The sequence below is a fragment of the Halictus rubicundus genome, chromosome 7 (assembly GCF_050948215.1).
Source record: "Halictus rubicundus isolate RS-2024b chromosome 7, iyHalRubi1_principal, whole genome shotgun sequence".
Classification (NCBI taxonomy): domain Eukaryota; kingdom Metazoa; phylum Arthropoda; class Insecta; order Hymenoptera; family Halictidae; genus Halictus; species Halictus rubicundus.
Window position 1 is genome coordinate 6,448,722 of NC_135155.1, and position 72,089 is coordinate 6,520,810.

Below are 72,089 nucleotides of genomic sequence, written 5' to 3' on the forward strand. Positions count from 1 at the left end.
CGAGAATTTACTGTACCAGCGGAGAACACGATTTTAATCAGGGAAACGAAGACACTTCGAATTAGTTCTTCTAATTAGTAGTAATTAGACACTTCTGACTGTCCCGATCGGTGACAACTGAAAAAGCACATGCAATTTTTGGTGGAATTATAGAAGTTTCGCTAACTCCGGTCGCAGGAATAATTCTCCCGGTTGTGTTCTAGCTGGCTAGCAGCCAGTTTCAATTTGTACCGCGATTGACTCGATGACTGATTCGGAAGAGTCATTCAGTAGAACAGGGGTTTCATGAGAAAGTATGCGACGAGTAAAAGTCCAGTTATACGAGCATCGTCTCCTATTATACGAACGAATAGACACCAATAGACGGGAGAATTAGTGGACTCTAATTATTCGGCCTATCCCGTCGTTCGAACCGTCATGCTCTCCGACAGGCTGGGATAATTGGAATTTAATCATAATGATCTGATACTGCACATTGAGGATTTGATGAATTTAACGGTTATAATTACTATTTATTGTCTCCTCAAGTAAAGTGTACAGCTATGCAAAGTGTCTAAAGTTGATGAAGAATAAATGATCTCCCTATGAAATAAATGACAAAGGACACTTGTATGGACTACTAATAATGTTTTTAATGGAATCGGGTCTATTATCTAGTAGGACAGACATTTTTAACAGTGAAATCACACTGACTCTTTGATCAATTTGAGGAACCCTACACTATACAAGTCATGCCTAGTTAACTGTCCGGAAGAAATATTTTTCACAATTTGGTAGCAAGCAGTTACGACAAATTACAAAATATTTTAAACAAGGTTCTCAAAAACAGGCCATTCGGTTTTCTCAGACTGTTAACTAGGACGTGACCCCACAAAATATTAGGACCTTGAATAAGTTCTCGCTGTTTCTTCAAAAATGGCAGTAGCAGTACCCGGTTCGTGGAATTTCGAATGGTAACACACATGCAAGGCAGTAGTGTATCTAACCTTAAATTTCAGTGTATGGTAGTTCACTTTAGTGTAAACAAAGTAATTTTTTCTTAGTTCTGAAAATGTCTACTTTTGTGCCAAATAAAGTGTATTTGCGGGGAATTTTATTGCACTACTTTATTCAAAAGAAATCTGCAGCTGAAGCACATAGAATTCTTGTTGAGACTTATGGGGACAATGCTTTGTCGGATACGACATGCAGAGACTGGTTTCGACGCTTCAAAAATAATGATTTTGAACTTGAGGATAAAGAACGTTCTGGCGCACCGAAAAAATTTGAAGACGAAAAGTTGGAGGAATTACTCGATCAAGACCGATGTCAGACGCTAGCAGAACTTGGAAAAACATTACAAGTAGATGAGTCAACTGTTTCATAACGTTTAAAAGTTTTAGGAATGATCCAGAAGCAAGGACATTGGGTAAAAGCTTTTATTTTGTAAAAGAAACAGCGAGAACTTATTCAAGGTCCTAATACATATATGTCTCTGACATCTATAAAAGAGATTGTTCCGTGTAGAATTGAAAAAATATCTAATATATTCATTGTTTTGCACGATGGATGTTTCCGAGTAGTGTAAACTCACTCATCGTTGAAATCAACTTTTGATGAAGCTCAGCCCGTCTCTCGAAAGACACAGGCGTAGACCCACGAGCTTGTGAAAAGAACGCTCGAGATTCAGGGTTAGCCGACCAATTGAGAGCCGACAAGACAAGCTCGCGGTTCTTAGAAGATTGAAATTCCTCTCGGCGGACGTAAGTTCAAAGAGGGGGGTCATTTTAGATACGAGAAAGATTCGGAACGGCGAGGTCGTCCGAGGCGAAGCGAGAGTGGTGGATCGCCCGGGGCGCTGCCGGATACTCGAGCGTTGCTCCGACAGTAGGCTAACTACGATAGAAAGTAGGTCCGTTCTCGGCTGTCTTTTGCTCCTAACCGAACACAAACGAGCCGTTCCAGCACACCGTGGCAACGCTAAGCCCCCTGTACACCTTATGCGACGCGTGCACTGGCACACGGGTCTCAAGAAACCATCGTCGTCTTCAACTTGTCGCTACACTACCAATTCTTCTCAATTGATTATAATACGCCAACAGACAAATATGTTCTTCGCAGTCTTGGACTATTTTCCAGCTCCAGCGCCATTATCAATAGTAGAAGCCAAGTTAATCATAAAAATGGTTGTCACGGGTTGGAGGCTGATTTTATAATTTAATAAAATTAATAGAATCTACAGAATTGTATAATTTTGTCAAGGTTAAGAATCATTATGTGTTTAACAGATTAATTAAAATTATTTGATTCGGGTCTTATTTGAATTTATGAAACTGACAAAATTTATAATCGTACATTAAAAATAAATCAAATTACCCGAGGAACAAAACAGCACTGACAAAAATGAATAACTGAAACACAATAATAAAGAACACTGGAAGAACATAAGAGCACAGTTATACATTATTTCCAACGTACTCAAACCACGAAGAGCCAAACTCATTAACCGAACTCAGTTCCCCGCAATCGACGAGAATTTTGATTTCGCTTCACACTAGAACTACCGAGCCCTAAACGTGACTCAGACTTATCCCTTTATAATAACAGCAAGATTGAATTTGCTCAGGTTTCATACGATTTTTATGGTAATATGTACTCCAAAGAAGAGATACATTAAAAAATTTCTCGCGAAAACGTTGTCATAGTTTCAGTAATCGTGAAAGAAGAAATCATCCACCAGTCATTTTGACTGGTTCGGTAGTTCTAGTGTTAAAAACCTACAGTGAATTCTCGATATATGTCAACAACACGGGTCCTGCCAGCGTCATGTATCGGAGACATACCGGAGCCGTGTTTTGTTTCCACTCCTCGGCGTCCGAAGTGGGGATAATTCCGCGACGTTTATCATCCAGGCCTCGGCGACATATATTGTGAGAAATGCACGTGCATTTACAAGCGGCACAGATGGCCCCTCGACTATTTAGCATATTTTTCCGAACAGGCCTTCCCTTTTTTCCGCCGTTTTCTAAATGACTACGGAAAAGGAGGCCATAAAATGTTAAACGAAGGCCCCGAACGGACAGAGTGGGTCCTAATACATGTGCAGGCCATCCGTGCAATTGGCACTACCCTTGGCCTGCGCCAGTCGAGGGGGCCATAAATTAAGAGGCCCATTTTAGGGTACCGTAAACGCGCTGCTCCGGGAGGCATACTTTTTAGAAGTGCACTAAAACGACTTGAGGGAGTGACTTTCTCCTCCACGGATCAAGAAGACCCTCCTCCCCCAAGTCGTCTAACGAATAGGGATGATTTTTCCCCCGTTAGCGGATATCTCCGCCCAGTCAATTTTTGTATAAATAGAGCTGACCCCGCAGCAGAAAATTAGGATTCAAGCATTCGGACTGTAGAAGTATTTTCGGTGTGTCGAGATTTTTAGTGCTCAAGTATACGCGACACGCTGACATCGACGGTTGTAATTTCGGTCCGGATATAATTAATAAAGTCTTGTTTCTTGTCTATTCGGAATCCTCGACTGTTTTGTGAAGTGTCCTTTCTTTACTCTCACCGTTCCTTTAATAAAAACAACATATATCGAGACATCACTGTACTTATGATGTACACTAGACATCACTGGACCGATGAATGGGTCGACGTGTCTTGTCGTGTGCAGGGGGCTTTAGCGGCGCGGCAGCGTCCGCGGCCGAGTTTCGCGCGAGAGAATACCTTTACGAAGAGAGCCCGAAAGGACGTTGCACCCCGAGTGCCGGGGCAGCTCGATTGAAACTCGCGACCGAGAATAGGACGCCTAATGAGGCTTTGCGTAACGCGAAAATGGGCTCGCGTGCCCCCCGTTTACGGTAGCACCGACGCGCGCTTTCTTGCCGCGTTTTCAACTTCACCGATTCGGAAGACGCCGGCTTCCTTTCCCGCCGCGGACTTTCCGCGTAACGAGCGCGGGCGACCGTTTTCGACCGCTCGCACGTCGATCTCGAGCTCGTTACCGTTGACAATGTCCAACCTGCCGGGAACTTGTCCGCAGACAATGCTCGGTATGGGAGATATTTTAACGGGCCGCCTAGCCTCGTCACACCTCGGTAGACCACTCCGAAAATGTTGCAGAACCCTCAGGGATGTTCCAGAGTGGTTACAAGTTGCATACACAACGCTCGTGGAGAGTGGACATACGAAAGGAGGATATTTCTTAATTTTAATAACGAAGAATATTTGTTAAATGCGATTTATAATGCTCCCGCTATTTTATTTGACCCCCTTCTATTAAATTGAAATTGGTGTAAGAAAGGTGCCGCAAAGTTCACTTTGACCTCGAATTTCACGGTCAAAAGGTCAACAATTTGTTTCAATTTGCATCGTATTCTATTCGCCACAAGGACACAAAATTTTTTAAATTATGGTACACTCGTTTCATTGTCAAACTGATTTTATTTATATTATATTTTCATTCCTCGGTCGGATGGATTTTTGTACACAGTGTATTCTCGATATATGTCAACGAAACGGGTCTCGCCAGTAGCCTCTCGTAGTGGGGGTAATTCCGCGACATTTATCGTCGAGGTCTTGGCGACATATATAGAGAAATCACCGTAGCTATTGACGAAGCCGTTGGGAATTATTTTTGTTTGTGATGCAATAATCGGTGATCAGTCGGTACACCTAACAAAGTGAAAACCTCGACGCAAAATTTGTTATTTGACCCGTCTGTGGCAGGTGCAACGTTAACATTCACCGGTTTTGATAAGAGGAGAGGAGGGGCCGTTCGGAAATTTTGCGGCAGGGATTCGCATGATCGCGGAGCCTGGGAAAGTCGGCGGAATCGTCCGATTTCGAACGATAGCGATATATTTTTCTCTCTCGGTGGACGGAAAGAACGCGCGGAGCGGCGTGGCGCAGCCCAGGAAGATTTACACGCGTATTAAATTACACGCGACTTCGTGGCACGCAAAGCGAAGGGAGCCTTTTCTGGGTGGAGCGGCCGCGACGAGGCGTGTTTCGTTGTAAGAGACCCGCGACTCGTTGTCCGAGCATAGAAATCAAGATAGAAAGCTCGTATACCTGGAGACGCCGGAGACAAATGGTTGTGACGTACGGCAAGGATTCTCAACTCTCCCGCGCCGGTCTCCCGCTTAAATCACACCCGGAATATTTACGATACGGCGTATCACGTTTCAATATATCTTATTGTAGTCGCGGCCCGCATCCCTGTAATGAAAACGTGTTTATGTAACAGCACACCGCGGGCCAACGTCATATCCTGAACCCCCCCTCTCCTCCCACGCTCGCCCCTCCCTCCCGTATTCCCCTGAATTTGATTGTCGTTGGTTCAAAATTCGACTTGTTTAACGTGACACTTTTCTTGCCGCGTTTGGAACCTTTTCCGAAGATTTTAAGCCTCGTGTCGATGATTGATGACACAACATTTAATAAATATAATAATAATCCGTATACTTAAAGGTGGGGAATGGATACTTTGTGCATACTGTATTCTGAAGATACAAGGCATAGGATTTTAGAAAAATCAGTGGGTCAAATAAGATTTGTACAGAATTCTGAAGACTGAGGATCTTTATGCGAGATAAAAATTGTCTGACGATTTTCTGCAAAATAAAAATTGCGAGACATTGAAACTAAGCGGAATGTTATTAGCTCGCTTGTTCATTTGACTAGATGAGAAACAGTATACATTTGAAATTTTTAAAATCTTCCTACAATTTCAAATTTTGTCTACTCAATTTTTTTATAAATGCATGAAGTTTCGACTCGCTAAAATTGTAAAGAAAAAAATATGTCTACGTAGCTTCTGTGACTTGCAATAAATACACGCTATTTTTATTTTGCATAAAGCTCCGCAGTCTAGTAATGAGAAAGTTATAGAAAGATATGTAAAAGTGAACTGCTGTAAAAAAAATAGTATAGGACGTTTCGTTTATTTTCCGTTCTTGCAATTTCTGTCAGAAATTATTCAACTCGTGCAGGAGTGAAAAGTCATTGAAACAAGACAGCGGAAAACGTAATGACACAGTGCAAACAAAATCTGTAGGCAGAATACAACACCCATTATCGGATTTCTCCGCTGGTCCGGCGATCGGCATAATTAACGGTATATCAAGCGTTACGGTGAATTTATTAATTGATGCTGTGCCCCGTAATATAACGGATTAGTTATTTCCATCTAATAATATCGAATCCGATATCGCGGCTGAGTGTCTGAATATACGGGGTTAATTTCATTAGCCGTAATTCCTGTTCGCCGGTCCCTCCCCTCCCCCGATCCGCGTAATACTCGCGATATACTATTGGCACACTGTCGAGTATTTGTTATTAAGAACGAGAAAAATCGACCGTTACGAAACCGACCGGCGAGTGGACTCTCGGGAGCCGATGCAGTGTGGTTATAGTTTACTCTGTGGTACAAAGTCGAAACTAATTATATGGATATTTGTTTCAGTCTCTTGCCGACGTTGCCGCGGAGTACAGTAACAAACGAAAGTTTCGCTAATATTGTCTACACGTCTCGTGCATTTGCGTAGCAATGTGCTCCTGAGAATTTTTGTTAAAATTGTTTCATACTTTCCCGCACATTTTATGCCATATAAATAAAATACCACAGTAATGTTCCTTTATTTTCAATAAATATAAAATATCACAGTAATGTTCCTTTATTTTTAATAAACATAGAATATCACAGTAGTGTCCCTTTATTTTTAATAAATATAAAATATCACAGTAATGTTCCTTTATCTTTAATTTTAAAATACCACAGTAATGTCCCTTTATTTTTAATAAATATAAGATATCACAGTAATGTTCCTTTATTTTTAATAAATATAAAATACCACAGTAATATGCCTTTATCTTTAATAAATGTAAAATACCACTGTAATGTTCCTTTATTTTTAATAAATATAAAATATCACAGTAATGTTCCTTTATTTTCAATAAATATAAAATATCACAGTAATGTTCCTTTATTTTTAATAAATATAAAATATCACAGTAATGTTCCTTTATCTTTAATAAATGTAAAATACCACGGTAATGTTCCTTTATTTTTAATAAATGTAAAATACCACTGTAATGTTCCTTTATTTTCAATAAACATAGAATATCACAGTAGTGTTCCTTTATTTTTAATAAATATAAAATATCACAGTAATGTTCCTTTATCTTTAATTTTAAAATACCACAGTAATGTCCCTTTATTTTTAATAAATATAAGATATCACAGTAATGTTCCTTTATCTTTAATTTTAAAATACCACAGTAATGTCCCTTTATTTTTAATAAATATAAGATATCACAGTAATGTTCCTTTATCTTTAATTTTAAAATACCACAGTAATGTCCCTTTATTTTTAATAAATATAAGATATCACAGTAATGTTCCTTTATTTTTAATAAATATAAAATACCACAGTAATATGCCTTTATCTTTAATAAATGTAAAATACCACTGTAATGTTCCTTTATTTTCAATAAATATAAAATATCACAGTAATGTTCCTTTATTTTTAATGCTTTCAAATAGTCTCCAATCTTTTGGTTCTCTGGACACTTTCTTTTATTCTAGTCGTGGCCATTGTACACATTAATCGTTTCCCCAGAGTAGGTAGCTCTGTCGGGTATGATACGTCTCTGATCGAAATGTCATGCGAGTAACGATGGCGGCTGCAACTTGTAGTCAACCGACAGTAATCGCAATAACCGGTATATTATTAAACTAAACAAGGTGGCTCGAATTTTTCGCGAACGCCGCGAAAGGGGGCGTGTCCGCGAACATAATTTCCAATTAACAATACGTGGACAGAAAAACAATATTTCATTTTCTAATCATTCTCATTAGATCCTATACACTTGACCATTGCGGTTTTCACGCGTTGTAGAACAATAGGGGCCACTATTTCTAGTTTTCTTCAGTCTATCTCTGAATTTTCGAAATTTCAGGAGGACCTAACATTTCCTGGAGAAGTGTCGGGAATTAAAGTGATAAAAATCGTAAATCTATTCTCACGAATTTTTATTTCAAGTCCGAATTGTTAATTTCTTCCGTCGGAATAATTCCCACGTAGAATTGATCAGCTTTTTGAGTATTTTTGGGACACGTTCAACATACAAAAAGGTGTATCAAGATTGCCGGAAAATGGAGTCCGCAGCTGATCAATGGATACGTGAAGACGCGTTCGCGCAGCAACAATATTTGTCGAGGAAGCTAGGTTTCTGTTTTACAGAAGGCGATAGGAGGGACTCGAGTCCTCGGGCTTTCCACGACAGAGTTATTCCGCTGTCGAGGAGCCGTGAAGAGTTGAGGTAAGGATATCTGGCAGACAGATTTCTACGGCCGGCAGTAAACCCGGCTAACAGTGGCGCACCAAAGTAAATGTTATAACAAACACGGTGAGCAGAGGCCACGACGCCCCGCTATTTAACATTATTTAGTTTGCTTTGTGGACGTTTAAACAGTGCCTGCCTACTTTTTGTATGGATATTTGATGTGCCTCGGCCGGCCTCGAACCCTGCCGTATGTATAAACGGGGATCCCGCGTGTGTTTGTTTTCTAGGAGGCGCTGGCGTGCCGAGGATGGCCGAATCGTTTCGTATGCAAGCGTCCGAAAGAACACGCGACTCATCTGTCCATTTTGTCTTGTGAAAAATATCGCCTCGCCCTCGTAAACCTGTCGAAACGCTCTATTCACGAAGCAACCCGTAGCAAAGTGTCAGGAAGGCTCGGGACGAAGTGTTACAGAATAATACTCCTCAGAATAATGATCCTCGGAACAATACGCCTCATAATAATACTCAAGGGAGACGTTCAAAGTGAAAATTACCACGTTAATTTTTGTCACCACTAGACTGCAGATTTTATGTATATTAAAAAAAAAACAGCTAAAAATTAGGATACTCACATTCTCGTTATTTCTAATTTATTTTCAAACCTAGTGTTAATAAGTCGAATTATACTTCGAATGCTGTAAGAGTACATAATTTTCCTCTACAGCGACTGCTTTTTAATCCAAAAAAGCAGTTTCCTTGCACGTCGCAAAATAGAACCCAACAAACAGCCTAAAATTCATTTATTTTCTCCACGGAGCACTCCCAAGAGATATAATACTATCTTCGCACTATATCCGCGAATAATCTGTCTAGGTGCTCTTCCAGGCTATCATTTAGATGCAAAACTTATTGTAAACGATGCGTTCTTTTCCCCGGAGAGCGTCCCAACAGGAACACATATTAATCATTCGTATCGTGGCGCACTCTCCTTTTTCCGTTCCTAAAGATCTGGTTCTAAAGACTTAATAGCGGCGCGGTGCGAAAAATCTGCATCGGTCCTTTTTGTGTCGCCGGCTTTATCCGCGTCAATTACACGGAAAATGATATATCAGCTGGCGTACCGAGCAGCCGATAGCGAGGAGACCCGTGCGCAGAAGGTGTTCATTATATCACCGGGGATGGGAAAAATTCGTAATTGATTCGCGAGTTTCGCATGATTTATACGATTCCCGTGGTTCATTAAGGAAGCGTCGAACGTAAGCTGAACGCGTGCGGATCCGGTAATCTCTGTCGTTCTCGGCCGAGGGGACACCATTACGGAAACGAAAAAGAGTTTTTTTCCCTTTTTGTCGCACGGGAAAACGTGTTCGACCGGACACTGAGAAATTACTGAGAACGATAACTAGACAGGCCAACGTTGTTTTCGATTTTACGAATAAAATGTTGCGAATAATGTTACAGCATCTGATAACAGTAAATTAAAAAATTGTCAAATTTAATTTCTACTATTTTCTTTCCGATTCGAATCAGTTGGAATTCCCTGAAAATTTAACCTATACTATTTTCTTTGTACAGTGATTTCTCTATATATGTCGCCTAGGTCTGGATGATAAACGTCGCGGAGGTATCCCCACTACCACGGGGTATACCCCGTGAGTGGCCAAGGAGCTCGAGAGGCGTAAGAGAGAGAGAGAGTAAGGTCGCGTGGATCATAGTATATCTCCTGGCCGATATATGTCCGTAGCTGGACCCGTGTTTTAGACTTATATCGAGTAATCACTGTAATTCTCAGGCTCGAGAGGTTCGGACACCAAAGACTGTAAACACGTAACACGGCTCGGGTATGTCTCCTGTACGATACATGACGCTGGCAAGACCAGTGTTATTGACATACATCGAGAATTCACTGTACTTCTAACCAACTGCAGTTTCCTCACAATTGTTTCAACTCCTCATCTAGTAAACTAATCAATTTAGCTTCTAAAAGATTTTCCTATCTCTTAGATCAATTTAGAAAGAAAAATTTCTCTGTTTTAGGGGATACCTGATCAATTCTGGAAACATTGTATGCAACTACACCAACAAATGCCTCTTCTTTATAAGTTAAGAATGCAATGAATATACATGGTGCACATATAATTTCGAAAATTTAAAGTAATTTCCAAATAGTGGCATTTTCCACAATTCTTTATGCATCCATGAATCCCACAATACCACTGTACTTCATTTAATCTGAATCTAGAAATTCTATTGCAGAACCATTAAAAAACAATATATCACGGTGGCCAACTGCACTATTCGGTATATTTAAATTCAGCCTGGACAAAGATTACACTATAGAGGCTCACCGAAAAAAAAGTTGCTCTCGAGGTGAAATCTCATACTAAATCTCAGTCAAACCTTACGCAAACCCAGCATCTCCAAGCCGGGGCAAGAGCGGTTTCCTGGCTCAGTCTGTAGCCTGCACTCATTATCTTAACAATGTGCGAGGCTTTTCTCTCGCCTGGATTCCTGCGCGTCCGCGGTTTTCGTCCGGCATTACGGTTAAGGTTATCCCGGTACAGGTGCGTCCGCGTGCGTTTACTTTTACAAAAGCATCCGGCTGCGTCTCCGGGGCCGCGTCCCGTCCATCTCCGTGGACGGGTTTCCATAAGACACGGACGGGAGCCGGGCGCAAAGAAATCGGAAGTTACAATTGTAGCAATCCTGGAAAGCGACGCGCCGCCGCACGGATCCGTTGGCCTGGGCCTGGTTTCTCGAAGATCGGGCCTTATAAGCACGTTATCACGACGATGTAGGAAGCCACCGGCCAGCCAAAGAAACGTATAAGGCCGCGGCAAGTCCAGTGATGCAACGCCGCCTCGTTGCATGTGAATCCCGCGCCGTTGCACCGGCGTTGCACCGCGCCGCGCCGGTCGAACACGTTTTCCCGAGCGACAGAAAGAACAAAACTTTTTTTTCGCTCCGCAATGCTGTCCCTCGGCCGGCGGCGGAGATTACTGGAATTTATGCATTCAGCACAAAAATGAGTAGGCGCGATTCGAAACAGTATTAGGTTCCAGGGGCTCAAACTGACGCTTCAATGTCGCAATGAGCAATTCGGAAGTGGTCAATTTGGTTTCCTAAAAGTCCAATGTAGGACTGTACGGTCTCCAAAATGTCTATTTGTACGTTACAGTGGAATAATTTGTAATATGTGGTAGCATACTGCCTCTCACAAGGCATCCGAAGCAACCGTCACGTCACAAGATGGCCGCCGTTGACAGATTTTCTTAAATACCGGGAGATTTAGCGTTCGTATCGAAAAAATAAGACCATACAGTCCCAGGCAGGACATGTACAAAGACGGTTTTGTGTATTTTTTTGTTGATTACTTATTTAAAAACGAAAAACTAGCCCTTCTGAAACAGCACCTCGAAGTTCCGATATTTTCCACTACTAGCGCCACTGTCTCCTTCCAAGCAAAAACTGCACACGAGTATGATCGATAATGCAGATCGATAATACAAGAACAAAATGTTCTTCCATTTTGGTGATTGGTTGAATTGAAGATCTTGGTGCAACAATACTGTATAACAATATTGTCTAAAAATATATACCAATTCAGTAAGTACAATTTTACTGAAAAATGGACTTGCCTGGTTGTTGCACTAATGTCTTCAATTTATTAAGCAACTATGTGTCTCTAGGTGAATCTGGAGGTACAATGAATGAAAAATAGTTGAAAACAGTTTTCCTGTCAATAATTGAAGACTCGGACAATCGAAACAATTCTCCAAAAATTAGAAGAGCTCCATAAGCAAGAGTAATCACAACGCAGGGATGAGTGTTATAACGACGATCCGAGAGAGCTATAAAAATGTTGCAATAATGATCCGAGGACGGATTTATATAACACAACGCTTATTAAAATTCCACTCAAGCAGCTGAGAAGGTTGGCCCAGCAACAAAACCAAAAAATCGCCCATCACCGGTCTCTCGTGTACACGAATCAGTAATTGCGAAACATCGGAGCCGGCGTTGTTCTGGTAGCCGTCCGGCCGGGCTGACAGTAATACTCAAGTGGCCATAGAAAGCGGTGCTTTCCTATTTTCTCGGCGTGGCACTTCAAAAGACCAGGCGCGGAGTGGCTGTAGCATGCGCGGGGGCCATGTGGCGATCTTAGCGTAACAATTCTCTTAAACTGGCCGGTTTACGGTTCGCAAGCCAGCCAGAATCTCGGTAGTAAAGGGGCGACGACTGATTGATACTACTCCCTTCCGTGGGCCGCCTTTGCTTTGCCTCTTTCCCCGAGCATCCTTGTGCCAGAGGATTCGGCAGGCCGAAAATGCGGCGTCTATTCGCGCGACGAGTGATGCACTCCACGTTCCCTTCTCCCGGATTCATCCTGGTAAACACAACGCTAAACGCTTCCGTCTTTCTTCGTCTTTTTTTCTCTTCGTTTCTTCGGGTTCTGTTAGAAACAGGCATTATAGAAGTCTTCCGAAAAAAACGGCCTCATGTGAAGTCAATTTTGATGGATGAATATTCTGGGTAGTATGCTGCATGCGCGTCACTTTATCATTTTGTTAGGAAACATTTGGCAACGCATTCCTGACATTTTTCCGATTAAAACGAGTCCAAACACGACATCATTCGCTGCACATTTGCCTTTTTAATTCACAATTTTGTAAAACCTCGATTATCCGAATCTATGGTATGCTCTTATCACGAAACTATGAAACTATGAAAATTTTAACGACTTACTTCTGAAGTGTTTTACTAACAAAAAAGCGCGATCGAAGGACATGTCTAGGGGGTCGGATATATTCGGTTCGGATAACAGAGGCTCTACTCTTTCGTGGATTAAACGAGTAAATGTGGTCCAAACTGTGTCGTGTTTGGTATCGTTTTATTCATAAAAGTGTCGCCAATACGCTGGTAAAAGAGTCACGAAAAAATAATTAGACACTAAAGCACACCAAAAGGTTGAACACATGCATCAATTAATCAATTGCCTCTCTGCAAATTCAGTTTAGCCTTTATACGTTCATCAGGCTAAAAATGCACCATTTAACTGTTGCCAAGTGTTCTCTAAGACGTCTAGACACGGAGTTCAATTATCAAATTATTAAACTACATACGTTTATGCAAAATAAAATTTGCATCGATTGCAAGAAAAGGGAGAACCGTAGGACTTTCTTTCTTTCTTCAATAATTTCAATTCTTTTAATCGTTTCAGTACTTCCAACTGCAGCTACTCTTACACATGCCTAAAATCTGCAGTCTAGCCATAAAAAATGAACCACAGATTTTTGTTTCAGAGTACTAATTGTACGAGAAATTGGATGAAGCTGTTTGAAACTGCGAATGTGCAACTATAGTGCAACTCTTATGCAACTATTCCTGCATTCTGAGGAAGTTACGGAGGGAGGGGGGGGTGGAGTTAATTATCATCTCTCTATTGTGAAACGTAGCTCGGATGAATATAGACTCAGGAAGTTGATATTAACACGTACGAGAGACTTGGAGCCTACATGGAATCGTCCTGGAAGATTCTCACCGCGGGCCACGCGTATAACAGATACCTTCCAGATGACGGAGCCAATGGTTCTCCATAGAAGTTGTTGTTCCGACAGGGGGAGCCGTGCAGAGACCGTTTCGTAAGCCCGCCGCTAACTTTTGTTCCCGAAATAGTCGAGAGCGTTCACCATTCGGAGAACAGAAGAGTCTCCAGAAGAGCCCGGGAACATAAACAGCCTCTACACAGAGGGATCCTGAACGGACGCAATACTTGGCCGTGTTGCGTAGGATGCAATAACCTATGCGTCTCGCGGCGTGTTAATCTCGTGTGACTGATGAGTACGACGTGTGCGCTCGGCTCGGTGAGAGTCTTCAGGATGCTGCGCGGTTCAGGTAGCGAAATCGCTCTGCCTACTGCATCGGAGGAACCATTTGTCATACCAGCTCCATCTTCGCCGGTTAATGGAATTGTTTCGTTGGAATTCTTCGGGTAGATCGGTCAGGATAACAATGTTACCCTAACTTTTGCAATTCCTGAACTGATTACACTGATTTCTCTATATATGTCGCCGAGGCCTGGGTGATAAATGTCGCGGATTTATCCCCACTACCCCGTGCGGGACCACGATGATCGAGAAACCTCGGACCCCAAGGAGTGTAAATATGCATCCTGGACGCTGACAAGACCCGTGTTGATGACATATATGAGCCGCACCGTATAGTCATAATTTTTTATATTTATAATAACTTTCCTGAATAATAAAGATTAGCACCATTAAACGGCAAAATTTTTTTGGCCATTGAATAATAAGTAATTTATTTCAGAAGCCATTTTGATTAACTCCATACTCTAATGTGAATCGTTTCAGTAACGCTGTATCTGTTCCGGCCGTGCATCAACGCTTAATCCAAATGACCCACCAAGATTTTTTGTCAACAAAACCTTTAGAACAATCAATCATTAACAGAAAAGTAACCGTCACAGGGCTTCCAGTAAATTGGCTTAAAATACGCTAGATAAAGTTAAAAAGGTCCAAACCTCATCTCATACAATTCAAATGTGACTATAATGAAGATACAGAATTTAAAGCCATTAATATAAGAAAATCTGTAGTAGGTAGACCGCAAAGTTTGAGAAATATAGATCAGCCTTTATTATATCGTAAAGGTAGAACTGTAACAAGGGAAAAATGGAGAGACATGATGGACCTGCTAAAATTCATTCCTCCTGTTAAACATGATTACTATAAAAACTTGACAACAAATCGAAATGACGAATCCTCACATACAGCTGATGAAGAAGACATTATTTATAATATTGCTGAATTATCCCAAAGAATAATGCTGCTAAAATAAAGCTGCTATGAATTAATCACAAAAAATATATTATAACAGAACTGTCAACATTCATTTTTATGGAAAAGCTGTAATAAACATATATAATAACTAACTTTTTCTGTAATAAAAAACTTAAAAATTTAAAGACTGAATTTAACTTTATTACTTTTTTCAGTTGCCAAATCGATTAACTCCACCAGTCACATAAAAACTGTAACATTACTGACGATTATTTTTTGGCTATTCTTTCTTATTAATTTTATATACTGTTAGATGAAAGCTATATCTGTATTTATGCATTCTACATTATATATTTGAATTTATATTATAACAGGAATTTTAAAAAACAATATACATTACTTCATCGCATTTCTCAACTTTTTGTTTTATGGAGTTAATCGATGTGTGCACTGAACGGCTCATATCGAGAATTCATTGTACCACGTATCCACGGCAAATTGAATTTTTATGGTCGTTGTTAACACGTTGCTTGTTGCTACTTATTGCTCGTACTGTTTCTGGTTGCCGATGAGTACATTTTATGCCAAATAAAAATTTTCGGAGAGAATTTTGAGTAACAGAAGCTGAATAAAATAGTATTTCCTTTTATAATAATACAATTAAGTCTGAGACATTGTAACATCTTTGATAAATTCTTTTAATATCGCCACAACATTGTATTTTACATTTTTATCACGAATGCATAAAATCCGCAGTTTTGTAATAACTACTTACGAACTACATAGCAATACATTAAAATATGAATAATTTTATAGAAATGTAAAAATTTTATTCACAATACAACCTATATTTCTCTGCAAAATTTTCCAATTTCTTCTTGACTACTACAATTCGATTATGGATGGGTGAAATTATGTTACAACGTTTTACGCAAATGAAAATATAGGAAATAATATTTTTTCAAATGAGACTTCGTTGTCGAGGAAATAGTTCCTGAAGATTTCAAGAGTCGCAGTATTGAGACGAAGTAGAACGAGTAGGACATCGGCTAGATTTCTACTGAATACACTGATTTCTCTATATATGTCGCCAAGGTCTGGATGATAAATGTCGCGGAATTATCTCCACTACTGCGGGGTATACCCCGCGAGGAGCCACGAAGCTCGAAAGGCCTCGGAAGCCGAGAGAGAGCCTTGTCAACCCTTATTTTGTATCTTCCTGCTTCCAAAATTATTTACGCTAATAAAATTCTACAGGATACGGAATAGAACCAAAATTATTTCTGTCGCACCCCACTATTATCGACCCTTATTTCACACCTCTCCACTTCCGAGAACTATCGCGAAGGAAAAATAACTTTTCGTTGCATTTTTCCGCAAGGAGGTTTGAAGGTCAGATTTACGTTCCGAAGACAAAAAGACTGTTCAAGCTCGAGCGTGTTTCCCCCTTGCGTACGTTCTTGCGATTCTTTTTGCGAACTTTTCGCCGGGGCAAGATAACGCTGTCGTCGACGCCGGTATTAATCTTACGCAACCCATCCCGCAAGCCGGTGTCCGGCTTATTAATCCTAATGACGACAACGACGATTCACTTTTCCGCGAGATTCCGTGCTAGGAGCGTTCCGGTCCGACAGGAGTTCTTCGAAGAAATGTCAGCCTCGTCTCCCCGTTCTCCCGAGGCAGCGGATATTTTTCTGTTCGTTTTACCTCGCTCTCCTCCCTCACCCCCCGTGCTTCACCCCCGCCGTCTGCAAAACCCGCCTCGTAACGCATGGCGTTCGTATAAATTCCCGGTGCAATTTAGATAATTTCCCTGACTGGTAATAAACTAATGCGGGGAAAAAGAGCATCGCGGGGCAGACATTCCTTGAACGTGTATAATGAAAATGAGGGGAGGGGCTGAGAGCGTGAGGTGGGGAGGGGAGGAGGGAGAAGGGGGCAGCGAAAAGCGAAGATAAATAGATAAGTAGGATGAATGGAGACGGGGAGAGAGACCGTTTCAAGATAGACGAGGTGAAACCGGTGCAGAAACAGCTAGGAGTGGGAGAGAGAGAGGGAGAGAGAGAGAGAGAGAAGACGTTCTCTCTATGCGAGATCGTCGTAAAATAGGATTTCTTATTGGCGAGCGTCTGCGCGCGTGCTCTCTTGTATCGAGATCGTCAACAAATTCTCGTTAATTCTGGGAGAAACCGTGTCGAACGCAAGAACTAATAAACGATAACGAAATAACACCGGCATTACGACTTCCCGTTATTCAACAGCGAAACGAACCTAGCCAGAGATTGCGAGACTTCCACGAAACCGTTCTAAACGCGGAGAATCGGTCTCTAGTGTGCTTTTCCATCGCTGGTAATGTTCTCGACGTTTCACCGAACGAAACCAGCGAAAAACTTTTTACTTTAGATTTAGATGCAACAAATTCTGTTCGTTTGGCGCTTCTCGTGTCTGCGTTTCTCCACTGTTAGAATCACGATCTTGTACAGCACTCGTTGAAAATCAGCACTGTGTTCAAATAATTTATAGTTCTGTAACAATATAGTCTTTCATATTTTACAAGACGATAGATGCACTGATTTTAATACGCGTAATTAGATTGCGGATTTGATGCGTTCATGAGAAGAATGAATAGATAAAATACTGAAAGAAATGTGGACGTTAAAAAAACTATGAAGACATTAGAAAAATTTAAGAATATTGGTACCCTGTTCTCGACATATTAAACAAATAATCTCTGCTTTTCATAATCGATTAATGATATTTCTGTTTCGTGTAAAGATCCACGAGAGTTGACAGTGTAATTATAATTACGAAGTCTGTTGTTGAATTAAAAGCTGCCATTAAAACTATGCTTACGGAGCACTAAAAGTGACTATTTTGCATTACTTTGTAAAAATAACAAGAACTTGCTACCCATATTTTTAGCAATATTTTTAAAATAATATATACCCCAAGAAATAAATTTGCTAAATAATTTCTCACGTATGCATCCTTAGAATCTTAATAATTTTAAATTAAAAATATTAGAACCAGTCATTTTTACGGGTCCCGTAAACTTGGTGTTAAACGTGTCCAATATTTATTCATTTTCTTTCTGTATGGCAATAAAAATTGCATTTAAATATGAGCATTTTGCAATATGAAGACGTCTGTCGTTTATAGAACATCTTTGTTGTGTTCAATTCGTTTAAAGACTGTGCTGCATAATCCCAAAACCTTGCCAAATGATTAACACTTTGACTGCCAAACTGGAAACCTCAAAAATTCCATAAAATCAAAGTAAGTTATTTAGTGAAATAAAAATTGCAAACAATTAAATGTATGATATTGAGTAGTCCTCCAATTAAATTTGGTACAATTAATATATTAACCCTTTTCACTCGAGTGGTCGCTCTGAGGCACCACTAAAAATTGTTGTGGCATTATTTCGAAGAAATTACAAAAAGTATTACACAATATTTGTTACATTACAAAATTCGTATTTAATAGATTACTAAACATTTAAATATTGTATGTGGAAATCGGTTCAGTTTCCTATGAATAAAACGAGAATATTCTAAGACGGAAGAAAAAATTAGTTTTAGAATTAAAATGGCGCCGAGTGCAAAGGGTTAACGTAAAAATACATTTTAAAACCTGGACAAATAATTCCGTCACCCACATATGGGTGACACGGCAGTGGACGTGTTAATGGAATTACTTCCAGAAACAAAAAATAATCAATTAAATTTGATATCTACGTTTGAAACGACGACAGGACTGAATAAAATGGAGATCGAGGCACGCACCGCAAAAAAAGAATGTAAGAATACGAGAGGAGCTTCACGCAAACGTTCGAAACAGGAAAATCCGTCTCCTGGACCCGTGTTTTTCGCAATGGACGTTTCCAGAGGTTTCCGAGAACAAAACCGGTCGAGAAAAATCGCGAACGAGGGCGGCTGGAAATCCCCCGGCTGTTTAATCCGATGGAATTAGCCGGGCCCGTGGAACCCGCGCTTTCAGCGCTCCTCATTTTCTCGCTTATCGGAGGAATGCTCGCAATCAGGAATACGTAATGAGGCGAAGAAGAAACGGACGAGCGTTCTTCGGCCGGCTTCGCAGTGTTATGAGCGTGCCGGACTGAACCGATCCTCGGCGTTATAATAGCAAAACGAAGCTCGGGAAGAGAGAGTATGCAGCATGCATGCATGCGTCGCGTCGGATCGGTGGACGCGAAACTGGAAATTCATTATGCGTTTGTTCGGGACGGTTATCTGGTCTCGTTATTTTATGGATTACCGCGGTTTGATCGAGAACGATCGGCAACGATCGAGACACGTTTGTGGAGTTTATTCTTTTGTTTGTGTGGACATTTTTGCTTCATTGCTTCGTTGCGAGTGGAGTATTGCATACGATTATCGATGACAGTGCTAAAAAATGAACACGACAATAATGAATAATAATCTAGGAAGTTGTTGATTAACGATTAGATATGAGTGCAATTAAAATAGGTTTGATCGCATCGCTAGCTTGAATCGTACGTTATCGGAAATTATTATTATAATACCGGTGGGGAATGCGTTAAATTAATGTTACTACTATGGAGTACCAAGATTATGGTACTTTCTATTATTCTACTGAAGGAACAAGTTCATTCGAATTTTGTACAATTTTAATCGTAATATACATTCAAAGAAATAAATCGTTTGAATTTGTTGAACGATTACTCAAAAATACATGTTATACACACTGTGTAGCAACATGATTTCAATGTGAGGCTATTTTTAATTTTTTTATGCAATGACACTGTCAAACCAAGCGAACTAAATTGAACAATTGTGTATCAGACGTTTCAGCTACAGTGAATACTCGATACATGTCAACAACACAGTCCAGGAGACATAGTGGAGTAGCGTGGATAATTCCGCGACGTTTATCATCCAGGCCTTGGCGACATATACAGAGAAATCACAATACTCAGTAGAAATCGTCTGCGCGCGTCTGTCGATGACCCACCCATTCTACTTCGCCTCAACACTAATGCTTGCGACTTTTCAACTCTTCAAGAACTATTTTCTCGACAACGAAGTCTCATTTGAAAAAATATTATTTCCCGTATTTTCTATTGCATCCCAGGCTAAGGAACATTCTGTAAAATAATTCGACCCTTGACGAACGAGATCGCTATGAAACAAGATTATACGCTGAAGACCTGAACACAAGAATTGCACGACGGAAAGTACATTGTGTCGAATGAAAATTCGTTTAATATTATTTCAGAAAAATCTATACAGTATCCTTCATTCTTTACTCAGTGCTAAACACTTCTATTCAAAATTTGAAGCATGTTGGCAGACTAGTAAACTAGCAAAAACGTTGCCAGACTAGTAAACATATCGAAATATTTTTGTACTGAGGATAGTTAATACAAATGAGGATAAAGTATTTTGTCCCTCCGTTAATGGCGAAGCTGGAGTCTTTTTCGCCCATGGTCAACTTTATTAAAGGTCAAGACAACTTTTTCAGGTTTTCGTGTTCGGATATCTCTCTTCATCACTCATCCTCTGGCAGGGCGGACGTTCGAGCGTAACAAAGTAGCAGCCTCCTTCGGGGGGAGGTGGAAAGAAACGTGGCCGGTGGCACGCAGCGCGTTTTGTTTCAACAATTTAATCACAGGGGTTGACATTCCTACTGATTGGAGGCTGTGTCCGATGGGCAAAACTAATTGTGGCGGGACGAAAAAATTTCACACATTATAAAGCCGATGGACATCTATATTTTCTCTGTTCTCAAAAGTGTTTCTCTGTTCGCAATCTCCCGTTTCATTGTTTAAGTAATATTGTCTTGTTTCAATCCGGGACTGCAAAACTTCTGAAAATAACTGTTTCGAACTGTCATACAGGGTGATCCACGAATCGTGACCAGTAGAGATTACTCTGTTATCAGCAGTCCGATGGAAAATATTTGTTTCAGACATAGCATGGTTTCAAGAGATGATTCATGATTCTTCAAGGTCACCTTCAAAGCTTTGCAAATACACCTACAATTTTTTTACCTCCTATCTGTTAGGGAATTCCAAGAGGAATTCGCTAGGTATCATAACCTAACTTTTACCTTAATTTATGCGACTCTCAAAATGGTGTCCGTCACCTGCAACGCACTCTATGACCTCTGCTAGCCGACCATGTATGTACAATTCTCTGTCGCATAACTTCCAACGTTGCTAGAGGTTTTTTAAAACAATCTTTTTAGGGTAATCTCTACTGGTCACGATTTGTGGTACACCCTGTACATCTGTCCCGATTGGCACAATTATAAACGCGAAATAATGTTATACCCAGACTGCGGATCTTCATGCATTTATAGTAAAACTGAGTAGATGGAATTCATAATTGTAGGGTTTAAGAAATTTAAAGATGTCAATATATTATTTTTCATCCATCAAAATTATTAAGGGAAGAAATAACATTCTACCTGGTTTCTATTTCTCGTAATCGATGCAGACAATTTTTATTTTGCATAAAGACCCGCAGACTGGGGATCGAATTACTGTGGGGGTACTAATTACTGTGCCTATATTAATTATACTTATTATTAAAGCATTCTGAAAATTAAAAAAGAGATATATAACATACGTATTTACTGATTTTAATGAAGAAAATTTAATATCTCTTTTTCAATATGCATTATGCTTCAGAAATAAGTATACTTGATACGGCCACAGTAATTGGTGTCCCCACGGTAATTGGGTCCCTTCCCCTAGTTATAAATGTTCGCAACAGACAGAATCTCTATGTTGCCCGAAGATCCGCAGTCTACCGAAGAGGAATAAATATTAAACAATGTCTTTTTTCCGATTGTTGTCCACGGAAGGCCAACAGAGTTGTCTCCGGAGTCGGCCGTTCGGCCCACGGGAAAAACGGGTGTGCGTCGTGTATCGGTGAGCGCGGCCGGTGCCCTAACAATTATCTCTAATGGGCCGCGATACTATAAATCGACATGGGCTAGAGGCCGCCCCGATGAAATCGGCCTGGCGCGAATGCCGAGATGGCAGAAAATAGAAACCGCTTCGCTAGCACCGCGCCGGTGAAACACACGCTCCTCGTCCGAGAGCCGTGTACCCGCTCGCTCGCTCGCTCGCTTTGCTCTCGGGCCTCCTCCATCCGGCTCCCGAGATGGAATCCGCCGGGTTGTGCAAGTAGCGGCACCTGACTGCAATGCTGATGACTCGACCAGACGGACGCGCACGAACAGAGGAGCCGGAGCGAAGGAAAGAATCGGATAGACAGGCAGATACGGTGCGTGAGCAGCCGTGTGCGTGTACCTACAACCACGTAACCCGTGCCGGAGAGAGATCTGCTCTCCGACTTATCCGCGGGCTAGATCGTGCCCGGATGAGAGGCTGTGTCGCCGCCGTTCGGCTCCCTGATCCTCGAGAGCCGTGCTACCGTCCCGGGGAACGAACAGGATGAAAGCGAGTCTGCGCCAGGACCTCTACTAATCGACACGGATTCGCCATTTGCGTTTGGCTAATCTCCTTCCGACAGCGAGCTTTACCGACGCGTTTTAAACCTCAAATGCGGGAAAGAATTGCTTTGCCAAATACAGTGTTTTATATGTCCACAACACGGGTCTACCCGGGGACATATATCGCCTAGAAGATACTATTCTTTGATAGAAAAGGGCGACCGAGGCCACTCGAGCTTTGGGCCCCCTCGCGTGGTATACCCCACGGCAGTGGGGATAGTTCTAGGACTTTTATCGGCTAGATGTTTGCGACAGACAGTGAATTCTCGTTACGAGTCAGTTGCGCCGTTCTGGTGACTGACTCTTAGACGAAATCTGAGGTTGTTGCCGAGCGTCGCATTTGAAATGCACAGGGGACGCTGAAAACCTAAGAGTCATATCCGTCTACAAGTCATTAAAGCCTATGACTACTATGCGATAGTGACAGGAAGAGTGAGAAAATGTCTTTTTCCGATACAATGTTGCAAGTAGCTCGAGAGACGACTCTCAGCCCCTCAGCACGGTGGTGTGGCTAGTTGCACTGACTCCAAATTGTAAGGTTGGCACTGACTCGTAATGAGAATTCACTGTATATCGAGAAAAGACTGTGACGGGTGAAGAAAATGTTGAAAAAATAGTCGCTGTCGGTTGGAATCGGTTATACGATGAAATTTCGACAGTGTACGTAATTGTTGTACATCTACAAACCCACATTGACTTACACTAAACCTACCGAGCGCCTTCAAAGTAACTGACGCACATTGTCTTATAAAAATGACAAGATTGAGTTGTAAGCTAAGATTTAATCCGTCACTGTATATATTGTTCATGCAAATACTCATATGTTCATATTATTGATAAAACGAAAAACGAACGAGACGATAAAAGGACGAGCAGTCTCGTCAGGTCGGACACCGGAGAAAGACGTGTTGTTAATAAATGATTTAATGTTTTCCGTCTGTTTAAATTCCTTACAGAATTTACTTGGATTTTGTGCGGTTCGTATTCTAATACATGCTCCACTAAATACATGTATTTAATCATTTCAAAGCATCTTATAATTTCAATAATTGTTCAGCAATTGTTCGGTAAAATACAAAATCTGGGACCGGTCGTTTTGAGCAGGTGGTGGGTTTAGTGTCACAGTTTCGTTGCAGGCACGAATAAAAATGTCGAAAAAATTGTATTTTACTTTTCTAATTATTCTTAAATATCTCAACTCATTTGGCTCAATTCTAAGAAGATCATGCGACTCGATCATGTGATCGAACACTGTTCTCCCAGGGGTTGTACTTCACCCTAAATCAGGCAAACGCTGAAGGATCAGCTGTCACTTCGCGAAGAAACCGAGCATAGTAGACTCCGAGTGGAACTGTAGTAGAACCGACATTTAAGATATGCTTGTTCATGGAAGAAGTTCAGCTGACAGTTATAGTAGATCAAGCGGAGTCGGAGGAGGCAGCGGTCGCTAAAGACACGCGTGATCCCCGGCGCAGTAAACGATGATCGCGATAACCAGCTATCAGCTCGGCGAGGAGCAGGCAGAAGGATGCAAGATCGTGAACAGCAAAGATGGCTCCGGGGATATAGGTTTGAGGCCTGCGTGGATTGCACGTGGACGTTACGCAAACCGTGGAACGGCCGGGATAGTTCGCTTCATTAGGAACTGGCCTACGGACTCTCCGATATTGTATCACTGTAACGATCATACGTTCTACCAACTTCTTGTCGATCGCCAGCAGATACTATTGAAACAGAAGTGGATCGCTTCTTGCGGGATCCAGCTGATTTCTGCGAACGTTACGGGCCCCGGACGAGGATTGCGGTCCGCCCCGGACTTTACATTGTTGCTTCGTCCGGGTACACGTCGTTAAGCCTGTGTAATTAGATACAGGGAAAGAGCGAGACCGGCATTGTCGTGGACCTCACTCATCATCGCCATATACTGCCGCCACTCGAGCGTTCCCGGCCGGATCCGAGAATCGGACAACTATTCCCAGAACCGAGACTTAAAAGGCGAATTTGAACAATCCAGTTTGTCCGCATTTTTAACAATGGCCTGCCCTCCGCAAAAGTTTGTTGCGTTTGTTCACTTCAGTTCCAGTGCTGGTCTTACGGGGAATGATCCCGGACACGGGAATTCAAAAAACTGTGAAATTTTGGGGGTAGGCAAATAAAATATTTCAAGAAATCGACCCTTGAGTATTCGGCTATTTTTCGATATTTTTTTTTGTAATTGTGTAATCAAGACTGATGTTTTATCAGATGACAGTCTTCATTGAAGGGAACAAACTTTGTCTGGAAACTTTTTTCCTGTCCCTTACAGCTTACGACTTATGACGCTATTAAAGTGAATTTAGGCAGCAAAGAAAAATGGCGTAATACATACCTACTCTTCCGCTCATAAATCTTAGGACACCTCTGGTATTTCGCATAGATTATGAACCATTAACTGTCTTAACCGCATAACACAAATATCCTCATATGTTCAGTAATAATTACAACTTCAATGTAATAATTCATTAAAAATTATGTAATAGCCAGTCCAATCACAAGATTTGAACCCGTTAGAAAAATTACAGGATAAACTGGACAGACTTTTCCTTTGAAAGAAACAGTTTTTCTTCATCGATAACGGTGGACACCAATAACTGTTATGTGTAACCAAAAAGTATGAAAATCGATATTTTATAATCACTCTGTCGTTCGAATATTTTTATCTTTACATTTCGTGTGGATTACCTTAAATTTCAATAATAATCAACGTTGTATCAATGATTTTTATCGTAGAAAATTTTAGAATGACTGTTATTTTTCGTCCCTGGTCTGAAGGTTGTGCGTCGGAAGAGGACGAGGTTAGCAGCAGCGCAAAAATGAAATTGCGCTCATAGTTTGTAAGGACGCGGTGGCAGGAGACGATCGGGAAGCAGATCCAATCATCGGCAAAGAAAGAACACGCGCGCGGCAAAGATTTCCTGCTGCGCGAACGCTTTCCAATCAATCCTAATGTGCGTGGAGTCTATCAAGCGATCAGCGAGAAAGTAATTTAAAGCGAGCCACGAATTCCTGGCGATGCAGCAGCAGCAGCAGTAACAGCAACAGCGGCGGCACCAGCGAGTAGAGCCAGTTGCATTAGCATACCCTGGGAGCATAGCCGGGTGACAGAACCGATTCGTAGCGCGGTGGGTTTTCGCGGTTGCGCAATCCACGGTTATCAGGAACAGGCAGACGCGGACGGCCGGAGTAATTGCAGGCAATCGTTCAGACGGACGCGGGCCGATTCGTTTTCCCGTAACCGGTCCCCGGGAACCGGGAGATGCTTTTCTGATGGTTTTCTCAGCCGGGTCTCTCTCGTGCCGGGTATATGTACACGCGTACCCGCCGCGTGGCGGGTCTCGCCAGCGACTTATCAGCAAGAAATTGCCTCCGAGAAAACAAGACGCTGCATTCTCGCACGCTCTAACGACCACGGGCGTCTTTCAGGCACCTGAATCGCCCTGGACCGTTTGCCTGCGACGCCATCGAAATTCGATGCTAATACAGTGGTTTCTCGATATATGTCGCAAATACCTGGCTAATAGAAGTCGCACCACTGATCGAACCTGAGCATGATAGACTTGAGAGCCAAGACTTCGAAGATTCGCGATAAGGTAGAGTGACCACGTTACCGACAAAATTAGGTGAAAAATGGTTTTACGTGCCTCAACTTTTCGTCCTTATATGAGAATATTTTTCGCTGCGAAAGGGCTCGTTCATAATTAACCTGTTAACTGTTTCGCTTTACATTTTAACACTATTTTTGCATTACTAATTTTATATTATTTTATAAATTTTACAGCACTAATTTTACATTACTTTATAAAAATGACAAGAATGTGCTGCCCAAAATAGTCATTTTTTTTAAATAACATATAGCTAAAGAAATAAATTTTTTGAATAATTCGTCATGAATGTATCTTTAGAATCTTAATAATTGTAAATTAAAAATATTGGAACCCTTCATTTTGAGGGGTCCCGTAAACCTAGTGTCAAGAGCGTGCACGTGTGTGCTTAATTATTTTCGTGCACCCTTTTCTATACTCCACCCTCGCAAACCCTCTTAAATTTTATTTAATAACAAATGCAAATCTCCTTGTCTAATGCCGAGTATACTCGACACAGTTCAACAGGTTAATTTGCTAGCTTCCATATTGATTTCTAGAACAAACAGTGTTGCATAAGGATCGCTTTAGATTGAACTATAGCTTGTTGGGATAATACAGTGTTTTCTTGATATATGTCGCAAATACCTGGCTGATAAATGTCGCAGAACTATCTCTACTACCGCGGGGTATACGTCGTGAGGGGCCACGAAGCTCGAGAGGGTACAACGTGTTCAATATGGATCAAAGTATCTCCTGAACGATATATGTCGCTGGGAAGACCCGTCTCGTTGACATATATTGAGAAAACACTGTAATCGCAAGTATGATTATCCATTGTCATAACCAGACTGCGGATCTTTATGCAAAATAAAAATTCTCCACCTGAATTGCAACAAACTGGAGTCAAATAGAAATTTATTTTCTTTCGTAATATGTTTAATAGGTTGAAAGTAATGTAACAGAATTTGAAAATTTTTAAAATGTTTTTACTGTTTTAAAATACGCCTACCCATTTTGTCATAAATGCATAAAATCCGCAGTCTACTATACAAAAATAAAAATTAAAAGTTGTAAAATAAAAATTGGCTGCGTCTATTGCAAGAAATAGAAACCAGGTGGAATGTTACTTCTTCCCTTAATAATTTTAATCGATGGAAAATAATATATTGACATCTTTGAATTTCTTAAATTTTCCTACAATTATGAATTTCATAATTGAAACATTTTCTAATGTCTTACAATTATGAATTTCATGATTGCACCTTCCTCTTTCGAACGAGCCCTTTCCCAACGAAAAATATTCTCATATAAGAACGAACAGTTGAGGAACGTAAAACCATTTTTCGCCTATTTCTGTCGGTAACGTGGTCACTCTAGCTTATCGCGAATCTACGGAGTCTTGGCCCGTAGCATGAGAAATTTTTCTAACGACTTTCCTATTTTATATTTGTCTTATCGTTCCCGGTCGTGAACGCATAAAGTTCGCAGTCTAGTGACGTCACTGCTCGACACCAGTACGAGAATTTGAGCGTAGAGAACGATAAAAATGTCCGTATCAACGGTATTCCTAGGTTATATCCTAGGATGCAGAGATCGTATCGAAAGAATTTCCAATAGAAGGACGATTCTTCTACAAGGACGAAAAGTTGAGGCACGTAAAACCATTTTTCGCCTATTTTTGTCGGTAACGTGGTCACTCTACCTTATCGCGAATCTACGAAGTCTTGACTCTTAAGAGAAAACCAATGTTTATTTGACTTCGGTATCTCGTAATTGACGCAGAAAATTTTGCACAAAGATCCGCAGTCTAGCGATCAGAAAATCGGACGCAGCATAATGCGATCCTCTTCCTCATCTACAGGCCTCCCTCCCTCGATGTCCGGCTCCCTGTCCGCCCCTGTTCCTCATCCTAACTCGGTTCTTGCCGTCTCTTCTTCCGTCGGTTCTTCCCCGCGGTACCTATGCCCCCCTCCTCGTCCCGTGTCTTCCAGGTTTCACTCGATTTCTTCTGCTCCTGTCCTCCTCTTCTCCTCGATACAGGCATCCCCTAGCTCCCTCTCCCTTCCGACTATCCCCGTTCGTTCCGAGTTTCTCCGCTCGTCTGGTCCCGGTTATTTATTGCCGGCAGCAACGGCTGCAAAACTTTAAACCCCCCTTGCACACGCGTGTACACTTTCTGCGTGTACGGGTTTTTACACCGTGCATTACAATGCGCGCGCATGTACGCATTATACTGTCCGCGTGATTCATTACCGGCCGATCCTCTCCGGCTGCTTAAGAAAATACGGAAACTATAATTGCGCGAGACTTATGATGCCCCGGCCGCGGCGCTGCGCTCCGGTCGAACCTCATGGTTGCCTTGGCACTCATGCCCTCGCTCTCTCTCTCTCTCTTTCTCTCTCTCTCCCTCTCTCTCTCTCTCTCTGTCTCTCTGTCTCTCTGTCTTTCTTTGGCGCGAGAGGGCCCGGGGGCTCGTTCATGGGGGAGAGAAAGGGTTTCTCTATGGGGGCCAGAGCGAGAGCGTTTATGATCGCCGAGAAACTTCGCGAGATCATATCGCCGGATCTCTTCATCCAACGCGCGCGCTGCGCTCTCCCGCCATTGAGTCGTCCATTGTCGTTGATCGTGACAGTGCGTAATTGTCGGTGTTTTATTGCCGGTTGTAAAGTAATCAGCTGGCTGGAATGTTTAGGTATTTAATGCCCCGGACACACCGTCGTCGTTTTAGGTGTGCGTTCGAACGTGTGTGTTCCGCGAGGCGTACGGCCACGCTCGCGCGCGCGCGCGCTCGCGCGTTGTTAGACAACCGCGGTCGCGTTCGGATACGAGAGTCCCACACACGGCTCAGAGCCGCCGATGGATACCCGTTTAGACGGGAAACGGTGATTATAGATAAATGTGAGCTTAATGGCCGCTATAATTGCGGCTAAACGCAGCCTGTTATTACCGACGGCGACGTAATTCGGGCGACAGAACCAACCGACGACTATCCCGCCGCTCTGCCCGATGCGCCCGCTCCACGGTCGCGTCTTTCTTTCTTTCCAGAACGGTTTGTCACGTTCTTTTTGAACCATCTGAACCGCTGGTTTTACTCGCCGGCCACCATTCCTTCAAATAAAACCTAAATTCGGTTGTAAAACCGCGCGCCCACTGTTCCAGTGGTTTCACCGAGTCTTGCTTTATGACCGAGCGGATATATGCTTTTCTTTGGGATCCTCTTCGGCATGTTAACGAGAGTGTGGATGACCCGCCGGTGAAAAGAAAATATTCGACAATTTCATTTCTCTGTTTGCTGACGTCCTATTGTGTTTCGAAGTTAATCCTTTGCGCTCGAAACTGTTGTAACTCCAAAACGAAACGTTTCTTACGACCTAGAATATTTCCCTTCTATATATTTTTCTCTCGTGTTATACATACGAAATTGGTGAAACTGTTTAGTAATTTATTGAATTCAAAAAATATTTTCAATGATGATATAACAATTTTTAGTGACGCCTTATAGTCGCCATTCGAGTGCCAAGAGTTAATATATTACCTACTTACCGGCAACTGTTCAATAAATTGTTAACGTTTATATTTTACAGCTGAGAATTCATTGACGGATTGAAATGATTTCATTGAAATTCACCAAACTCGCGGGTATTAGGAAGACGAAGTAGAAGCGGCAAGTCATGAACAGACACACGCCAGCCGTTCGCTGTTCAACAGCGCGTGTGAACGAAAACAAAGCCCCATATAAAAACAAAACACCTCACTTTTTCACATAGTATCACCCCTTCATTCATTGCGCCATTAACACTAAAACATCCTGTACGTGCTGACTTTATTCCCACTATATCACTACGGGCGTTACGCGTCTTGCAAGACAAACTCGTTCTGTAGAAAGCAGACAAAAAATATTGAAAAAAAAAATACAAAATTAATTTTATTTTATGTACACTTTGCCAATATTTCACGAAATGTGACACAGATGTAAAAAATAACCCATAGATTTCTTATTGGAAAACAACGAATTTTTAAAAGTGAAGAAACTTTATCACCACACTGCGGATTTTGTACATTTATGACAAATATGGGTAGGTCGATTTCTAAACAGTAAAAAAAAGTTTCAAAGTTTTCATCCATTATAACTAATTAGTAGACTGCGGATCTTCATGCAAAATAAAGATTTTTTACCTGAACTGCAACAGACTGGAGTGAGATAGAAATTAATTTTTTTCTTAATATGTTTAATAGGTTGAAAGTAATGTAACAGTATTTGAAAATTTTTCGAATGTTTTTACCGTTTTAAAATACGCCTACCCATTTTTGTCACAAATGCATAAAATCCGCAGTCTACTAATTAGCAGTGATTTCAGCAGTCTATTGATCGCTAGACCGCGGATTTTATGTGTTTACAATATCATACAAATGATTTAGCTAAATGTAAAATGAAAGTTGAAAAATTCCGAGAATGTTAATATTTTCGTGAAACAAAGACTGAAATTCCTGTTTGGCTGCAGCCTCTTACAACCGATGCAAACAGTTTTTATTTTGCAAAATACAAAGCATCGGGATAACTCGATGAAGAGGACCAATTTTCCCAAATGAATCGTATTACTTTCCAAACAGCGAACTTTGAATGTTCGTAATAACTGAAACGCTTATTCAATTTCATTAATTCGTACGCTGTCCGCGGACCTTTCAAATGAAATTCAATGGACGACGATTAGAAAAAATTGTCTTGCCAAACAAAAGGTCGCTAAATTCCTGGATCGGGACCACAGTGGAAACCGATCCGGACAGAAGAGATCGTTACGCGCGCCCGGTAGAAAGCAATCGAACAACCATTGTGTCCCCGATGGACACAAGTGGAACGAGCGGAGCGTTCAGTATCGTATCGCGACCGTAATTTAGATTGCTGGGAACATCGAGACCTATTGAATTATCCGCGGCACGTTGTGACGAGAAGGAACCACACGCGGGCCGATCCGGTGGCATGACAGGACGGGAGCGGAAATCGGTCCGAAGGAAACGGTGCATTGTTGGCTCGCCGTGGAACACGAGTCTTTAATAATAATTGGCTGACAGAGAAGCCGATTCCAGGTCGGGCCGGCGACTTTTCCAGGCGTCCCCGTGCTTCTCGCCTAGACGTCTTGATTACAGGTTGCCCGCCGGTTCCCACTTTCTAATGCAACGTATCGCCTCGGCCAGCTAGATTTTTTATTCGTCGTTTTGACCGGTGCGAGTGAAACTCGAATCGTACCGATAAGCGACAAAGACGACGACGACGACGACGACGACGACTGTGCTCTCTGTCTCCGGATCTATCTCGCCGCTCGAACTGGATCCGATCGGACGATCGGTTGCGCAACTACCGGGGCCCGATCTTATTTTGACAGGCCGGTATGCTCGCCCGGCGATTTCGAATACAAATATCTTCCGCACCTCCCGGCTACCGTGACGAGGCGCTCGGGATACGTTTCAGAGCCGACTGTAGCCGACTATATCGTGCGACCGGACCAGGTAGCACACCTGTCCCGACGGGCCCACGGTGATATTTCATAACGCGCCGAGGTGACTGATGACTGCATGGAACGCGACACAACGGAAATCACCGACTATCTCGGAGAGCTGGTACGCTGCCACGGGCTCCTGCGCGCCGGTTACCTGTTACATGGACTCTCCTACCTGCCATGACGGGCGAGTTAAGGTAATCGGAAATTAATTGTGCTAGCGATTCTTCGGACATTATCAGATTTTTCAAGAGTGGCGGTTACGCTAATCGATACGTACTATCGGTCAAATAAATCTCAGTACATTGTACTGAAATCTACTGAACGTGTATACGTTAGAAGGAGGAGGTCGCTTAGAGGTCAATGGAATGAGTAAAAAAAGAATAGCTGGACATAGCAACTAGTTCCGCACAAAAACTAAATGGTCACAGGAACTTCTTACGGAAACTAGCTGGTCGTAGGAATCAGTTCCTCACAAAAACTAGCTAGTCATAGGAACCAATTCCTTAAAAAAAAACTAGTGAGTCATAGGAACTGGTTCCTTAAAAAAAAACTAGCTGGTCATGGGAATTTCTTACAGAAACTAGCTGGTCATAGGAATCAGTTCTTTAAAAAAAAAAACTAGCTGATCATAGGAACCAGTTCCTCACAAAACTACCTGGTCATAGGATCCAGTTCTTAAAAAAAAAAACTAGCTGATCATAGGAACTAATTCCTCACAAAAACTAGCTGATCATAGGAACCGGTTCCATACAAAAACTACCTAGTCATAGAAACCGGTTCCTTACAAAAACTAGCTGATCATAGGAACTAGTTCCTCACAAAAACTAGCAGATCATAGGAACCGGTTCCATATAAAAACTACCTAGTCATAGAAACCGTTTCCTTACAAAAACTAGCTGGTCATAAGAACCAGTTCCTTACGAAAACTAGCTGGTCATAGGAACAAGTTCCTTAAAAAAACTAGCTGGTCATTGGAACTAGTTCTTTAAAAAAAAACTAGCTGGTCATAAGAACCAGTTCCTTACGAAAACTAGCTGGTCATAGGAACAAGTTCCTTAAAAAAACTAGCTGGTCATTGGAACTAGTTCTTTAAAAAAAACTAGCTGGTCATAAGAACCAGTTCCTTACGAAAACTAGCTGGTCATAGGAACAAGTTCCTTAAAAAAACTAGCTGGTCATTGAAACTAGTTCCTTAAAAAAACTAGCTGGTCATAAGAATCAGTTCCTTACGAAAACTAGCTGGTCATAGGAACAAGTTCCTTAAAAAAACTAGCTGGTCATTGAAACTAGTTCCTTAAAAAACTAGCTGGTCATAAGAACGAGTTCCTTACGAAAACTAGCTGGTCATAGGAACAAGTTCCTTAAAAAAACTAGCTGGTCATAGGAACAAGTTCCTTAAAAAAACTAGCTGGTCATTGGAACTAGTTCTTTAAAAAAAAACTAGCTGGTCATAGGAACTAGCTGGTCACAGATGTCGATAGAAACCAGTTCTCCAAAAAATCATTTTCGCCGCGGTCACCGCAGAAATCAGATCTCCGAGGCATTCCGGCTGGATCCGCTTGTCGCCTGGCAAACGAGCAAGGGAAAGGGAATCGTCCGCGATCATCGTGCAGAAAAAGGGCGGCAAGAAGAGCGGGGAAGATGGTCGGCAACATACTCGCCTCGTTCACTCCGCGCCGACGCGGCGCGGCCGAGGGTCGTCCCATTGTTGTTTGTCTTGCTGAATATTTTAATTGGACGTAGGCTCCGCCGCGCGTTATTTATCGTCTAACAATGCCTGGAAGACTGGTAATTAATTACGTTGTTTTGTGTTACTTTATATAAAGATAGCAGGTCGATAGGAGTTAACCGGCTGAGAGCAACAATGGTATACAATGCGCAATTAGCGGGAGCGCCTCCCCGGAGAACAATGCGCAGTCGGACACAGTGTCCGTGTGGCTGGTTGGCTGGCTTTCTGGTTGGTTGGTTGGTTGGCTGGTTTGTTGGTTGGTCGGTTGCGTGCCGCGCAGGTATTAACGGCCTCTGGTTGCGCGCGCTCTCGTGTGCGATCCTGTGCGTGAATGCGCGCGATGCAACAAGGTGCAGCGCGGTGCAGCGCGCAGTCTGACAAAAGCCCGAAAACTGAGACGTTCAGTGTTCATGGGTTGTGATACGTCAAAATACTCGGGAGGAAACGCTGATTTTAATGGGAATCATTTTCATTGAATTCAACAATTTCCTGTCAAAAATGACGCTTCACATTTCTTTCCGATACTTATTAATTTCTAGTCTCAAATATTTAATACTTTCTTCTCATTTAAGAAATCTTATTAAAGAAATCGTTACCTCTCCGATAATATATTTTATTAAATCTTTTCGTCAGTATTTCGTGGTCCCCCCACTCTTTCGCACGTCACACGGTGCATCGAGGGATCGATACACTCTAGGCGGAATTCTTTCCCCTCGGGCCTGAATTTTTGATTGCATTATTGAGAGGACAGGTGTCCGGCTATAATAGGCTGCGGCACGCTGTCGTTCCCATAACCGAGCAAAACCGTGCCGATCCTTATCGGTATGCAAACGCGTCGGATAACTGTGATTAATTGCGTTGCGCGAAACGGAAGTGGCTGCTATCGATCGTTCTTATCGCGCCCCGCCATTTCTCCTTTTGTCGACGTTTAACCAGTCTGTTTAACGAACACGAATCGCCTAAGCGGCCCTCTTTCATTGCGTAATTGTATTATTCGCCTCGGCGACCGGCTCGAGAGATCGGCAATTTGAATAATTGGCCACCGAAAAGTGTACGAGGCGAGCCCGAACGGCGAATAATGCGAGAACGTAATTAAGAAGCCCGGTGGAAACCGTTTCCAGCGTGTTATTATTTTTCTGATGGAATTATATCGCCGATTTCCGCATCGGAATTGCTTCCTGCTCGTGCACACCGGAAAATCGCGATGCTTTCACCGCGAGAACCGTTTCCTGACGCTTTGGCTAATTAAAATATTCGATACAATGTCGTAAAATGCGGAACGTTCGCTGTCCGATTGGTTAATGTAAGGTAAATATTAACTGAACATTCCTGTCGTCGTGCGTTTTTGTTTTCGACACATTAATGCAAGGAGGAAAATCGGTAGACGCGGAAGTATGGTATGAAAAGCAATTTTAACTCCACGATAATTGTACCTGAAGGTGTATCTACAATTTTTAACACTTTGATCGCCAAACTAGAAACAGCCAAAATTCCATAAAATCAAAGTAAGTTATTTAATGAAATAAAAATAGAAAAAAATTAAATGTATGATACTGAGTAGTCCTCCAACTTTCTCGCATATTACAGATCCTAATCAAGTTTGGTACAATGAATATATCAACGTAAAAATTCATTTTAAAACCTTCACGTGGCATTCAACGTGTTAAGGAAAATGCTCTTGAACAAAATTGTCTCGAATATCATCAAAATTAATTTCACTAGCACGATTCATTAATTAAAAGCACTCAATCAAAGAAATCAGACTTCTGTTATTATATTATAACTATTCATAAGACAAAGATGGAGACATAAGTGATAACAAAATTCATCGTATATAAAATAGCATTAATATAAAAATTAATCAGTAGAGTTTCAATCATCCTAAAAATATGCTGATGTTTTTTAAGTTATTATTTTTAAAAGACAGATGAAACAAAATTTTTTGAGTAGAATTCTAAAAAGATAGACGCACTCAGAAGAAATAAAAAGAGATATTGCTAATTTCGTTTAAACAACTGGAATTACAGTACTCTCGCGACACGGTACGTGCATTAATAGCTTCCACAATATTCAATTGAAAGTGTCATAACAATTCACATAATTACTTCGAACGCGTGTAAATACGTACCTAAAATGTCAGTTAAACAACGTCAATTGTATTCTTTAAATACATGCTCAAACGTTCCATCGTTTAGACCGTAATACCTCTTAACTGGTGATGTACGCTTCGCAGTATCCTTTCGGAATGGCTGTTTATCACGTACATATTAAATTAATCGAGTAAATTAATGCGTACGCGAACGGCAGAAAGAATTTTACGAAATATATACAATGAATAAACATACAGGCACCATACAACACATAATAAGAAGGATGGAAATGAAATAAACCGGAGATAAGGACGGACTCATTAACCGAATAACATGAGAGCAGCTCACCAGAGAAAAAATTCATCGCGTTGAACAGTTACTCTACTATATTCAAAATCAAAACGAATTAGCATACAATCTCGTAATTAGACGGCGCATAACATTAAACAGCGGTATCAATCCCATCGGGATCACACAATTTTCAAGGTACGCATTCTTCCATTTTTTCTCTTCTTATTCTAATGTCTCAGCGAATCTACGAAAATTCCCTCGCGATGAGACGCGGCTTTCCCAGCGTGTCGCGGAACGCGCTTCACTATTTTCAAGGTTAAAATTCACAATAAAATATTATTCTAGAGATACGTGAAATTTCATAAAAAATAAATAGAAAAATTTTTCCGTTCCACAAAATTTTATCAAAAATGAATAGAAAAATTACTTTGAGGATAACAGCATGCATTGTTTCCTTTTTTCTGTTCCTACTCTGTCTCTGCAAATCTACAAAAAATTCCCTCGCGATCGAAAATAATTTTTACAGTGTCACAAAATTTGATCAAAAGTGAATAGAAAAATTTCTTTAAGGGTAACAGGATGCGTTCCTTCATTGCTTCTGTTCCTACTCTGTCTCAGCGAATCTACGAAAATTCCCTCGGGATCTAAAATAATTTTTCCCAGCGTGTCGCAGAATGAATTCATAATTTTCATAGCATGCATTCCATGTTTCTGTTGTTATGGCTGGGGATTGAAGGAAATCCCCTCGAGCTAGAGACGGTTTTCCGAGCGTGTCGCGGAATGCGCTCCACGTCCCGGGTTATCTTTAAAGCTTTAATTCGTCGAGGCGCGGGTCGCCCGCTGCCAATCACCGGCGCATTTACATGAGAAAGGTCAGTTTCATTGACTTCACTTAAGAGAGGGTGCCACGGCAGCGTGGGGTAGGCGATAGATGAATAGCCCGAAGGTGAACGTCAATGTCACTAGGTTTCTGGGCGAAAACGCCCAAGTAAATGCAATTACGTTCGAATCAATGAAAGGGCGCGTAGTATTGATCGCCGTGATGTGACTATTGCCCCGCGTTATCGGGCATTTGAATGGGCCGTAATGGAAGTTTCACCGTTCCCATTCTGGCATCCGGAAAACTGAATATATTTCTCTATGGAATTCGCTATGGCCGAACGATTTTGCCTCGAGATTTTTATGGACGATCGACTTTTCTTTGCTTCGGGGCTGATCGAATGTATGTTACACTTTATGCACCGCTAGCTTACGTTCCAGAAGTGGTTTTTAATCACCATCGTGTGGTTGTATTGAGATGTGTACGATGAGTTTAATGACGTTCGTGTCGGTCGTTTATATTTTATATTTTATTTGTCAGCATTCTTTACTCGGACAATTACGCATGTTGCACTTTGTGCATCTATAGCTGACGTTCTAGAAGAGATATTTAATTACCATAGGTTGACGATGTTAATGTAGTATTGTTCACCATGTGTGGTAAGTTTGAAAACGTTTCGACTTACCGTTTGTATTTTGTACTGTATTTAGTACTTTTCTCTACTTGTTGTTCTTTACTTGGTCTGATTATATTTAATCACAATTTATTTACATTTGACATTATTTACATTATTATTTACATTTGACATTTAATTACAATTAGTTGGCAATGTTAACGTAATAGCGTTGACCATGACGAGTTTGGAGACTTTTTAGCCAATCGTTTGTATTTTACAAGAATAATTTGATCGCCCACTGGACACATTAAAAATTCATTCTTCGCGAACGCTGTCTGGGTCTATTAACCCACGCTTTAACCCACGCTCTCAAACCTTGTCGCTTCAATACTCGATTTCTAGCGATTAAATTAAACGGACACCTTGGAAACCTTTAAAAATGTATTTAAAAAAATTAATAACCAAAATTATAAATGGTCCTCATCCTCGTTAATCGTATAACTGTAGAAAGGGCTGAAAGACCGACATTTCCTGCCGAACAACGCCGCACCAAAAAAAAAAAGAAGAAAATCTAGCTGGTCATAGGAACTGGTTCCTTACAAAAACTAGCTGGTCATAGGAACTGGATCCTCAAAAAAACTAGCTGGTCATAGGAACTACTTCCTCACAAAAACTAACTGATCATAGGAACTGGTTCCTTACAAAAACTAGCTGGTCATAGGAACTGGATCCTCACAAAAACTAGCTGGTCATAGGAACTGGATCCTCACAAAAACTAGCTGGTCATAGGAACTGGATCCTCACAAAAACTAGCTGGTCATAGGAACTAGTTCCTCACAAAAACTAACTGGTCATAGGAACTGGTTCCTTACAAAAACTAGCTGGTCATAGGAACTGGATCCTTACAAAAACTAGCTGGTCATAGGAACTACTTCCTCACAAAAACTAGCTGGTCATAGGAACTGGTTCCTTACAAAAACTAGCTGGTCATAGGAACTACTTCCTCACAAAAACTAGCTGGTCATAGAAACCAGTTCCTTAAAAAAGAAAACCAGCTGGTCATAGGAACAAATTCCTATCGGTCATAGGCAAACAATAACACCTAAACTGTAGATGGTCCTCATCCTCGCAAATCGTATAACTGTAGAGAGGGCTAGAAGACCGACATTTCCTGCCGAACAACGCTGCACCAAAATAAAAGAAAAGCTAGCTGGTCATAGGAACTGGTTCCTTACAAAAACTAGCTTGTCATAGGAACTAATTCCTCACAATAACTAGCTGGTCATAGGAACTAGTTCCTCACAAAAACTAGCTGGTCATAGAAACTGGTTCCTTACAAAAACTAGCTGGTCATAGGAACTGGATCCTCACAAAAACTAGCTGGTCATAGGAACTAGTTCCTCACAAAAACTAGCTGGTCATAGAAACTGGTTCCTTACAAAAACTAGCTGGTTGTAGGAACTGGTTCCTTACAAAAACTAGCTGGTCATAGGAACTACTTCCTCACAAAAACTAACTGGTCATAGGAACTGGTTCCTTACAAAAACTAGCTAGCTGGTCATAGGAACTGGATTCTCACAAAAACTAGCTGGTCATAGGAACTAGTTCCTCACAAAAACTAGCTGGTCATAGGAACTGGATCCTCAAAAAAACTAGCTGGTCGTAGGAACTAGTTCCTCACAAAAACTAGCTGGTCATAGAAACCAGTTCCTTAAAAAAGAAAACCAGCTGGTCATAGGAACAAATTCCTATCGGTCATAGGCAAACATTAACACCTAAAACTGTAGATGGTCCTCATCCTCGTAAATCGTATAACTGTAGAAAGGGCTAGAAGACCGACATTTTCTGCCGAACAACGCTGCACCAAAATAAAAGAAAAGCTAGCTGGTCATAGGAACTGGTTCCTTACAAAAACTAGCTTGTCATAGGAACTAATTCCTCACAAAAACTAGCTAGTCATAGGAACTAGTTCCTCACAAAAACTAGCTGATCGTAAGAGCCAGTTCCTTAAAAAAGAAAACCAGCTGGTCAAAGGAACAAATTCCTATCGGTCATAGGCAAACATTAACACCTAAAACTGTAGATGGTCCTCATCCTCGTGAATCGTATAACTGTAGAAAGGGCTAGGAGACCGACATTTCCTGCGAAACAACGCCGTACCAAAATAGAAGAGAAACATTTCCGCGATCCCCGAAACGCGAAGCACAAATCGTCGTCCCTGAAAAATAAAGCTGCCTGTGCTCGGTTGCAAGTCGGGAGACAACGTTCGCGAGTCATGATTCGCTAGGGGGCGCCGGAAAAAGGTCTGACCGAGTTCGAAAAAAGCGGCAGCCGTCTGCCGCGATCGGTAGCAAATGAGCGGGGCGCGTTCGTTCGCACCATTCCGGGAGTTCTCTAAGCCGATGCGATGCGGCGCTCTTCGTACCACGAATACCCGACATTGTCGGGGAGCATCCATCGTCGTCGGGGGGTCACGGCTTCGTCTGTTAGCTGGGTTCTTCTTCTACTTTTTTTTTTCTTTTCTCCGTCGGGATTACGCGTCGCATCGGGGCGTTGTGTGCCTCGCGAAACGGCCACCAACACCATGCCATCACTCCGCACGCCGGTACGGTGCGCTGGCAAGAACCGTCGACGACGAAAACGATGGCAATGACAACAGACAGAGGGAAGAAAAAGAGCGCGTCCCGAGACAAAGAAACAAATTTCTAAAGAGGATGTCGGAGTTCGTCGTCGGTGGTTCCGCGTATAATGTTGTACGCACGCGATCGCGACTAACGATGGTTAGGGACGTTCCGGAAGAACTGCGGGGAAAAAGAGAAAAAGAGCGAGAGAGACAGCCGTTGGTGGTGGGATGGAGGAACCGGAGAAAAAGTCACAAAGGGCGCAGCACGTATCGCGCATATAAATGACAATGCCGGCAGTTGCCGGTGGAACTGATGAAGTGTCGTGTCTGTGTTTCTCTCGTCCGCCCTCCAACAACCACCCCCGTGAGACTTTGTCGTCGGGGGCTTCTCATCCGTCGTCGCCTCGCCCTCGCACCTCGAGGGTGCCCGTCGACCCTCCACGACGGTTATTGTTGCGGTTACCAGAAGCCCTCCGACGACGGAGTTAATTGGGCAACGATTGTGCCCGATGCTGCTGCTGCTGTTACTGCTGCTGCTGCTGCGACTGCTGCGACTGCTAGCTCTTGCTACCCGTCTCGCTTTTCTTTATTCTCCGAAAGAGATACACTAGCGACCCGCTCACCTCGGACCACGACACGGCCCTGACCGTACACGAACAAAGGTTACAGAAGTTTCTTTGCTTCCTCGGGAACCGAAATAACGCTGGGGTCCTCGGGATCGGTCAATGCCGAGAACTATGCCGGCGATCGATTGTGGCTGATCACTGGGAGCTTGGGATGAGGATTTTTATGTATTTTACTTATTTTGGTTGGTTTCTGTTCAGTTGTCTTTCCAGTGTGAATGCTTTATGGAAATATTTGGTAGCAATGAGGTGAAATATAATATATACCAATGTGCTTACTATGACAAATTGTGAAGAATTTTTCGTCGGATTGATTGTACGAAAACACAGAAGAATTACTTAAAGACAAACGAAAAGCAAACACAAAAGACCTGGTAAACAGATTAATATGCTTTTGCTACGAACGAAACATAGTTTGATAAACACGATCTTGCAAAGTCAAGAAAAGATGATTAATCTACTGTGTATGTCGTTATTTAAGATTGTAGTACATACCGCGACTATATAGTAGGATACAAACGTTGCACTTAGTAGAATGTTTTGCCTATGCCATGAAGGTTGTTTTGTAGATGTACATGCTGCTGGTAGCGAACGTTCCAAGTTACTGTGGTTATGTTATACCGCACACACAACGTTTATGCAACACTTTAGAGGGCATGTAGGATTGATTTACAAGGTAGGGCAATAAAGTGGGAATAATTTATTGGACTTCCAACGCGACTACTGGAATTGTATACTTGCGCATTCTCATGACCCTTGGAGAGAACTGTAACTCTCTTTGTGTCCTCAGAATCGTGACCCTTTTACATTCCTAAAGACCTTCGAGTACTGGGGGTTTTTATAGTCCCCGTGACCTTTAGAGTTGTGGTCCCTCCGAAGTCCTTAAACTAGCTCTTAAGGTACTGTGAATTTTTTGGATTTCTGTGACCCTTCAAGAATAGTGCGATGACCTTTTGTATTCTTAAATATCCATAGACCCTTTTGTCCTCAATGAGTTTGGAAATCGTGAACCTTTAAATATCGATGACTTTCAAAATCTAGTAGTCCTTTATTGTTCCAATCAATTGTAGCGTTCGCTTGGAATTAATTCCTCAGAAAAATCCGTGGTCACCCATCTCAACAAGTGCCCCGACGTTGGTTGCTTAACTCTGGATTACGACTAACCACGTCTCAAGAAGTCCACTGAATCCACTCTACAATCGTAGTAGATAGAATAACTTCTGCTATACTTAGAACAATTTCTATTATCGGGACTATTCCTTGGTATTTTTATTTTACCGAATTTCAATCACTAGTTCCATTATCCATACAAATATTTACAGTATTACATAAATTATTACAGGATGGTTAATAGTACTAAAAATTGTCTCATTTTTCTGCATCACTAAAAATAGTTATTTTGCAAAACAATCTGTCGCTCAGAATTTTAGTCTCATTGAACCCAATAAAATAATAAATTGCAATTCTCGTGCATGCATTAATTATCTGATTAACGCAACCCCCACCACCCTACCAGCCCTTCTACCCTCAATCTCCCCAACAACCCTGTCAAATACTACAAACCCTGAAAACGAAGGTTCTCCCGCATCCACCAGCCATCCCAAAATTTGCATATCGCTAGACAACGCTTTGATTCATCTGGCAACAGTCGCCGGGCGTCAACACGGGAGAGAGTCTTGCGGATAGCGACTCGAGTCGCCTCGACTCGGTTCGCGAGCACGTCCAGAGCATTTACATGGAAATAGCCCGCCTTGACGTGAACCAGGGTATCCTTTCGGCGGTCTCTCGGCAGAGCCGGGAGTTTCGGGGCGATAATTGCAATAATTGTCGCGCGGTGTATTGTTCGTCCACTTGGAGAGCGAGCGAGCGAGACAGATTGATAGAGAGTAAACACGTCGGTCCGTCTACCCTGCATATGGAACAAGCGGTCGCTTGATTCTCGGCTGATTGTTCCATTCTGAGAGCATCCCCCGGCTCGGACGCGCCGCGTCGCCTCCTCTCCACACTCGGCGTCGCGGCACCCGGCGTCGGCCGAGTACAACTTGCCGGCTCCAATCCCGAAACCACGTCCATCCGTGTCCAAGTGTACTTTCGTGGGGCCGTCGTACGTGTGCCGGCAAACACGAGGAGTGTCTCTCCTCTTTCTCTTCCCTCCTCTCCTCTCTCCACCTCTTCGTCTCCTGCTCGCAGGTTGCTCTCCGCAGCCTAACCTAACAACCCTCTCCTCGTACACGCGGCGACGAAAACGAAACAATCACCGATTCCTTCATACGTGATTGCCCGTATTGTCTGACGCCGGCCGCAGACAATGGCCACGGGGTTTATCACGCTGCTCCCTTTTCAAGATCAACCTCCCTAGAATCGCAGAAATGTTGCACCGTGTGGCGAATTGTCTTGCGCGACAACGGCCGCTTTGGTGATCGTCGAATTTTTCAATTTACGGCATTTTAACAATCACCGAGTCCTAATTGAGGCTGACACATACTCCTTTATAATGTTAATAGTATTCGATTTATTCCGATTTCATAGGATTTTTATGGTAACGCGTACTTGACTACGGAAGTGTACCGAAAAATTTCTCAAGAAAATATTTCCGTAACTTCACGAATTCTAGAAGAGAAAATCTGAAATCCGCCATTTTGACTCGGTTAGGGTCAATGGAAAACATTTTCAACCACCGAAATTACATGCTTGAATAAACATGGATGAGACAAGTGAAGTTTTCTGATCAAAGTTGTATGATGTAGAAGAGAAGAGTTTGCGCTCTTGTTTATTTCACCTTGAAATGACCTTGAAACGTCACGCGAAGGCCATATGAAAATTTTTGTGTGAAAACAAGCATTGTATGATGAAGAAGAGAAGAATTTCCGCTCTTATTCATTTGACCTTGAAATGACCTTGAAACGTCCTGCGAAGGTCATATGGAAGTTTTTGTGTGAAAACAAGCTTCTCGTTCTGCATCTTTCAGTTCTCCAGATAGTGAAGAGAAAGTACTTTGTTTGCTGAGGGTTGTTTTCACCCCTTAGTACGAGCAATTGCCGACACCAAAAAAATATGTGATCAATATTTTGCCAAGAGCTGTGCGTCGGTGTATCTATGTTCCCTCGAAAGTTCCATTTCCATGAAAATATTGTTTCTCATGAAAATTACGCTATTAAATTCACTGCGAACTGATTGGAAAAAATGTGCGCAAGGCAAATCGCCATGAATTTGAAGATCGAAGTCTCCGCTTTATAATGGTCGTATAAAAGTTACAATTGGAGTCCGCCCCGAAGGAGCATGATTTTTTCTTCTCGAGAATGTCTGGCTCACAGTGCGTCGCGGCGGGATATCGAGGTCGCCGATACGTACCGCGACGCGATTAATTTTGTCCGTTGAAAAATTTCATTGAAAAATCAGTGAGTTATTACCGCACGGAGGCCGTGTTCTGCGGATGGTCTTGTTTTGAACGAGAGTGAAGGTGGATGTTCAGGATTATTCGCGTGTGTATAGTAGGTATTTTGCGAAGAAACAGCTTTTTAACGCTGTTGTTGGTTGCCTGGGTTTGAATTTAAAATGCGGTGGCGATGTCGTGTTCGATGAATATATGCTGGTTCTCCTGCTAACGTCTTCTTATTAATATGCTCCCTGCTGGGTGCACTGTTTCTGGTATGAACTGAGACATATTCTTAAGATAAGTGATTATTTTGTCATTGATAATGATTTTTTTGTACAACGGCGTGCAATCTTAATTCACAGTTTATTCATACATACTGAGTAGATTTTGTTTTTGTTATCTTCAAGAACAATCCTCGGTATTTGAACTATTCTAACTTCCTGAAAAAAAAATTGTAGAATAATCTACCTGAGTTTATTTTAAAGTTATTTTAAAGCTGTAAGGTCATTTTCACCGAGAATGCTTGTACATTACGTAGCACATAGAAAAGTAAAGGCATTACTTTTTCCTTCCAAAAATGCGACAACTTTGAAGACCTATACAGACATTGAAAAATTTTGTTCATAACTAAAAGCACTGTGAGACCAAAGATTGAAGTGTCCCGTTTACAACAAGCTCTTGAGACTTGATGTGTGATATTTTATAGCCGTTTTATCAAACCTTGAATGAGAATTGTGCTGGAATTAGAATAACTCAAGGTACAAGAAATTGCATGATTAGACTTGTACCTTGTGTATAGGGCATGCTTAGAGTATATCTAATGTATGTATAGTGTGTGTTTAGACTGTGTAATAACGCCATTTATGTCGAAGAGACTATTTCTCTACTAGTCACTGTCTGTGCAATGCTGACCTTTTCTACTGATCTTGAACTTTGATATTAATATGGTATTATACTGTACTTTTTTAACGTTAAAAGTTCTAAGCATTAAAAATGTCTATATTACACTGCCTTACAAAAATTATGAGACAATGTTTATTCAAGTTTTGCGCTAACGTTGTATCATGCATAATTAAATAAAACTCGGTAAATTCCGAAAGAAGGATCTTAATAATTCGAATAATAATTCTAGGACTTATAAAATATTAAAATGGATACCCACCACACACCGATACTAGCTGTCTTCCATACATTTGTAGTAGCTGCCTTCCCGACCATAATCAGTCGAGATTGCAAACATTCGAATGTTTGGAGTAGCACGGTCTGCTATTGTGGCTGTCAGCGCATCTCAAATCCCTTCTCCCAAAGAATAGATTCCAATAAAACCGACGAAGAACTGACGAGACAGGCAATAAGATTGACACCCTAAACACTCAACTCGCGTCTAATGGAGGGCTGAACGATTACTATAACCAACAGCCCGTCAAGATCCCGCTTCCAAGAATCGGGCTCTACCAATTTGTATTTTCTGAATGTTCAACAGAGAATAAATTATAGATTGTCACAGTCAATTGCTAGAATAGCCGCGGCAAGTAGAAACAGCGAGCAATGAACAGACACGTTTGACGAGTCCTATTCAATCACAAACAGCCGCCATAAATCTTAATTTTGCATGAGCTAAGCTTCGGTTCCGACGATCTATCCTTTAGAGGGAAGCTTACTTTACCACACAGCTGGCATATTAACTCGGCGAGGCTTCAATAATCGATCGCCAATACCAATCACCGATTGCCCAACGACCGTAATGTCTTCACTCATCACATTGTCTTCGTTATACCTCATCAATTAGTTCTAGCCGATCGGCTAAAGGCTGGAGGCGCCAATCTTGATAACATTTCTACACACATTCCTGCGTCCTCGTTTGCTATAATGCACTTTAGGCACCCAAGCACCGGGACAGTAGAGCCAAAAGTGTGAATATCAAATATAAAAATATCGTGTTGCACAATGTCAACCGATGCGTTAAACAACGTACGGCGATAATAATTGTATTTTCAAAAGTGCAATAAATAAAAGCAAACGCCTTAGTATGACGGTAATAGTGTCTTACAATTACTTAAATTGAAATATCTAATAACTGTTCGACGTGAGGAGGTTAATACTTTTTTTATTACTACTGTGGAGCTGCATCCATCCAGGTATTAACAAATACAGCATTCCATTAAAAAAAAAACGAAGTTGACCTCCATATGACCTTCACTCACAAAAATACTAATAATATCAATATGTTTTCTAAAATATTTTCGAGCAATAATCGAGTAATAATAAGAACATCAAGATGTCGAAATTGGGCGAGACACCCTATATATCAAGTAAATAAAAATGTTAATTGGCTGAAATAGTTTTGTGACACAAATGACTAGGTGGAATTTGAGATAGTAAAAACCGGAAAAGGATTTGACGATACTACCATATTTTCCTCCATTTCTTGATGTTAATAGAAAAACGAATGAATTTCTATTCGACTCATGTTTCATGCAACTGCTTCAGAGGAGTTTGATCTTGAAAACTGAAATGAGTTCGTGTAGTTCCAATTTAATAGTCAGAGACGATATGTATAATGTAACTTCAAATTGAAACTCCGGCTAAAGAAAAATCGCGAAGACCAAAAACTGTCTTGCAAATAAATGAAGTAATGAATAAAGGAATCAATAAATGAAATAAATTTCCTTAATGGTATGAAAGAACTTTTACAAATGGATATACCCTATTTCGAATTTTTCTGCACTTTATATATCGAAGAGTTAAACAATTTGGCAAATGAGTGGCTCAAATTCCTTTGGACATGTATCGTAATAAAAACTGCTAAATAAATCTGATTAAATGGATTCTTGTTACTTCAGCTATTTCAGCGGGACACCATCTATAAAAACCTGTAGGGCATAATAGTATTTCTCGATCACAAAGCTTCGTAACTATACCGCGGATTCTTATATATTTTTGAGAAAATGGAATGATCTGTAAAGTAATAAAAAATTAGAAAGGCGTCAGAATTACGTTGTTTTCGGTGTATCAAAATTACGGAGGGGTGGAATCAATTTTTATCGATCCCCTGTTTCCCACAATCCATGCGAAACATATTTATTTTGCATAAATATTCGCTATTGATTACATTTGAATCGGACATACGCAGCAAACATGTTATTGTTATTTTTATAATAGAAAATAGTGAGTAATGCTCCGTGGATCTATCGTCAACGAGAATTTCGTTAATTGGTGACGTTCCGTGCACCAAGATGGAGGATCTCGCTGAACGCAGACGACAGGTAGCATCGAGGCACTCGAGCACGTCGCGGCGACAACTATTTGACTAATTATCGTTGTAGAGACCAGTGTACGGGTCCGGTCGTTAAGGTTACGAGCGGCGTCGGGCACGGCCGGTCGTAATCCTCGCGTCTGCAACGAGTATGACGCGTTTCACGGACCTGATTTCCTTCTGGACCTCGGATCCCCTCGGCTCTACCCTTCGGGCGCTGTCGCGACGTCGCCTGTTTCTGTACACCGCGCCGTCGGCAAATAAAAATAAAACCAATTAAATATCTTAATTAAGGCTATTAATCAAGTTGTCGGGACGTGCGCGGCTACCGTGCGGCCTGATTCAGGAATGGCAGGCGGCGTGCGATTTCTTGCCGGTCTAACTACGGCGCTACATATTATATTCCGTGCACACCAGCCCGCCGGATCTCCTGGAATGCGACGTACGTATACGAGAGGCCTGGACGACTCGATCGAATTGGATCGAGAGATCGACCGATCGATCGATCGATCGATCGCTCGGATGCTCGCTACGTGTTCCCTCTCGTTGCCGGTTTTGGAGCGCAGATTTTCTTGAAATCTCGTGACGACGTGTACAGGACTCTCGCGTGTTCCCTGCGTCGCGACGATTTCTGACAACGTCGCGTGACTTCTGCAGTATGTTAAGCGTCGCCTGGCGAAATTTATGCGGTTCCGATACACGGCCGGGTTCCCTGCGATTGTTCCCGGCCCACCGAGATGAATTTATTTGCTCCGGGCGAGGGTTCGGGAACATTGTCTTCGAAAATGGTAGCTGAACTGGTCATCGAAAGTGAGAAGTCGAATTTGGACACTTTGTCTTCTTAGGGACCCCTATAGTTTTGTCAAATTAACTCCTTGCACCTCGATTTATTTTACAGTTTCAGGGACTAGAACTTTTTTTTTTGTAGTTCGTAGTATCATAAATAAAAGGAGGAAATTTAAGTCTATTTTATGTTTGTATGTTCTTCAATAGCTGCACATTAACAACGCCAAAATAGAATTTTATTTCGGTTTAACACGTTGTGGGAATTTTTACGTTAATATATTCATTGTACCAAATTTGATTAGGATCTGTGAAGTGCAAGAAAGTTGGAGGACTACTCATTATCATGCATTTAATTTTTTTCAATTTTTATTTCATTAAATAACTTACTCGGATTTCATGGAATTTTTTAGGGTTTTAGTTTGGCAGTGGAAATGTTAAAGGAAATTAATAACATATGTATTAATTGAACTCTGTTCAGAATCTTCGTCACGAGCATGACTCGATATTGTAGGGCAAGGGGATAAAGTAATTTATTTGATGAAGCGAAAATTGGAAAATTAAGGTGCGTTATAACTTTTATCATTTTCTTGCATTTTGCGGAGCTAAAGAAAATTTTATACTCTAAATATATTAGTAAAACATTTATTTTTAATCTCACATTAGTCTCCCATTCTAAGGAGATTCTAAGTAGATGCACGAAGAGGAATCCAAGAGATTTTTTAAGCAAACTGGCTTTAGTCTTCTGTGGTTTCATTATTATTTCATTCTGAGTTTCATTCATACATTATCGAATGCATTATGTATAATAATAGACCGCATTCTCCACGCTGAACTTCATCTACATTGTATTACAATGCAGCGTTGTTTGTCTTCTATTTATTTTCTCTTGAATTTGACTATCTTCTCCAATCTTTCTTCCTGTTTTGTATTCATTTCATTTGCAAGTATAATGACGTATTACTGTTACAATAATTAGCGTTCGAATAACCGGGCGCTAAACGGTGCTAATTTACATTTGCTTGAAATAAGGAGTGCAAGAAGAAGCTGTGCTCGTGTAAAGGTTTTGTACAGTTTTGTGGTCAAATAAATAAATTTGTAGAATAAAAATTCTGAAACCAATCATTCTCATAACTGGTTGATGTTTCCATTATTAAATCCCATAAACTTTCTCAGATTCAATCAAGTTTGTCACATTTCATGTCAATTAAGTCAAATTCTGGAAATAAAATCGTAAATAATTTGATTAAAATAGTAAGTGTTATTTATGTTGCTTCAAAATTCTTGAAAAATATTGTACAAATGAACTTATGGGCTGACTTGATACATGTGGTAAGCCCACATCAAAAGTAATAGAATAATAATAATATTTTCAACAGTCGACTCAGTGCAAGTTTAACACTAAACCTACCACGGTCAATATGATCGGTTTTATATTCTACAATTATTGAAACTATAAAAATTCATTTATGGAAAATAGTGAAATAAATTTCCTTGATCAAGCATTTATTATATCGAAAACTACAGACAATCTCAATTCTATGTTAATGCTTGGTAGGTTTACTGTTAAAAATGGACTCGAAGTTCCACGACAAAAGAAATTAATAATCAACCCCTCGCCATACGATTTTTTCAGGGCTACAAAAATTAATTTAATAAATATCAATTTCAATAGAATAAAATTCTCTTTCATCCCAAAAGAAGGGCATATAGAAAGGGTTAGAAATGTAAGTAGTACGAACAGACGTTAAATCAGATGTTAAATCGAACAGACGCACATCGCTTCTCCCTCGCACAATTAATTAAAAACCAAATAGATCCTCGAGCAGTCAATTCGAACAATTCTCGCGGAACTGTTGCCAATGGAAAGCCTATGAGCTCCCACGCGTTAATTGAAGACGTATCGAGGGGCTCGTCGAAGGTCCTCCGATGATTCCCGGAGCCCGGACGTTAATTCCGTGTTTATTAACTGTCGAGGCGGCCGGGGGGACGCACGGAGTTAATTAATAATGCGCCTCGGTAATTAAGTGGCGGCTCGATTCAACGCTCGATACTTTTTAACGAGGCCGGGCTGCGTCCCGGTGTTTCGCGGAGGACGGGTCGCCGCGGCGTAATTAAGACCGTTCGCGAACAATTAAAATTTATCGGCGACGATTGCGGGCTTTCGCGTCCGGCCTTTTCGCATCGTCCTCGACGTAATCCAACGCCTGCGGTATTTTACACGGCCATAAAGTCGCCGTATTTATTCGCGTTGCATAAGCAGTCTTTCGCGACGCGAACGCGCGCGCGCGCGTAATACGCTCGCCGGTTGCATTATTAGTCACAGTTCCTTATCCGCTCTGCTCGATTTTTCCTCCCCGCCGAACTCCCGGTAACGATCGCCGACAAAGATGTTTCGGGGGAAGCCTAGGGTCCCGGGGAAACCATAATTACCGCGCCCTAGGATCCGCCGGGCATTCCGTTTCTAATTAGACGCTGCGATCTCGCGGATCGCTCGCGAACCGTTTGTTAAAAAACCACGGATTGCTCGCGAGAGCCTCAGTGTTAGTTTCATCTATTTCAGGATAATGATCTTCGACTGTCCCCGATCCAGTTAGGCCAGTCCCCCTAATGGGTCTCCTCCACAGCCGGGGGAAATAGAAAAACGAACGGGGATCCTTGCTGCGAGAGGCCGGAATCAGATCTTTAGTTTAATTAATTGATTCGAGGATGATCGCTTATCTAACTTGATCACCGTTGATAGTGGCTCGGCCATTTATAAATCCTATAATTTATAAATCTTGGTATTATCCGGTTCGAAGAGATACGGAATTTCTTTATTCCGGAGTCTCGTAATGGATTTGCTGATATTTATTAGACGTTGATCGGAAAGTTTTTCAAAATAAATATTTTTATCGTCTCATTCTTTATCATAGTTTATAAATCTTGGTATTATCCGAAGAGATACGGAATTTCTTAGTCGGAATAATTCCGGGACGCTTATCATCCAGGCCTTGACGACATATACAGAGAAATCACTGTATTTTTGTAAATATAGATTTTTCTACCTTCTAGCTCTATTGCATCCACTTTCATTTATTTCTCCTGTTCTGTTCAATAGAAAATTACGAAAAAATTCAACAATATCATACCTAATAGCGGACACAATTGTAAATTTTTCCAGAATCTTCGCTCCCAAATTGAACATTCAAACAAATCCAAACGCTCAAGTCCAGTCGAATGTACATCGATCTTATCACACTGATCTCTCAAGCTTCTTGGCCCCTCACGGGGTATACTCCGCGATAGTGGGGATAATTCCGCGACGTTTATCATCCAGGCCTTGGCGACATATATAGAGAAATCACGGTACTTCGGTGGAGGGGATCGAGTAATGGATTAAGGTGTAGTTTATAGGTTAAGCTCTAGGAGTTGCTGTACGAGTAGTACGAAGCTGAAGAGTGGCACCAATTTATTATTTTTAAAATTTATTATTATAGTTTATTACACAATTATTTGGACACCTAATAGAACCGAGTCCTCGCATCCCCGGTGCCTTTCACCGCAAAACGAGAGGAGCGAAGGCATCGGGACGCGGCGGAACTGGGACAAGAGGTCTAATTATTGTCGACATTATTAGTGCTCGCGGTAACAGAAATCGCGGAGAACGAAGGCCGGGTGAATAGATGTCGGAGGGCGGGTCGGCGATAGATGGGTGACTCGTAAACGCCCGGGCCCGAGCTTCTCTCGTCGTGTCGTCTCGAGGAACGCTTCGAGGAAGGAAACCAGAAGCCCCGGCTTCGGGTATAGACGCGCGCATTATGTCTCCGTCCGCCTAGCGGCGCGCCGTGTGACGTGACGTGAGTGTTCCAGACAACCTAATTACATCACAACATAGCGCCACGCTATGGGCTACCCTCTCCTATATTCTCGCCCACCTATAGACCACCTTTCCTGAAGCTTGCTCTCACCCTTCCCATCCAACCCTCTGCCCTCTTCACGGCTCGCCTATACCCCTGCGAACAAGACTGTCGACGATGGAACATTATTGTACGCCGCTATCGGAACAGAGACATTCAGCGTTTTCGTTCTGGCTCCGTAACCTCCCTAACTCTGGCCCCACCATTTTATTCGAATTTCTCTTTCGTCATATTACCCCTAGTCAAAATACAAATAATTTTTATTACCTTTTTCTTTCTATCTCTGCTGTGTTCCGAGTTATCGAGCTTGGAGAGTTTTCGAGTTATCGAGTCGAAGAATTTCCCCCCATTTTGAAGGGTAACACCTCCTAAATCTGTTTCTCCTCTGACAAAAAAATATACGGGTCAAATAATTTTGACTGGACTACAAATGTGCAAGCTTCGCAAAAATTGGTGATGCTCCTTGAGGACTCCGTCGACTACCCGAAGAAGCTAAAGCGATTATCTGGAACTGTGACGTCAACGGCAAAATTGAGCGTTCGCGATCGCGCCGGTTTTCGGAATCGAAAGTCGGCCAATGGCCGGGCAGGAATAAGAAAAAGAAGAGGGGGGGGGGTCAGTCATTCATAAGCGACGAGAGAGGAACCCTGTCGCAGACTTTCACTGCTCCCGACGTCAAGGGCACTGGCGACGATGCGCTCGATCGACGGCCCGGCAAGTTAAACATCGGCTAGGTATCTGCTGGTTGGGTATCGGTACGCCGTGCACGATGGGAAAAGTGTGCTCGCTCCCGGCGGGACTCTAATCGTTTTGTATCGCTATCGCAGCGGCGCGCGCGCGGTCTTCGTCGTTTAAGCTAGCGGGTCGCGACGTACCAATTAACGGGCGGGACGTTTTAACTGATTACACGGGAGGAACGGCGACGTCGGGATCATCTGTTAGCGATTTTTCGTTTTCTCGAGGATATACGGAACGGCTGGCGCGCCGGTATCGTCCCTAGCCTGTACACCAGGGTTCGTTCGATAAATTAAAACCCTTTCGTAACTCCCGAGGTGGGACGCGCCCGGCGATAATGTCGACGAGAGGCCCGAACGGGAATTAATAACTATGCGGAACGTGACCTCGTAATAAGCGAGGATAGAAAAGAGGCGCACCTCGAGCACAGCCGGCGAGAATGAGAGGTACGCCGGGTTTTGCGTTGCCAAAGTTACTTGGTTCGACTGTCAACCCTTTGCGCTACAAAGTGCAGAGCAAAGTAAGCCCCCCTCGCTCCCCACAAATTTGGGATATTTATTCCTAAAATCTAATGCATCTCTAATTCATCTTAAATTCATATTACTAAAATAATTCATTTGTGGACCTCTTACTGAGGTGAGGGTAACATGGCCCCCTAACAACAATCGGAAATAAATAAAACAAACTCTTTCCTCTGTATGCAAAAATGTGCACTCTCGCATCTCTCCGTATTGATCCACTGAATAACGTCTTCCACAGATTATACATTCACGTTATTAAAGTAGAAATCATTTCTGAACTCACACGAATCTACAACACATGTTTTTTAAATTTCCCTTACAAGCCTAATTAAAAAATCGTGAAGAGCAACATCCAGACTAAACGCGATTTTTCCAGAATATTCATTACAGATCAGGCAGGAAAACTGAAGTCCATTTCAAAAATTGTTATTCTGCATTTAAATTGTGTGCCATTAGGTACGAGACTGACCGTATATTAACCATGACAGAATTCCTAGACCAAAAGGCGCCATTTGCACCCGAAAATCGGACATTCATATACATTTCAATGCGAACAATACACCTGCGTATTGTTCTACTGTGTGTCATCTGTTCTGTCAAGGCGTGCTGTATAAGCGTAAAAATTAATGCATCATTACGGTCCGTGTGCCTGTGCAACGGATAGGTGGCGGAGTCTTCCCCGCGAGTGGTTCGAAATTTATATGAGCCGTCGGTGTGCCCGCGGTTTAAATGAATAACCGGCGGAAATTCGGAACGCAATTAACGGAAAGAACGGGGCCGAGTGCAAAGAGAGATTGGACACGTATGAATCGGCAACGGTCGCGGTTCGTCAATTAACGCGGCGATCGCGAAAGTACCGGGCCGCTTTGTGCGACACGTGTTTGCCAATCAATGGTTCGTTTCAATTTGTACGCGGGCTCGGCGACGGTCCCGGGCCATTATTGCTGCCGATTAACATCGATACCGAGAAGGGCTTCATAATTCACAGCGACCGGTGGAGGGGGACGGGGTGAGGGGGGAGGGAGAGAGAGCATGGCGGTGTATTATTTGCGCGAGCCGACAAATATTGCGAAAAAAAGGCACGGCCGTCGGAGAGAGAGAGCTCGTTTGCGGGTTTCTTGCGTCGGGACGCCGATAATGGCCAACACCGCCGTACGGTTTTGCTTCCTCGCGAGCGGGGCATGCGCCCGCGAGATGAACCGTTTTTCCCCGGTTTTTATCCGTCTGTTTTCTGCTAATGACTCGCCGCGCAATAAAGTCGCGGTATTAGTATTATTATTGTTATTACGCTACGAAACTTCATTACCGGGAGAGCCACTTAATATACACGCCGCGGAGAGAGAACTTCTTCATCATACGCGACCGCGGTGGTAGACACCGTCGGGGAATTCTTTCACAACGTGCGCGCCACTAAATGGTACATAAATTACGCGCAACGCTATTAAGATAAATTGCCAGGCCTATCGGGCGACACTTGCGGCCCGATGTTTGCCTGAAAAACGCGGATTCAATCGGGAAACCAGGAGAAAAGTGCATACCGCCGGCTTATAATTTTATTCTGTCGTGGATCGTAGACGCGAGGCGAATGATTGATACACGAGCCGCGGCAACCCCGGCCGACTCGGTTTCCAATCGTTAACCTTTTCCTATCATTCGCGCGTCGCGCCGGTTTAATCTCGCCGACACGCGAAACTGCCGGCCGAGAATGTCTCTATCAGCCTCGTAATGCGGCGATTTTTATTTTGCAACCGCCTGAAGAATCCTACCGCTGACTGTGTGGGAACGATTCGCTGCCGTGTCTATTTTGATCATTTATTCGGCGTGATTGATGCAGGCGTAAGCGTTGTGAATGTAGATGCCATTAACCCTTTTTCACATTTTTATTCGTTCACCGCGATCACTGTGGAATATTTTTTAGCTCGATCAAGATCATTAAGTGACGAAGATGTTGGCATAGTTGTGAATGTGGACTCCATTAAACTTTCCTTACATTTTTATTTGTTCACCGCGACGACTGTGGAATATTTTTTAGCTCGATCAAGTTTATTCAGTGCAGAAGATATTTTTATAACTTTGGAAAGTTGTAGCTGATGGACTTGTTACTTTCACGAGGTTACACCGGAAGGTGGCTCCTGAATTTTCTGAAGCTATGACATTTTGTTGCCCCCCCCCCCGCCCCACGTAATGGACGGGGCCAAATATGATGGTAACTGTTTGAAAGAATTTGTATTTATGACTGTTGAATATTTTTTAGCCGAATCATGTTTATTCAGTAAAGAAGATATTTTTATGAGTTTGGAAAATTGTAGGAAAATTGTAGCTTAGGACTTGTTCCTTTCACGAGGTTACACCGGAAGGTGGTTCCTGAAAATTGGGATGTTTCTAAGGCTATGGCATTTTGGACCTCACATAATGGACAGAGCCAAATATGATGGTAACTGTTTGAAATAATTTATATTTACGACCCTGGAATATTTTTTAGCTCAATCAAAGTTCGTTAAGTGAAGAAGATATTTAAGTATGTAAAATTGTGTGAAAATTGTAGCTAAAGCCTTTCACGAGGTTACACCGGAAGGTAGTTCCTGAATTTTCTGAAGCTATGACATTTTGCTACCCCCCCCCCCCCGTAATGGACGGGGCCAAATATGATGGTAACTATTCGAAATAATTTATATTTATGACTGTTGAATATTTTTTGGCCGAATCATGTTTATTCAGTAAAGAAGATATTTTTATAAGTTTGGAAAATTGTAGCTTAGGACTTGTTCCTTTCACGAGGATACACCGGAAGGTGGTTTCTGAAAATTGGGATGTTTTTGAGGCTATGACATTTTGGACCCGCCATAACGGAAGGGTCCAAATATGCCGGTAACTGTTTGAAATAATTTATATTTTATTTTATTTACGGAATAATTTATAACGTCATCGCAGTTTCGTATTAGTCTTATCCATTTCTAGTCATCGAGTACATGTTCAACGAAATATTACAATGGGGGGTCCAAAATGTCATAGCTTCAGAAACTTCAGGAACGATCTTCCGGCGTGACCTCGTGAAAGGTTACAAATATTTTTAGCATCACAATAACCTGAAGAGATATTTAGGTGGCGTTACTCTAAAGGACCACCCAGTACAGTTCCCTGCATTTTCTCACTGGCCGTCAGAAAACACACGGCACCGTTAGAAATAATTACAGCAGGTCCTCGAGGCGCGGTTGCTTTGCGGGAGCCATTCAAGAACGAGTAAAGCGCGGCTCTGGTAATATTTCTACTGAAGGTGTTCCCGGTGGCGGGGGCAAGGACGTCTCGACGGTGAAAACGCGCCTGCGACCCAGTGGAGGCAATTTTTCCGATTTCCGGCCGTCCGCAACGTTGTTCGGGATTCCGGCATCCTGTTCAGGATATGGCTCGGGAACGAATTTAGCCCCGCTTATGTCCTTATCAGTCCGACATTGGCGCGCGCGTGCAGACGTTTTCTGCTGTAGCCGTGGCAAAGAAGCAACTTCCTCGGAACACGACGACAGCCGGTCGGGAACGTTGGTAAGTAAAATCGAGTTCTGCATTCAATCACAGGAATTGCCAGGGACGACCGCCGCGCCGTCTCCTTAGTTCTCCAACTGAGATTACTCGGGGCTCGCCTCTGTTTCAATCGATATAGATAAAACTTCGAGGCACAGAAACAGAAACAGAAACGGGGAAGGAGAGGGCTGGAGGCGAAGAGAGAGAGAGAGACAGAGAGGAGTAAGAAAGCGGACACGGGTTATAAATTGTCGCCGAGGGCTCGGGGCGACCGACTCGTAATTTTCACGGTTAAAGAAATTCCATTGCTCGAGGTTTCACCCGGAATTTTTTAATTGAATCACGAGTTCAAGCGAACTCCGCGCCGCCGGGGCTAAAGCCTCTCTCTCTCTCTCTCTCTCTCTCACTCTCTCTCTCTCGCCGACGACGACGCCGCCTCGCAAATCTAAATTGGCAGATCCGTGGAGAAACATTTGTAAACACGTTTAATGGGGGCTCGGTGGTACGCGATAAAAAACCAGTCGCCTCCTGGAAACCGCGGCCGGTTTGCCGGTTTGCTGGTCCGAAGTTTTCGCTGGATGCCCCTCTCGCAGATCGATCCCGAAAAATCTGCGGAGGTCGCTTTGTGGTGGGCGATAAATCGGAACACGGAGAACGCTGCGGATGTTTGTTCTATTTTTTCCAGGAATTTTCCTGGCTGTTTTAACGCGTTCTGGTGGGAGAGGGGCCGAAATAAATTAATAATAAATAAATAACAAGATAAGCACACAGGAATGGGGAACTGGGTCAGCGCGACGATCGCGGAATAAAATAATGTTGCTGGCGGAGAGGTTGTGTAGATTTGGAATTTTGTAGGAATTTTTGTGTCCGTTTTCCTCTTTCCCTTAAATGTACTAATGGCCGTGCAAACCTAACGAGGAGCAAATCACTCGTCTCTGGAACGCAAAGATTTTCCGCCGCAACGATTCGCGGATAAATCCCCGGCGCTAAAAGTTATCACACCGTACATTTCAATAACGTATTGCATTTCCACAACGCGATACACGCGACCAACCGCGTCGATATTGCATCTAGTATCGCGTTGCAACGTGTGTGGATTTTCCCTAGCCTGTAGGAAGCAGTATCACTGTTAACTCATCACATTTTTTTAACGATGATATTACATTCAATGGGAACGGAATAACGGTGCCTGTGACGGGATTCCTGACTATCGCTTATTTGCTCGTGCTATTTCGTGTGTTTATTGTTCAACACTTGTTTATTAATTTTTCGTAGACATAACTTTTAACAGTTTCTCCTTGATGTTACAGTGAATTCTCGATATATGTCAACAACACGGGTCATGGCAGCGTCATATATCGTAGACATACCCTAGTCTTGTTATGTTTACACTCCTCGGCGTTCGAGCTTCGTGAGCCCTCACAGGGTATACCCCGCGGTGGTGGGGATAATTTCGCGACGTTTATCATCCAGGCCTTGGCGACATATATAGAGAAATCACTGTATTGTGACTCATTGAAATAATCCGCTAGAAGCTGATTGACAGGAAGATTGTTTCGAGGCTCTGGGTCAATGTGGACCCAGGCTGTCCAGAAGTTACACCAATCTAATTTTTTAAATTTTAACTCGCATATCTCATTGAGAGATTTAAAGAATATGTTCATAACATTCAATCTTTACTTTTTCTGGCAATATAATAAAAATTTGGATAGACACAGTCTCGTTATTTTTATATAGTAATGAAAAATATCACCTTTAGTGCTCCGCAAACCCAGCGCAATATATTATTTTCTGCTTCATGGGATTATTAAAATTTTGTTTGTTCTTGCAATCGACGCAGACAATTTTTATTTTACGTAAAGATAGGGGAAATCAATTATGTCTTGCGGTAAATAAACGACTAGTCTCTTCAAGTCAAAATAAATTGAAATAACCCACGAACATGAGCTCGTGACATCAAATCATAATGCGCTGTAAAATATAAAAAACAAGAGAAAGACGAGCAGGAAAAAAGGTATTAGGCTCGTTCCACAGACTACCAGCGCGATACAGCAAATTCCATTAACAACGAATCCTTTATTAATTCCGTGGCACATTAAGGAACATTCCCACGTCGTCGCGAGCGGGCCGCTCGTCATCGCGCCGGGGACAACGGAATCCGCGACGACGCGACAGCTTTCGACGACATCGCCGACGACGACGACGACGACGACGACGACGACGACGGCCGCCTTTGCGAATTCCGTTTGCGAATCTAATATTGTTTATTTAATCGAATATCCGTCGGTGGCGCACAATCAAACGTCATTACGGGCGGCGGGCTGAATAGCGCGCGAGAGGTGGCTGCCGCCTCGTAATGGCAGAGAGAGAGCTGCCAGGCATAGTGTTCCCGGCGTGGTAATTGTATTTCCATGCTCGGTAGGTCGGCAACCAGCGAGACTACTTGAAGCACGGCTGGCTGGCTGACTGACTGACTGACTGAGCCCGGAGAGGCCTGATTGACTGCCACTGATGGGAAAATGGCTTGCGCGACGACGACAATGAACCTCCCACGCCCTCCCCCCACCCCCTCCGGTCACAAACCCCTCTGTCTCATTCTACAGTTCACTCGGACCACTATAATCCATTCTACACCCCCAGATTGTTCCTTCAACCCCTGCAATCCTCCTCAATACCCCCTCTCACCACAAGTTTGAACTATTGTTGCTTTCCACGGGGTGGTTCACCACATGAACCATTTATGCGACTGGTATTGTTGCTATCGAAAAATGCTTCACGCTAAGTTGAATGGTACCCCTACTCATGGGGGTTCGGTCTGATGTTGATAGTTTTTTGTAGGCCGAGGCCTCGAGGATGCATGAAGGTCATTGGAATGCAAACATACAAGAATAGCTCACTGTCCTCAAGCACAATTTAGTTTCTGTTAGGAGAAATGAAATGTTACGTATTCCACGATTCACTCGGACCACTATGATGCATTCTGCTCCCTCAGATTGTTCCGTCAACCCCTGTAATCCTCCTCAATACCCCCTCTCACCACAAGTTTGAACTATTGTTGCTTTCTACGGGGTGGTTCACCACATGAACCATTTATGCGACTGGTATTGTTGCTACCGAAAAATGCTTCGCGCTAAGTTGAATGGTACCCCTACTCATGGGGGTTCGGTCTGATGTTGATAGTTTTTTGTAGGCCGGGCCTTGAGGACGCATGAAGGTCATTGGAATGTAAACATACAAGAATAGCTCACTGTTTTCATGTACAATTTAGTTTCTGTTAGGAGAAATGAAATGTTACATATTCCACGATTCACTCGGACCACTATGATGCATTCTGCTCCCTCAGATTGTTCCTTCAACCCCTGCACTCCTCCTCAATACACCCTCTCACCACAAGTTTAAACTATTGTTGCTTTCTATGGGGTGGTTCGCCACATGAACCATTTATGCGACTGGTATTGTTGCTACCGAAAAATGCTTCGCGCTAAGTTGAATGGTACCCCTACTCATGGGGGTTCGGTCTGATGTTGATAGTTTTTTGTAGGCCGGGCCTTGAGGACGCATGAAGGTCATTGGAATGTAAACATACAAGAATAGCTCACTGTCCTCATGTACAATTTAGTTTCTGTTAGGAGAAATGAAATGTTACATATTCCACGATTCACTCGGACCACTATGATGCATTCTGCTCCCTCAGATTGTTCCGTCAACCCCTGCAATCCTCCTCAATACACCCTCTCACCACAAGTTTGAACTATTGTTGCTTTCTACGGGGTGGTTCACCACATGAACCATATATGCGACTGGTATTGTTGCTATCGAAAAATGCTTCACGATAAGTTGAATGGTACCCCTACTCATGGGGGTTCGGTCTGATGTTGATAGTTTTTTGTAGGCCGAGGCCTCGAGGACGCATGAAGGTCATTGGAATGTAAACATACAAGAATAGCTCACTGTCCTCATGTACAATTTAGTTTCTGTTAGGAGAAATGAAATGTTACGTATTCCACGATTCACTCGGACCAGTATGATGCATTCTGCTCCCTCAGATTGTTCCGTCAACCCCTGCAATCCTCCTCAATACACCCTCTCACCACAAGTTTAAACTATTGTTGCTTTCTACGGGGTGGTTCACCACATGAACCATATATGCGACTGGTATTGTTGCTACCGAAAAATGCTTCACGCTAAGTTGAATGGTACCCCTACTCATGGGGGTTCGGTCTGATGTTGATAGTTTTTTGTAGGCCGAGGCCTTGAGGACGCATGAAGGTCATTGGAATGTAAACATACAAGAATAGCTCACTGTCCTCATGTACAATTTAGTTTCTCTTAGGAAAAATGAAATGTTACATATTCCACGATTCACTCGGACCACTATGATGCATTCTGCTCCCTCAGATTGTTCCTTCAACCCCTGCAATCCTCCTCAATACCCGTCTCACCACAAGTTTGAACTATTGTTGCTTTCCACGGGGTGGTTCACCACATGAACCATTTATGCGACTGGTATTGTTGCTACCGAAAAATGCTTCACGCTAAGTTGAATGGTACCCCTACTCATGGGCGTTCGGTCTGATGTTGATAGTTTTTTGTAGGCCGAGGCCTTGAGGACGCATGAAGGTCATTGGAATGTAAACATACAAGAATAGCTCACTGTCCTCATGTACAATTTAGTTTCTGTTAGGAGAAATGAAATGTTACATATTCCACTATGATGCATTCTGCACCCTAAGATTATTCTACGCCGTAAGATTAGACTACGGGTTTAGACTATTGCGAAGCTAAGATTTCGAAAATTCAGAATTTGCAAAAATAAAATGATAAACGCTCTTTCTCCAATTGATTCGGAGCAATCCAACCCCTCTCGCATCTCCAGATTACTCGCCCACCCCCCACCAACCCTCGAAATCATCCCCGACCTTACCTCGTCTCACCACCGGTTTACGCTATTGTCGTTTTCTATAGAGCCGGGCTAACCGTGTTGCTCCGCGTCGAAACAATATCCGCAGTGATATTGCATGGGCTCGACAAATTCTCGGGCGGGAAATGCGATTGTTGGCTCACCCTCGAGCAACCACCCCCCGGCAGACGCGTTACGCTCCGGGGGTTCGCCCAAGGAAGTTACCCGGCGGACGTTGTTACACACCTACGGCCCCTGGAACACGCTAAATTCCGGAAGGGGGTGGATGTTAACTGTTTATCGAGCGCTGACAATATCGCGAAGACGACGCACCCCACGTGTGCCGGGAGATCCGATCAGAAATTTCATATTTTCTCCCGACCTTCTCGTGACCCTTGATTGGATTGCGAATTTTACGCATTTCTGGCGAAAATGAATTGAAGAAATTTAAATTAGCGAGAAGATTAGAAGCTACTGTTTCTTAAAATTAATGCAGACCATCTTCATTTTACATAAAAATTCCCTTCCCCTACAATTTTTTATTTTGCACCTGCCGTCTCGGTAGTTTCGTGTATAATACAAATTTGAACAGTACTACCGATGTCCTTACGAATGAAATGTAGGGTACGGGTCCCAATTACTGTGGGGGTACCAATTACTGTATATGTATACCTTTTTTAATATTCATTATGTTTTAAAAATAAGAGTATAATTAATATAGGTACAGTAATTCGGACCCTTACCCTACCTTCTCAATTTCAAAAATCCCTTGCGCTAAAATTTAAAAATCTACACCCACCATCTGTATTTACGAATAACGCCATCTTTGGCTCGTCCTATCGGAAGACCAGCACCACCCTGTGATCCTGAAGCAGGAGACAATATTGTCTACCGGTGTAATTCGTTAATATTCAGTTAGACCACCCGGAAGGGTAACAGCCGGGCGCAAGTGAGTTGTATGTGTGTGTGTGTGTGCGCGCTCCATAATTTGTTTCGCCTCTGCTCGCCCTTTTTTTGACGTTTTACCCCGGCGTGGTTCGACGTGGAGCATAATGCCGGACCCAATGAGTCGGGTAGGATGAGGCGCGGAAAAATCCCAGGGAGGACCTTAGGCGAGGACAGCGGGCGAGACAATGCCGTCGAAATGAATGAATACGCTGATGAATGCGTACAATAGGAGAGCAGAAGTGGCAGCAGCCCTGACTAACACAATGGGGCGACAAAAACTCGGCTCTTCTCCGCGCCAGCCAAGTCGGAGAGTCAAGCGAGAGAGAAAGGGACCGTGGAGCCGAAGGGAGAAGACTGTCAGCCGAGAGAAGAAAAGAGAGAGAGAGAGAGAGAGAGAGAGAGAGAGAGAGAGAGAGAGAGAAGGACACACGTAGCTGGCCAACGAACCTGCGTTATTTGCAGAGAAGCGCGACTCTTTCACGCTGTTTCGCCTCCGGTGGCGTGGCGAGGGGCCGGGAGAGGGGGTGGGGGGTGGTCGGAAAGGATTAAATTGGTTTCGATTGCCGGGGCGAAATTGTCTGGACGAATAAAATGGGTTCAAAAGCACGGGCTCATCTTATTTATGGGGACGGATTTTTGCACGCACGCGGCAACACGTCGCTAGCGATGAAAAGGTGGAACGGACGGCCACTGTTATTAGCCGCCCGAGAACACCGTCGCGATTTCTTTGAATTCTTTCAGCGCGTTTCATCGCGCCTGCGTGCTGCCATATTTTGTTGCTAAACTGCGGTTCCAACAGCTCGCGTGCAGAGATGTTTATCGTTCGGCCGTACCCGTCTTTTTCTACTTGAACCGCGCGAGCTGATCCTCCAAAGCGGTTGTGGCTCTAGGGCTAGCCACGAAATCTTTTAAACGTAATGTACGAGAGTTCGTGTCGCGATCGGTGGCTTTCGGCTACTTTGTGATCCATCCAAATTATTCCCTTTCTGTTTTTCTTACCGCCAGAGCTGCAATGTGTTGACCAGTTTGTTTAGTTATTTTGGGTTTAGGAGGACTTTCAGGGTTGGAGGATTCATGGTCGTTTTCGTGGACATACGCTTGGTCAGTTTTCATGACAATTTGGTTGCAGTCCTTTCACTCTATCTTCACGGTATTAACCCTTAGCACTCGAATGGCGACTGTAAGGCGCCAATGAAAATTGCTGTATCATTATCCAAAATATTTTTTACATTATTAAATTTGTTTGTATTTAATAAATTACTAGACACTTCAGTATTTTAAGAGTAAATTGCACCATTTTCGTACGTATAACATGAAAAAAATATATAGAAGGGAAATATTCTGGGTCGAAAGAAATGCTCCGTTTTGGAGTTAAAATAGCTTCGAGGGCAAAGGGTTAAACCTACCAAGCCTTAAAAGTACATATTGCCCTTATACAAACATCAAGACCGAATTTATTTAGACTTTGTTCGGTTATTGTTGTAATACAGTGAATACTCGATATATGTCAACAACTCGGGTCTCGCCAGCGTCGCGTATCGTCCAGGCCTTGGCGACACATATAGAGAAATCACTGTAAATGCTATGCTAATACATTAACTGCCACTTCAATCACATATGATTGACCGTGATTTTTGACTAGGTTTAGAAACTCATTTGATTGTGACATATCCAGATAAACGGAATTCAGAAGGGTCAAGGCAGCATCTTCTATAATACATTATAAATTTCTAGTTTCGGTTTCACAAATTAAATTGTACTAATTTTGTGAGAACCTCTGGGGTTCATTTTTGGCACTTAACGTGTCAAAGATATTTATTCAATCATTTCCCACGAAAGCGTCTCCATAACTTTAATAATTGTGAATTAAAAAATTGTTTTGACCGGTGCTGGTAGGTTTAGCGTTAAATCGTCTTGAAAAATTGTTTTTAATTAAATTCTGGTCCAATCGTATTTTTGACAGTTTCACAATTTCTTCGTAGGTCCTAAAATTGTTCACCTTAATATTTGATTATCTGCACCTCTTTTTTTAGCAGATTATTCCCCAGTCCGACCTTCGCGACCAGCCTTATTTAATCCTCTGACCAAACTGTTTAGATTCCCGGCTCGTAAATAATCTCAAGGCCGCAGAAACGTCCCGTTGTTAAGATCGATCATCGTTTGGATCGCCATTAGACCGTTTGGTCCGCGGGACACGATGATCCCGTCGGCATAACGCGCTGTGAAACCGACGATTTATAATCGGTCGTAAAGGACAATCTTTCCGCGGCGAGGCGATTAAACTTTTATACTGGTCCCTCGGTCAATGAAAGCAGAGCCCCGTGGCCATTACAATTCCGAACAAATAATGCGTATGTCGCAACTGTATAATTATGAATACCATTCCCGCCGGTACCGTTACGGAAGATAGCCGTTTATGCCTTTCATAAAGATTCCTGGATTCGAGGCAGCGAAACGTCGAGAGAACGCATGTGAGGGAGAAAAAGAGAGAAAGGGGCAGGGAGAGAGAGAGAGGGAGAATGAGAGACAACGGTGAACAAGTGGGGGGAAAAACGAGAGAGGAAAAAGAGGGAAAACGGTCGCTCTGACGTCGTTCAACGACGCTATTGTACTCGAGGATTGTGCAACCCTGCCAGCCAGGTAGCTAACGGGGGAAGTTAGCCAGATACACGCAGATTTCGAAGCGCTTTTAGCGTGGTATAGTGCTCGAAAAAATGTTCAATACATACTCTTCCGTATCCGCGAACCGGCACTCTGAAATAGCAAAAATGGCTCTCCAGGTTTAGTGAAAAACGCGAATGTTTTGTATTATACTCCAGACAGTGTACAACTCGAATTAAATTTTTCAAAATGCTGTGCAGGCGCATAAAATCCCCGGTATAATCGTAGCGGAACATTTCATACGTCTGTACAAAAATATATTAATAAATCCTTGTCGAACTTCCAACGATATACTGAAAATCCATTCATCTTTCAATCGAGTGACTTTTTCAGTACGAACCTTCACCAAGACTCGACCTAAAAGGATTGAAATTAACCTAACAAAAATCTTCAACTACCTTCACAGTAATATTCATCAAAGCCTTAATATTCATTGCGGGTAAAATTAAAAATTTCAGTTCATCCGTATAAACTAAAATAAAAATGCTTGCGACAGTGCTCCAAGAAAAATTTGAAAGAATAATTTAACACCCTTTGGTTCTTAAATAAATGATAATTTCTGCACCTGTTGCTATGAATATTCGACTTGAAAATATACAATTTGCACTATCTGTACTGTTCAATTTCTTTTATTTCTTTTATTAAATACATTTTTCACCCCAATTTCAAGTAACAATCCTGATCCCCGTTAAAATATTACAGATACGAAGAGATGCGAGTGGAATATTTCGTCGAGCTTAGTATAATTAAATGTCAGTATTGTTCACGATTGTATAGACTGTGTCTAAGCTGCACGAGGATATCCAAAGTGAACGCAAGGCGGAATGAGATCGGGACCGATGCTAATAGAATATTAAGCTGCGGCTGACGGAGGTACTATTCATATTCCCGAGACGTATCTAATACGTCCATTTGTCTAGCAATTAAACGGCATGATCGATAGCATCTACGTAGTCTGACGTAGCGGGGTTAGGATCTCCGAGCGGAGCAGGAAGTGGGTGAAAATAAACTGGCCGGTCGGTTCCGTTCGCGCAGGTGAAGCTCGGGCTCCGAGCTGGTATTTAGCCGTCTCTTGAAATTAACCGAGGTATTTATACGGCTTGCGCGAAACGTTCTGTCAATTTCTTCGTTCTCGACGGCACTGGAAAGCGCGAGACAAATCGCGAGTCCGAATCTCGATTTGTTGCAATCGCGTTCACCGGATCGGATTCTGTCGGCCGCTTCCGGAAAATACGCGGGAGTTTTAAATCGTTTCTACAAGTACACATAACTTTGTTGAAAGTACACGTTTTTGTATGAGAAAGTGAACGGTCTCGAGGATTTTCTGGTTTCTCTCCTCGAAGCAGTTTGAGGTTCTCGTTTGTCGACTTCTCTAGAAAATATTTTTTAATTCGATGATTTTTATTCGCGAACAAATTTAATTATCGCCAAATGTTCCGTCGCCGTTTGCACAACGGAGCCATAATTGCGGGCCACTGTGTGCATCGGAGGTAACACGCGAATAATACACGAGAGGCCTGCGGAACCGAGGACGTTAAATACGTGCCAGTGTACAAGTGTGTCACCGAAACGAGCGAATCTCGCAGCGGAGGACTAATTGACAAACATTGACGGACCCGGTTCGTTGTGGTATACGGATCGGTGTAATGCCCGAAGTGGCCTTTGTTGACACGAAGACCTTTACTTGGACAACGTCCGCGCCGCTTCCCACAAAAGCCCTACACCTTCCAGTCCATTTGCTCGTCGCCTATCCTCGTATCCTCTCGGCCGTTTGCGCCGTTTCGCTCCAAAGGTGATTCACTCTAATCGCTCGAAAACCGAGAAACATAATACCTCTAGCCGCCCCTCTCTCTCTCTCTCTCTCTCTCTCTTCTCCTTCAGCCTACGAAAGCCAAAAACGAACGAAACGAGCAATATTCTTTCTTCAAATATAAAATTCGTAATGGTCACGGGAGATTCGTCCCGGTGATATCATAATCGTGTCCCCGGAGAAGAAAAGGATCATGTTTCCATAATAATTCAATCTAGCCTGAAACGAATCCGTGGAATCGGTTAAATTCCACAAGTACAAAACACGCATTAAAGATTCTCCTTTGGAAGAACATGTTGACGATTAACACTATTCCTACCACGGTCAAATTGACCTTTTCGAACTTCTGCGGACAATTTCGTACATACAACATTGTCGCATCGCTATTTATCTTTACGAATTTTCTTTAAGTATGTATACAATGTAATTAAGTATGTATACAGTCAGTATTTATTTCTCGTTTTATTTATTTTTTTCAAGAAATTTAGTGCCTCCCACTAATATTCGGACTATCTTAAGAATCGCATAACTTTGTCAATATTGGACTATACTACTTGAATTTTTTTGAGAAGTTAGAACAATTGGATCGCTACATAAGGTGAAAAGAATGTTTGATTAAAATTCCAATTGGTCGAAATTACAAAGGAAGTACCAAAAGTTGTATTTTGAAACTTTTCTGTGCGGGCTAATTTGTCTATATTTGATCTGGAATATCTCACAAAATAATTTTAGAACAGCGTGGAATGTATGAAAATATTTCTCGATTCTCCATTAGATATTATTTCGAACTGGAAAAAAATTATGCTTCTATAAGAATTCTATAAGAATTTTAGGTGCCAGAATGTATAATATTGGTACTGTAAGGTGTACTTGATGAATAAAATCAATAACCAAAATGTTCTACGTGACTGAAAAGTTTCATGGCATAATTTTATTTTAAAAATCTACAATAATCTTGCTACCGGTCGACAGCAAAATTTCAAAGTAGTTTTGAAAAGAAATTGAAAGTGGGTGCGCAGGAACTAGATTATTGGCACAAGGGTTCTAATAAAAATTAACGAACGTGTAACGATTAAATACTAAAGTTTCTCGTGTATAGATAAAGAAATATCTGTGCACGGGAGATGTTTCCATTATTTGTCTCGTCCCAGTCGTCTCCGCGAGGCAATTTCCCGAACGAGCCGATCGGAAATTCATGCATCGGCTGGTAAACGTATTCCCTGCGAATTCCGGCCGGCTTTTATTTGCATAAGCGAGCAAAGGATTTCCACGATAATCCCATGGAAATTGTTAAAGTTGGACCATTAGCGACAGAACTAATGTCGTTTCGGCCTCCCCTCTCTCTCCGAATCCGCGGGCGATGTCGAACGACCGTGCGGAGGCGGACGAATATAATATTGATGGGTTTGACATGGGCTTAGCGTTCGATTGGGGCGATAGAGAGAGGGGCTCGAACCCCTCATTATTTATTAAATCATCGCCGCGGAATCGCAGCCAGGTACGACGCGTCCTGGAAATTTCGTTTTGCTTGAATAACGCATCAGGTTAAAGCTGCCGCATCGCCGGCCGTGCATTATGCAAAATGATAACCGCGGGAATAATGGATGCCGCTTTTAGTCCCGCTCGTCTGTTCGACCTGCCTGCAACGATGCGCGCGGATCTCTGGCTCTGCGAGAAAAATGGCGGTCTCGAATTTGCTCCATCGCTAATTATTAAATTATATCCACGCTGCTCCATTTCACCTTTTGGACTCTTTTCATTTTGCTTCCTAGAATAATTCTTTCGTTCTAATTTTTATTCCCAGAATAATTCTTCTTGACCAATTCGTTGAACAATTGCTTCGCTCGCAATGATTAAAATTTTCGGAGAGAAACCTAACACAGCTTTCCGTTGGGTCAACTAGTATACAGTGTATGGCGAAAGTGTAGCGCGCGAAATCGGCAAAGCTGTGAAGCGTTCGAGGTGGGGGAGTCGATGTTGAAGAGGGGTGAAGGTGTAACGGAACCCCGATGATCCACGTATTCATCATCCGCGACCTCACGGCGGGCAAAAAAGTGACAACCAATTTATAACTGAGATAATTACAATATCAAGTGGCCGGGCTTTTAATATATGCTTAATAACCGATAATGAGCGTGCCGAGCGATCGATTCGCTCTTTCTATTTATGGATTCTCCCAGGGAGGGCCGAGTTGAATCGTTTTCGCGAAAATTGCACCCATTATCCTTAACCATTCGCGATATTCCAACCGCCATCACACCGTCCGGCTCTTTGTTGCGTAAATTCGTCGACATTGTACGGGAGCAGCGACAGTTTATAAATTGAGCGTAATTCGCGGGTAATTACTCACCGCAACGTCGTGTTAACACCTGATCTCTCTCTCTCTCTCTCTCGAGCTCGTTTGGGCAGCGTATTTTTCAACGACAGTAGAAGATCACAATGTATCGGGTGTACGGAACGTTGAGATGAATTATTTCCCCTGAAATATTCATTGGAGTTCGGAAGTAATCGATACGTGCCATTTCGTGAACGAGAGCGTCGCGAAAAAATATAGGACGCCCTATTACAGGCGACCATAAATTTTCGTTTAACACTTTGTTGCTTGTCGCGCGTATCTGTTACGGTGGGGTGGTGTAATTGGGCGGCAGATGCTTGCACGAACTTCCTTCTCGGCAGGCCGATCGCGAGAGGATAATTGTAATGGTAATTGTTTCTATTCGTGAAAAATTAGCCAAGACTGTCCTCTCTTCCAAGGAACTTTAACTATTTCTTTAAATAATCTAGTCCTAATATTACTATGATTACGTACTCTTTGTCAGAGTCAATTGATATCGTAAAACAGAAGATGACCTTCAAACGACCTTGTCTACATAAAGTCGACATAATGTAGTCTACATAAAGGGAGACTATAAAGAGAACATTTATTTCTATCAATGTTGAAGTCATTTGCACTGGCAGATACTTGAAGACACTCTGCATAATAATGTCAATAAATTGAAGTCAGTGTAAGAGCACTCTTAAATTCTTTTTAGATGTTCATAGATTAGTAGTTTACTTATTCATTACTGCCCTAATCGCATAAATTCTGCAATCTAGCGATCATTCGAGAAAAGGAGATTGCCCAGCGTTCGTCCGAGCCGATCGACGAGGATTTCTCTATCGAACGGTCGATCGGCGATCGTAGGTCGGACGGTGCTCGTTTCAATATCGATTTCAACGGCAGCCACGCGTATCGTTCCGCACGATATCGCACGTGCAGAGAAGAATTTCGAGAGCGTGGCTAGCTCCCGCAGGTGTACGGACGCAATGATGTCCGGAGACTCGAGGAAGAGCGACTTCGTAATCGGTTTCGAGGAATCCGATCGTCGAGTGGAATCGATGAAGACATGTTACCTCGCCAATAACGATTATCCGGCGAGGAGGCTATCGTTCTCTTCTGGCCGGCCGTTGCGTTCAACGAGCCTTGTTGTTATAACCTCGTTGCGGCAGCACATTGTCGGTTCGGGGCCCCGAATGGTTTCGCAGAATCGGACGCGCGCACGGTGCCCGCCGATCATAATTGACGGGAGACCTGGGACCGATGCTAGGCCCAATCGGATGGCAGCAAACCGCCGTGCAACTCGCACTGTGTTCGAACCCTAATCGGCCCTCCGCAATCGAAAGATCAACGTGATCTTTCATTCTTTCGACGCTTTGAGTCCTCCTTTCGGAAACTGAAAACGGAATTATTTGTCAAAATTTAACGATACATCGTCTGCGATAACGTGGCCGCTTAATGTGCTAAATTTTTATTTTGGAAAATTGTTAGTGTTGTAGCAGTTCTCGGTATCTATTGACTTTTCATTTTTTATTTCATTACACAACTTTATTTTCATTTCATGGAATTTTTGAGGTCGCTCGATTGACACTCAAAGTTCTGTCATTTGTAAGTACAATGGCTAGCAAAAATTGAATAATAAAAGTATACATGTTACATCTGTGGGATGATGCTTACCACCTCTGACATGTTAGTCAAGAGAACGGAGAACAGGATTCTTTGGGAATTTTTTTCTTGAAAACTGTAAGACTTAACTGAAAAAATCCTTCCACATTTTAAATGGCGTACTTTAAAGAGCTCCTAAAAATATTCACCAATGACAAAGTTATGATTGATCTCCTGGAGGTCCTACATATATGTTGCGAAAGTGATTGCCACTTCCTTCCAGTTTATGATACATAGCACATATTTTCAGCAAATACTCCATAAGGTGTGCAAATTGATATTTTAGAGAACCATAATTTTACACATAAAAAGATTGTCTAAAGACAGTGGTGAACGACACATTCAGTCCAAGTTCGAAGAAAGTCAATTTCCTGGATCCCCGACGGCGGCGCGGCGGTCGATTACGTTCGACGATCGAGTCATCGGTGACGCAATCATGCTGCATCGTGTGATGCGCAAATAGAAGAACCGCCTCGCGGTTGTCCGGTATTAAATCGTAAATACAGACAGTGGCCACCGAGGAATCTTCTGTATCATCATCTAGACGGAACGGGGTCTAGAAGACGCGTCCACGTGCGTGCGGTTCATTCCTGCGTGGATCGGCGTCATCATCATCATTATTATCGTCATCATCGGCGCAGCTTTCCTCCCTCTTGTTCCCCGGCCCCTCCGCGTTACGTCCAACAAGAAATTCCACCGGGCGAACGGTATAGCGACCGCAGGGCAATCAGCGTTAACAATGTTTTATTGTTACGTCACGGATCGGATCGGCGAGCATGTTGCAGACGAACGGACAGCCGTGCATTAAGCTTATCATAACGGTGTGCCGTTAAGTTCGCCGTCACACTGTAGTCCCAAATCGGGATTCAGCAGTTCCGAGTGTAACTTACTTTTTTTCAAAGTTTCGGAGAAGTGTTAGGAATCTGTAAATGTTAACAGCAAATATATAGGCGCCAAAGACCGGCCTGGATTTTTTTCTTTATACATATCTGTATAAATTCAATCGTTTCATATTTATAAGTGAACCGCGGATCTTTCTGCAAAACAAAATATTCATGCGTCATTTTCAAGAAATTAAATTGAATTTTACAAACTGTTCGAAGTACAGTCTGCTTTACAGTGTGAAATTATATACTTAAATGTACCTAAGAAAATTTATGCAGAATTTCAGAGACGTCCTAGCATGAAACATCGTAATCTTAGTAAATACCATAATACTTC